Source organism: Hermetia illucens, chromosome 1 (assembly GCF_905115235.1).
Source record: "Hermetia illucens chromosome 1, iHerIll2.2.curated.20191125, whole genome shotgun sequence".
NCBI lineage: Eukaryota > Metazoa > Arthropoda > Insecta > Diptera > Stratiomyidae > Hermetia > Hermetia illucens.
Genome location: NC_051849.1, coordinates 4,437,606 through 4,509,446, shown reverse-complemented (window position 1 = coordinate 4,509,446; position 71,841 = coordinate 4,437,606). Strand labels below are relative to the sequence as shown.

Below are 71,841 nucleotides of genomic sequence, written 5' to 3'. Positions count from 1 at the left end.
CCTTTCAAACCTCCTCGAGCGCCACTTCTCTTTATTTCCTTGCACATCCCCGTATATCAAAACTGACACTCATCAACCCACGCTTGAATTTGAAGTGGAGCTCCCTCGTTCAAACTCCAAAACCGAGCGTAAATCCACTAAGTTCAATTTCCGGAAAACCAACTTTGACGGTTTGAGCTCAGTTTTAGCGTCTTTCAACTGGGTACATATATTATACAACTCAACGTGTGATCAACCTCTAAACACCTTTTACAATATCCTATCCGATCTCCTCTCCTGTTATGGCTTGCTTACCTACGTTCGCATCCAACTTGGTTCCCAACGGAGATTCTTCCTAACATTTCCGTGAAACATGCACTGCGGAAGAAGTTTCGGGTTTCTAAGAATTCTCGTAATCCCAGTCAATTTCTCCCTTTTTCAGTTTTGTTGACTCCACTGCCAACTCCACACAACAATCCTGCCACATTTGTGTTTTCTTCCTTGACCCCTCGACCCTCTACGCCTTTTCTAACTGCTAACTGCTCCGAATCTCTGCCCATTCCTCTCCGTACGTAATCTTAACCCCAATATCGGACCCGGCCCCGGGGGTTCCATAACCTCTTCTTTCTTAACTGTAGAAAACACATTTCTCTCCCTCTGTATATAATCTACAACAAAAGTCCCCATCTCTGGAAAGAGGCCCTTATCATCACTATCCTCAAGAGCGAAGACCCTTCTCTCTTCTCTCCTTTTGTTCCAAAACCCTCGAAAGATGTGTCAACGACTGTTAGACCGCGCACTTCGGTCACCTCATTGTCAAAGAGCAGTATGGTTTCGTGAAACATAGATCTACGACTTCAAACCTTCTGGTCTTTACCAACTTTGTCTTTAGCAATTTTTTTCGAGAGGAGGTAAAATTATTTGCCTCTGTTTCGTCTCCGCTGGACTGTGCTCTCTTGCAGTCCAACCTTGATAATTTAGTCCGTTGATGTTCGGTCAACAAGCTAACACTGCGTATCACCAAATGAAACGGGATGTGCTATTCGCTTAAACCCTTCCTAATATCCTTTTCCTATTCTCTTAGTGGAGAATCCTTTTCACTACTGACCTCCTTCCAAGACCTGGGTGTAATATTCGACGATGAACTTCGATTCAATTCCCACTTCGTTGACATCATCAAAAGAGTTTCCAATATGTCTGGTTTCATCCTACGTTCCTCCTCCGACTTTACCTTAACTCAGCCCTCCTTAACACTCTTCAATTCCCTTGTCAGAAACATCCCCCTCCGCATTCGCGACTGTCACGCTATTGAAGTTACACAGCGCAAATTCACCGAGCCCTTCCAAAAAAAGAACCTTCCACGGGTTAGCTATCCGTCACGACACCACACCCTCAATCTTCACTCCCTGCAGCAACGCCGTATCTTCCTTGATATGTGTACTCTTTTCAAACTCTTCATTTGCCTGGTGGACTGCTCTGCCTTTGACCCGTCTTCCAAAAGCAGAGTCAGAACCACAATTGTAAAGACTTTGCCTATCGGTAATCCTCCTACTCCTGAAACTTCTGTACTTGTTTTCTTTTTGGCCAATCTCAGTTTCTAAACCAAATCCTCAGTTATGTAGCTTCCCTGGTCCACCAAGCACCGAACTGCAACCGAGCGTCCATCTCTTGCTTCCAGCTTGACCTCTGCTGTAGGAAGCATTGTGCTGGAATGAGATGTTAGGGTAGAATTCTCGGCGTGATGAGACATGCTGTCTTGCAGGGAGTATTGTCCCGCTGATTTTTGCAGGAAGAATCGTCACGTGTAATGCATGGCAGATTTCGCAGTTCAGCGCCTTACACTTGTAGCATTCTACCCCATGCCGAAGCGTATGGGAGGCGCAGAGCATACAAAATTTGTAATGCCGTAGTAGTTCCACCTTGTTATCGCTGTCTAGTAATTTCGGGCATCTGAGAACCCTATGATCCTCCATACATATAAAGCATGGAAACCATTTTTTAGCTTCCCCATCAGCCTTTGCAGGGAAGGCAATCTCCCTCCGGCCTTTTTTCCTTTCCTCCCTTTCTTCTTCTTCTTCCCATCCAAGACAGGGATCATTATAATGTAGCGTAGTCGGCATCATCTACGGAAACGGGTTGTTTGGGGTTTCTCAGAGATAAGTCGCAGTTCTATGGTGGCACATCGGAGGCACGAGGCATTGAACGGCCTTGGACACAGTCACGGAGTTTGCGCTGGCTTAGTTCCAGAAGTCGGTCTCGACGAGGAGACCATCGGACTTGTTTTGGACATGCTGGACGACTGCTCCTGCGTCCGTCTAAAGGAGCAGCTAATACGCCGACTTTCAGTAAGTCAGGAGGCGAAGCTTAATCACTTGTTGAAGGCGACCGAACCCCAGCCAGTTGCTTCGAAAAATGGAGGCCGGCTCTGAATTGCTAAAGTCCCTCTGGCTGCAGCGGCTTCCGGAGAGCGCGTGAGCCATCTTGGCTACCCGAACTCGGGGTTGCTGGAGTCGATGCCTACCACGGCCGATTAAGATCACGAGGCATGCCCCGTGAATGGAGAAGTCTCTAGAGACACACGTCGGGAGGTGGAAGACCTGAAGAAAATGGTAACGACACTGTAGGACGCAGTCTCGAAGCTTACGGCAACCGAATGTACTTTACGTTCAGGAGGTACATCTCGATCCCAGTTACAGCCGAGATCTGCTTCCCGAAAAGGGCATTCGGGTAGTCACACGCCGGGACCTTCTTCGGCCTCGACGATTTACTGGTATCATCGTAAATTCGGAGCTCAAGCGAGTAAATCTACCACCAAATGCCCTTTAAATGCAACAAAAAAGAGGCTCGCTGGGTGCCTCGGTGACGGCTATCCGGAGCACAGTACCACGTCGACTTACAATATTCGAATCTTTGAACAGGCGTTGCTTTCTGACAGACACGGGCGCGAAAGTGTCGGTTCTCCCCGTATCCCATCCAAAGACATTAATACCGCAGAACCTATGACTGGCTGCCCCGAACTCCTCGCCCATCAGCACCTATGGCTACAGAACAAGGCATTAATAGACCCCGCAACCTCTTTACAGACGTCAGGGAAATTTTCCACCTGGGCAAACGACACTTATTTTTGAGGGCGTTGTCGACCATCGCATTCACGCGTTTCTCAGAAAATACCGCAAAATCACTACTGAAAGTAGTTTCTCTCAGCAGGTTAAGCACGATGTTCAGCACCACATCGACACTACCGGCTACCCGATCTTCTCAAAGGTGCGTCCTCTTTCACCCCTGAAGCTTCCTGTTGCAAACAAAGAGTTCAACGATTTGATGAAACAGGGTATTTGCAGACCTTCCAATAGCTGTTCGTCCTCTCCATTTCATTTGGTCCCTAAGCCAAACTGCGAATAGAGGCCATGCAGAGATTACAGGTTTTTGAATGCTCAGACAGTTGCCGACCGACACCCCATTCCACTCATCCATGATTTGGCGCACTCACTTATGAAGGCGTATAATCAAATCCCTGTCGCTCCTGACAACATGATGATGACTTTCTGCTTGTGCAACGCTGCGCAGACTTTTCAGAGGTTCATCCACTCTGTGCTGGGAAACTTACGCTTTTGTTTCGTACACATGGACGATGTTTTAGACCAAATCTGAGCACTTGGACCATCTCGAATGAATTTTCAACTTCTCCTTGAGGCCGGTGTTGTCCTAAATGTTGAAAAATGCACATTTCAACAGAAGCAGGTGAAATTTCTCGGCCATATGATTACCCCTGACGGTATCCAACCTGACCCAGACATGGTTGAAGCGATAAAGAACTTTCCACTGCCAACCATGGTGAAGGGCCTGCGAAGGTTCTTGGGCATGTTAAACTTCTATCGCCGTTTCTTGCCCAAGGCCGCTCATCACCAAGCAATCCTTAGCTTACTTGTCTGGGCACAAAATCAAAGAAAACACTACTGGCATATCCTCAACCAAATGCACCCTTAGCTGTGTTCGTCTGTGCCTCAGACACAGCGGTAGATGATGCTCTTCACCAACGGATGAATCAAACCTGGCAACCGTTGAACCTCTTTTCGAAGTAACTCAACCCTGCTCAACGTAACTACTGCGCCTACGATCGGTGAACTACTCGCCGCGTACCTCACAATTAAATACTTCCGTTTCTCCCTTCAGGACAGGCCGCCCACCATGTTCACGGACCACAAGCCCCATACATTCGCGTCGATTCAATCTGGCTGACTTTCGCAGGAAATTATTTAACGCAATACACGATCTTTCGCATCCACGCATCAGGACGACGAACCGGTTAGTTACTGAAAATTACTTCTCGCCGTCCATGAACAAGGACGTAAAGTCTTAGGCCAGAAGGTGCATCACGTGCCCGAAGTGCAAAGTCAACAAGCACGTAAGAAAGGAAGTAGGCGTATTCCTTAGGTCGATCAAGCGCTTCCACACCATCCATCTCGACATCATGGGCCCCTTTGCGAGACTTGCACGGATACAATCATCGATAGATTCACGCGGTGGCCTGAAGCGTTACTTCTAACTGACTGACTGATACTTTGGAGCACCAGCCGTAATTATCACGTCTTTGGTCCTCCTCGGCCTTCGAACAGCCCACCGCGAGGAGTTCACGGCCAGCCCCGCGGAGATGATGTGCGGAAAGATTCTGCACCTCTCCGCCAATCCTGTGCTGGAGATCAGGGCAGGGTTAAGCGACCTCGGCATCCTGCGTCTGCTCAGAGACGCAGTTTCGAAGCTGCGGCCAACTCCACCTTCTCGCCTCACGGCAACGGAGGTCGATACTCCCAGGAACCTCGAGACGTGCTCTCAGGTTTTCATTCAGGTGGACGCTGCAACCACCATACGAGGGCCTTTTTAAAGTTCTGGAGCGAGGGGAGCACGACGAAAGCTTCACAAAAGCACCCGCGAAGCGTCCAGTTCGGATAGTAACCCCATTGGCGGGATCATGGGGTCGGGTTGCTCCGCTATCAACAATGATGGAACCAAAACCAGCTTTTCGCATCCGGCCATCCCCTGTCAACTCTACTCTGAACGGGAATATTGAAGGAATTCACCCAGCTGAGTTAAGAAATTTGAAATTTTGCCCGCAGGCATTTTTGTTGTCCCTTAATAAGTGGGACATGAAAACCCTAATAGGGTTTTTAACGGTCCTGTACTTCCTATGCAGTTGCCTGCTGTCTCCTCAGATCTCATACGAAGGCACTTTGGTAAAGTTTTTTTCAACGAAGAATCTGTGTGCTCTCTGCCTCTGGAGAATGTTCTCAGATTCGCAAAAGCTTGTGAACGCCGTGGGCAGGAAGCCTTTGAATAAGGGGGATAACAAGGGTCTGAGTGCTCGGAGCTGCGGCATCGCTCATTAAACTAAACTAAACTAATCCGGACCGATGTGATTAACCTTGCATCGTTAGCTTGCCGGGGCCTTGCGAAATAAACCAAACTCGCACACATAAACATGTATATACACTACGAGATATGTATAGGTGGAGCCATCGTGCGCTTACGCATTGTTACATAAAAATTTCACAGAACTTTTTATACCTAATGTGCCGAGCTTCCCGTTTCCGACTTATTTCCTTCCTTTAACCTTTAAACCATAGGTTTAGCCGTTAGTGGGTTCATCACCGTTTCAGACGAATTTTATTAAGGCCCAAAAGGTTGCAAATTCCTATGTCAGGGGCTTAGGACTTGAAAGTCCTAGGAGTTTAACGTGAGTACCTGCATATAGGCATAATCCCACGGTCCTCTTCGCACACGGATTGATTTTGGGGCCACAATCAGAGCCCCGCCATGCAAGCACAGCGGTACTGATTTATACTGAGTGCATGTTCAGCATTCATACCAGTGGATGCAAGACCTATCTAACACCTCTGCTGCCACTAAGAGGTACGGCACCGGGGTTGCACAGCGCAACTCCACGCTTGAGCTCCGAGGAGCTCTGCCCGCGATGTAGGCATAACCACAACCACCATGAACCCCACAAGGGGGCCAACCGCAAATAACCGGACCGAGAACACATCCTATAGGAATTCTCCTGGAGCATATGCGCTCAGAGGGCCATCCCGGTTCCCATGGTACCAGATAAACTCCGGTGAGGCTTCGTGGCAAGAGCCACTTCAGATGAGTCCCTTGCAGACTCGGGCCTGATCGATCTCCTCGAGTACGTGGGGACGGCACAGGGGTTTAGGACAGTTAAGTCCTTGAGGGTTTTACGTGAGCATCTGTCCGGAAGACTTAATCCCACGGTCTTCTCAGGACACGGATTGATTTTGTGACAACAATCAAAGCCCCGCTGAGACAAGCAACGATACCTGTCTATACCAAGTGCATGGCTTAGCATTCACACTGGTGGATGCAAGACCTACCTAAATCTCTACCGAACTAAGGAGTACGGCACCCGTGTTGAAACGCAACACCGCGCCGAGGCCCGAAGGTCTCTTCTCGCTTGAGCATAACCACAACCCCCCGTGAAACTCCCACTAGGGGGCCTACCGGAAATAACCGAGCTGTACTCACATACAACGGGAGTTCGCCCGAAGTATAAGAGTCCAGGAGCTATCCCGGTTCCCATAGTACCAGTATACCCCTGGTAAGGTTTCGTGACCAATTTGCCACTTCAGGTTAGTCCCCGTGCAGGCTCGGGTCTGATCGCCCTGATTAGGCCTTTGGAGCATTCGCCTACTGCATCACGGCCGGCAAGCCAAAGTGAGTACAGCGTCTCCCGGTGCCACCACTATGGAGGTTCTCCTCGGCCACTTGGTTTTGGTTTGGCCGACAGGGTTGCCGCCCCGTCTTCCTCACCGCCACCTCTGAGCACCAGGGGCTTAGGGCAGATCAATTTCATGCAATATATGTATAAGTGGCAAGGACTTTGCCCCATTCCCGAATCAACTCACAAAATGGCATACAAGAACCCGAACTGTCAATCACTGCGAAGTTCCCAGATGTAAAGCATACCCGCGCCTTGTCGATTGCCAACGACCAACGGCCAACGCGGGTTTAACAACTCCACAACTTTTATGTTTATTACAATTTTTTTCACTTGTACCAAGCGGTTCAGGGTGACACATTCTGAAAACAAGCCCCACGTTCATATCATTGCCGAAAGTCAAAATCGTATATTCTGGCCTTATTCCAGCTGTCAATAACGTTTCCTTTGGGATTAGAGGAACTTCAAAGTTGGCAGGTTGCTGGCGTAGAAGTTATATTGTAATATATATGCATGGATGCATTGATAATAGTTTAAATTAGGAATTATTTTGAACACACGAATGGACTCATAGGTACCTAGCTCTCAGTGCATAAGCAACTTAGTCTATCTGCATTCGTAGCACATTCTTAGAATTCGCGGCATCGGTGGAGTGTTGATCAAATGATGAAGATCATCAAAAATAGCATCCTAACAATGAAATTCTTGGCACGTTGCAACCCGATAGAAGCAGATAAGTTCGTGCAACGCTAAAATAGCTGAATCGGATATGATCGATCGTTATTTGATCATTTACAATCCTCATGTGATCTTTTAAATTGCAGATGGTCAACTGATCGCCATCGGAACAATGGCACAAAATGCACATGATCCGTAATTATTTATAGAGTACACCGAGTTATTTCTCATTTTTGCCTGAGCTCATGTCGCTGTTGGATAAAATGACGACAGATTGATAAGTTGAAGATACCGAGCTGACGTTGATGGCCAGAGTGACTGGGAGCTGCCAGTGCGGTTTCAGGGGATCTGTGGTTCGCTGATGTTAGACAATACCAGTTCCAAGTGATGCCTACAAGGAATCACTGTACTCAACTATTTTTTCCACTCCAATTGATTAATTTTCTAATACTCGAACGGTATGCTAAGAATTACACGATTCTTGACTATGTCCAGATGAATGCCATAGACTCTAGCCCGCCTCGGCGATATCGATCTTGCTGTTGAGGAATGAATATGTTGGTAGAAGCCATGTTTCTTATGAATATCTATGTATCCGCGGAGTTCGTAGCTACAAGTGCTCCAGTATGTATTGAGTTACATTTTGATATTTTTCCCATTCGCGTATACACAGTAGCGAATTCCCTGAATGCCAATATGGTATCCATGATTCGATATTTATAATATTTCTAGCCATTAAACTGGACGCGAACACGACAGCATAACGAAAATTGATCGTTGGATAGTGGACATTTTTAGTAAAAACACTTGTCTCACTCCCATAAATTATTTTGCAATGTTCTAATCAGTGCGCCGGGGACGTGGTTGTTATGAAAATTGACACGAACCAAACGCTCTCCTTAATCTTGGGAGCTAAAAACGCTTCTCAGGTGATATCTATTTGTCCGGCCTCGCTGAGTTGGATAGCTCCAGGAAGAACAGTCTCCATCAAGTGACTCTCCCATGTCAGTGGTATCATCCACCAAAAGCGTCCTATCTTCATCTTAGAGGAAACATGTGTGATGCACTTGGTTATTCAGGTACCACCCACCTAATTCGCAGGAGAGATTTCATTTGAAACTATCTCTAATCATTTGATTTCTGCATTTTCCAAGTGGACAGTTTTCACTCACACTCACTATAATGGGTGCTGGCCTAAGTGGTATTTTACGAGATAGTTGCTGCAACATTTGAAATTCCATTGCTAGTATCATGCTCCTGCCATACTCCTGCAGAAAACGCATGGATCCATTGGAACGTATAGTTACGCTTTTAATTATCGAAAGAAAAATCCATGCAAAAAAAGGATATACGAGTAAATATCTTCCTGTTCGGTTTTGATATCGGAAATTCCATTGATTATTTTATGATGGAAGCTGGAATATGCATGTGAATATGAATCGGTTTAGGTATATGAGCCAGTGGATCTGGGATGTAAATTACCAATCTTATTGAGATACTTTTCACTTCTAAATTTCGAGACGTAGGTGAGCCAAGTTCAAAGGGTAGTATAGGTCCCAGGGCGAAACGTGGGTTGGTACCCACGATGGAGCATAAAACCTGGGAAATGCCGGTTGAATCAACACTAACACCTCTACTACCAAACCCTATCTCCACCTCCACGTGGTGACCGCTGGGAGCTCTTTCTTAACGAAAAGCTGCAGACGGAGAAGGATGAAGGCGAGTCTCCCGCGCCTAAAAATGGGACAAATTATACCAACTGGTCCTCCAGGTTGGGGGTTGGTAGGGCTAACAACCCTACACAGAAAACAATTTGTTACGAAGCCACAACAGGAGCCTCGGACTGGACGGATTACACAACGACGAACCCGGCAACGACAACGGATCAACGATTTGCGCATTTTCTTATGGAACGTGCGCTCCCTGTACAGAAATGAAGCTGCTGAGCAGCTAGCCGATACCCTGTCCCAATATATTTCCTCAAGAGCGGAGACCCTTCCCTTGCTGTGAACTACCGCCCCATTTCCCTTCTCTCCTCTTGCTCCAAAATCCTAGAAAGATACGTCAACGACTGGTTGACCGCGCACTTCGGTCACCTCATTGTCAACGAGCAGCATGGTTTCGTGAGACATAGATCAACGGCTTCAAATCTTCTGGTCTTTACCAACTTTGTTGCTAAACGCTTAAATTCACGACAGGAAGTACATGCTGTTTATACTGATTTCTCCAAAGCCTTTGACACCGTTGACCATAACATTCTCCTCTCTAAACTTTCTTCGCTAGACTTCCCTCCCTCAGTCATCTCCTGGCTTTCTTCCTATTTCTCATACCGTTCCTGCAAAGTTTCTTTTCATGGTCACTGATCTCGTTCCTTCTCTCCTTCATCTGGTGTTCCCCAAGGCTCTACACTTGGCCCCCTACTCTTCCTGTTTTTTATCAATGACCTCGCCTCCATCCTCACCTGTCCGTATTTGCTTTACGCAGACGACCTTAAATTGTTTGCCTCTGTTTCCTCTCCATTGGACTGTGCTCTCTTACAATCCAACCTTGATAATTTAGCCCGTTGGTGTTCGGTCAACAAGCTAACACTGAATGTCAACAAATGCCACTGGATGCGCTATTCCCTGAAACCCTCCCCATCATCCTTTTCCTATTCTCTCAGTGGTCAACCCCTTTCACTACTGACCTCCTTCAAAGACCTGGGTGTAATATTCGACGATAAACTTCGTTTCAATTCCCACTTCGTTGACATCATCAATAGAGCTTCCAAAATGTCTGGTTTTATCCTATGTTCCTCGTCCGACTTTACCTCAATCCAGCCCTCCTTAACACTCTTCAATTCCCTTGTCAAAAACATCCTTGAATATTGCTGTGTAGTCTGGTCCCCCTACCGCATCCGTGACAGCCGCACTCTTGAAGCTGTACAACACAAATTCACCCGGACCCTCTTTTACAAAAAGAACCTTCCACGGGTTGATTATCCGTCACGACTCCGCACCCTCAATCTCCCCTCCCTACAGCAACGCCGTATCTTCCTTGATGGGTAGGTAGGTAGGTATCAGTGGCCGCTCCGAGGAGCCCAATTAGCGCTTTGGTGCGCCGTTTTGATGCCACAAACTCCCAAGACCGTGACTGTTGTTATAGGAACAGGGAAGCGGAGTCCAGCTGGCTCGGATCCTCAGAGCCAGCCCGTAGCATTCACGAAGGAAAGCAGCTCTCCGACCCTGTAACTAGAAATCTCACCGAGGTCCCCAAAGAATGGTTTACCCAGTGTCCGCAGCCTGACTCGAGCTAGAGCCGGGCAATCGCAGAGAAAGTGCATGAGGGTTTCCCTTCCTTCTCCGCAGCTTCGGCAATGCGAGTTGTAGGGTAAGCCGAGCCTAGCGGCATGGTCCCCTATGGGCCAGTGCCCCGTGCAGACCGCCGTAATCTTGAATGCATTTGCACGCGTCTGGCACAGGAGCTCTCGTGATCGGGCTATGTTATAAGCGGGCCAAATTCTCCTTGATTTGGCACAGCTTGTAAGCCTTCGCCATCTCAGGCCCGCGGCTGCTAGGCAGTGCGAGTAGACTCGGCCCCCGACAGCCGCCAGCGGAACACCGACTGTGTTCCCCGAGGGACTGCCAAGAGCAGAGCCTTGCCTGGCCAATCCGTCAGCCCGCTCATTCCCTTCTATGTTCCTATGCCCGGGAACCCAGAGGAGAGTGATCTTGAGCGTGCCGCCCAGATGGTTGAGCGTGTCTCTGCACTGCCCCACCAACCGGGAAGATGTCGTAGTTGAGTACAAGGCCTTGATGGCCGCTTGGCTGTCGGCCAGAATGGCTATGTTACGCTTGGGACTCGAATCACGCTCCAGCCATCGACAGACTTCCAATATCGCCAGTACTTCCGCCTGGAATACACTGGTGAAACCTGGGAGACCATACGACTTGGATACACCGTGTGTATTCGAGAAAACCCCCGCGCCGACTCCATAGGCCATCTTTGATCCGTCCGTAAAGAATACCGTGTCATAGTCTTGCAACACGCCGCCGGTCTTCCACTTTGCCCTGGTTGGAAGGTCCACAGCAAAGTTTCTCGTGAAGTTCAGCTTGCGTGTGACATAGTCCGTGGGGGATGCCCAGATTTCTCGAGGTATTTCATCTAGAATGTTGCTGTGGCCATAGGACTTCGCTGCCCAGCATCCGGACTCACGCAGTCTTACGGCACTGCACGCTGCAACATATTTGATGTGGAGGTCAAGGGGGAGGAGATGCAGGAGTACATTGAGAGCATCTGCCGGGCAAGACTTCAGAGCCCCCGTAGCACCTGCACACGCGGTTCTTTGAATCCTATTAAGCTTCGTTCTATTGTATTTCTTCTTCAAAGCCTGCCACCATACAATAGATCCGTACGTCAGGATCGGACGCACTACAGCGGTGTACATCCAGAGAACCATCCTCGGCTGGAGACCCCATTTCCTGGCAAAGGTTCTCTTACAGGCATAGAAGGCTATACAGGCCTTCTTAACCCTCAGTTCTATGTTCAACCTCCAATTTAGCTTAGGATCCAGGATTACACCCAAATACTTCACATTAGAGGAAAGAACCAATCTTTGTTCATTCAGCCGTGGTAGATGGAATTCAGGTATCCTTGTCTTGGTGGTGAATAGCATCAGTTGCGTTTTGGTTGGGTTTATGCTGAGTCCGCATCTTGCGGCCCACAGGCACACCTTTCGCAACGCTCCTTCCATAATGTCGCTCATAATGGACAGAAACATCCCAGATACTAGTATCACCAAGTCGTCGGCATACGCCACCACCTTCACCCCGCTGCTGTCTAATGTACGTAAAATTTTGTCCATTACTATTAACCAGAGCACCGGTGAGATAGCACCACCCTGGGGCGTGCCTCTGTTCACAGCTCTGGTCAAGTGGTTGCCTCCCAGATCGGATTGGATTATCCTGGTACTCAGCATGGATATAATCCAATGCGTGAGATACCCCTCCAATCCAATACCGGTCAAGGCTTCCTTGATGGCGTTGGTACTGACGTTGTTGAAGGCTCCTTCTATATCCAAGAAGGCAGCAAGGGTATACTGCTTGTACTGCAGCGACCGCTCAACCGTGCCAATTACCTCGTGGAGGGCGGTTTCTGTGGATTTTCCTTTGAGGTAGGCATGCTGGGACTTGGAGAAAGGCGTTCTCTCCATAATCGTCCTTAAGTGAATGTCCAGGACGCGTTCTAGGGTCTTCAGCACGAAAGAGGTCAGGCTGATTGGTCGAAAGTCCTTCGCGGACTCATGCCCGCGCCTGCCCGCTTTCGGTATGAAAACCACCCGTGCGCGCCTCCAGGACTGCGGTACGTATCCTAAAGTGATGCAGCTCCGGTAAATCTCAACAAGCCACGGCACAACCCTTTCCTGCTGCTTCTGCAGCATGACTGGCATTATGCCATCTGGGCCCGGAGATTTGTATGCGGAGAAGCTGTTTATAGCCCAGCCGATCCTATCCCCGGTAATTACCGATTTGATAGTCTCGCACAGCTGGGGTTGCCGCAAACCCTCCAAGCGAGGTTCTGACTCACAGTCCTCCTCGCTGGAGGGAAAGTGCGTTTGCACCAGCAGCTCCAAGGTTTCACTAGAAGATTCCGTCCAGGAGCCTTCCGACTTTTTAAGGAAGGATGGACTCTTATGTTCCTTGGACAGAATCTTATTGAGCCTCGCGGATTCACTAGTGCTTTCAATGTTCTGACAATAGTCTAGCCAAGACCGCCTCTTGGCGGTCCTGATGGCCGACTTGTACTTCTTTAGGCAGTCCTTGTATGGCTGCCAGTATTTTTGCCTGTAGCAGATGTTGAAGATTTCTCTGGTCAACTTCCTGAGACTAGAGAGATCTTCGTTCCACCACGGTGGCAGGGTCTTTTTGCTGTACTTAGCAGGGCACGAGACTTTGAAGGCGGTATCAAAAGCCTTCTCCAGAGCCCCGACCTTTGACTCCAGTTCGTCTGTAGTGCCAATCCTACCAATTTGCGCACCGGAGAGTTTGTTCTTAATTACCTGACCAAACTTTCTCCAGTCGATCCTCCTGGGGTCTCTAAAGGGCTTGGGGACCTCTGCGGCGAGATCTAGACTGAAGAGTATCCAACTGTGGTCAGAGAAGGATCTCTGGTCAGACACTCTCCAGTCCTCCACCCTAAGAATCCCGTTGTCGGTTATTAGGGTGATATCAAGGACCTCTTCCCAACCGTCACAGTTCTCCGAGCAGGGGAAATGAAAGGTTGGTGTACTGCCCCTGTTACACACCGATAAATTTGAAGTAATAATAAAATCAAAGAATGACTCACCCCTTTCGTTGATTTCAGAGCTGCCCCAAAGCGTATGCCTTGCATTTGCGTCGCAGCCTATCAGCAGGTTGGCTTTCTTTGGTGTTATGGTGTTCATCAGATGTTGTAGTTCTTGTGGCGGAGCTGATCGGTCGTGAGCCATGTACGCCGAGGAAATATACACGTTCTCTGCCCCCACCTGCTCCAGCTTGACCACAACTAGGTCACTGGAACTCAGGTCCGGGCACAGAAAAGCGTGCAGACTCTTCCTCGCAAGAATACATGTTCTAGGTTTAGCCTGATCAGCGTCTCCTGTGCTGTGGAATAGATTAAAATATTTGTTTTGGAGCCCTTTGATGGTTCGGTCGCTTCCGACCCAGGGCTCCTGTATTAATGCGATGTCGATGTCTTCCTCTAAGAGGAAGACGAGCAGATTAGCCGAGGCACACTTCGAGTGCTGCAGATTTATCTGCGTTACCCTCAGCATGATCTGCTTTCGTGGGGGGTTCGACAGCCCCCGTCGGACCGTCGATCGTCATCTCCTCCAACAGCTCGTTGGCGGCGTCGATTGGGTCAAGGTCGTCGTCCGGTTTTGCGGAGCGGAACATCTTCCTTGATATGTGTACTCTTTTCAAACTCTGCAATGGTCTGATGGACTGCTCCGCCAACTCGGATATTACTCTCCGTATCGCCTCGTCTCATAACACACGTAATGCGGACATTTTTGATGTGCCCTTCGCCGAGCTCGAGATTTACTTTCACTCTCCGATCCCGAGGTTTTGCCGGTCCTACAATGCCCTACAGCTTGGTTCCTTTGACTCTATGTCCCTCTCTAGCTTTAAGCGCAAAATATGCCATTTACTTGCTCCTCCCTCTGAGGACAATATGTAATAAGAAATTTACTTTCTGTGTATTGTCCTCATTAAATAAATAAATAAATAAATAAATATAAGGCTGATATAATAGCGTTACAGGAGATGCGTTGGACAGGGACCGGTTTCCTGGAGAAGAGTCACTACACCATATATTATAGTGGCCATCCAGTAAACCATGTGCACGGAGTAGGTTTCTTAGTCAGCCAAAAAATGGAACCTGCTATTATTGGCTTTCAAAATATAAGCGAATCGCCATGCACTCTGCGCTTGCGAGGCAAGTTTAAAAATATAAGTCTCATTAACGTTCACGCCCCTACAGAGGAGATTGCAAAGTCGGAGAAGGATACCTTCTACGAGGCAACAGAACGAACCCTCGAAGTCTGTCCCAGATATGATATCAAAATCATACTTGGGGATTTTAACAGCCAAGTAGGGAAGGAGCCCGTATTCAGGCGATACGTTGGCTCCCATAGCTTACATAGGGATGCCAATGATAACGGACTGCGTATTATTCAGTTAGCAGTGTCATACAAAATGGTTGTTGGATGTACCAGATTTGCGGGGAAAGCGGTCCACAAACATACATGGGCCTCTCCAGACGGGACCACTTTCAACCAAATTGACCACATGTTGATCGAATACCGCCACCTCTCAGCCTTGATGAATATCAGAACATATATGGGGGCCAATATAGACTCGGATCACTACCTCGTTAGCATGGTGCTCCGAGCTCAAATAACAACACCACCCAGAATCCCCTCTGACAATCAGGTGCGAGTTAACACTGAAGCCGTAGTCAATAGAGATCCTGGAGATGAAGCATCAACAAATGATCTGAAGAACGTTGTCATTGATACGGCCATAAACATACTTGGCTCCAGCCGCAAAAGGAGCCGGAACGGCAGGTTTGACGCTGAATGTAAGCTAGTAAAGGAATGGAAGAATGCTTCATACCGAATAACGTTGCATTCGCAAAGAACTCGGGCACGCGCAGAAACTTATCACGAACTCCGTCGAGTGGAGAAGCGATTTCACAGACGGAACAAGGAATCCTGGGAAAACCAATAAGTCTGTGAACTAGAAAAGTACAGGGAGCAACCGCACCAGGCGCAGAAAGCGGAAGTTTTACCAACAAGTCAGCAGGATGAAACCTAATACACCTCGATGCTCATCCTGCCGAGACAAAGAGGAAAATCTGATTTCCGACAGAATGGGCATATTAGAGCGATGGGTTGAGTACTTTGATGAACTATTGAACTACCAGAACATCGGCGAGTTGGAGGTCCTGCCAGCTGAAGACGACGGACAAATACTGCCACCACCAAGTATTGGAAAAACAGTCCGTGCAATTCATCGGCTAAAAAATCATAAGTCGCCAGGAGCCGATGGAATTACAGCCGAATTGGTTAAATATGGAGGCGACTAGTTACATCAAGTGGTTCATCAACTTGTGATCAAGGTATGGGACAGCGAATCAATGCCTGACGATTGGCAACGAGGCATTATTTCTCTCATACATAAAATGGGAGTTATCACACAGTGCAGCAATTATAGAGGTATCACGTTGCTGAGTACTATCTGTAAGATATTCTCCTTTAGCTCGCTAGGCCGGATAGCTCCATAGCGATGGAAAAACTGTTGGAATATGGATACCAATTGCACCACATATTCATCGACTTTAAAGCCGCCTATGGTAGCATTTTTTTTGGGGGGTAGGGTAGGTGAATGCATTTACGCACACAGTGTTGGACTCCCGATTCGCTACGTCGTCGGACTACCAACTAAACACCTCCCAACACCTCCCCATCGTCAGAGAGCTAGCCTGGCACCGTTTGCCACATTACTTCGGGCTAGTCCCCGAACTCTCCCGCTTTGCGGAGCCTTCAAATCAGGGAATTCTTTTCACCAACGGGAGCGGAGAGAAGGAAAGGAACTGTCAATTCAAGGAACCCCCTGCCGGGTCCTCCACCGGTCGAGTTCTATCTTCTTAGCAACGAGAAGGGCCCGAACGTAATGGGCCACACGGTTCCACCTATCAGCAGTCCTCAGCATCTCTTCGACAATGTTGTCTGGAGAGAGATTCCCTGTGTTTAAATAGAGCTGCTGACGAACCCCATCCCACCTTCCGCAAGAAAAAAAAAGTGTAGTGGGCATCGTCCACAACTCCATTGCAAAACACACAATCCGGAGAACGCGCCTTTCCAATCTTGTGCAGGTAAGACTGAAAACTTCCATGCCCACTTAAAAATTGGGTAAGGAAATAGTCAGTCTCACCATGCTTCCGATTCAGTCACGCAACTAAGTTGCCGATGAACCGCGCAGTCCATCTGCCTCTAGTTTCATTTTGCCAAGAGAGCTCCCACTCGTCTAGAGTGTGTTGCCGTTCTTCGCGAGCAACCTTGGGGTTGTATATGGCCTGACGTTCCTTAACAAGAAGGGCAACGGGGATCACTCCCGCGATCACCATCACGGACGGTTCAGAGACAGTGCGGTACGCAGACGCCACCCGTAAAGCTTCCCGTCTCTGTACTTGCGCGAGGCGTTTACAATATATCTCCTTGTTAAATGCGCCAGCCCATACATCTGCGCCGTAGAGCAGGACAGACTGCATTGAACTCATCAACAGACGTCGCCTACTAGACGTAGAACCCCCAATGTTTGTCATTAGCCTACTTAACACCGAAACTCCAGCCGCAGCCTTGTTCGCTGCTGTTTTGATTTGCTCAGAAAAGCTCATCTTTGAGTCAAGAGTCAACCCGAGGTACTTTACCGCTGATTTTGACTCGATGATCGACTCGCCGAACGATATGGGACGCAGGGTCGGAATTCTCTTTTTAGTCAGGATGGCAACTTTGGTTTTTTCCAGTGGAAGGTTGAAACCATGAGTAGTCATCCATCCGCTTACCCGTCGCATCAATATTCCGAGTCTGCTTTGCGCCTGTTCGACAGTGCGCCCAGCAATAAGCACCGCGTTCCAGAGGTCCAGAGGTCTGGCCCTAGGATGGGTCCCTGTGCTACATCTGACGTGATCTCCATCCTCCTCTGACCTTCTAGTGTTTCATAGAGCAGCGAGCAGTTCTTCAGATAGTCCCTCAATATCCGTAAGAGATAGTTCTGCGCGCGGAAAGTATTGTCTAGTATGCCTAGAATGCGCCTGTTCGACAGTGCGTCCAGCAACAAGCGCTGCGACATCATCTGCATAGCCGACCAGGCCCGTCTCTTCTGGCATGTCGAGTTTAAGTAGACTGTCTGTACCCCCAACGTGACCTCCATTCACCTTTGACCCTCTAATGTTTCATTGAGCAGGGAGCGGTTCCTCAGATAGTCCCTCAATATCCGTAAGAGATAGTTCGGCACGTTGAAAGTATTGTCTAGTGTGCCTAGAATGTCTTTCCATCTTACGGAATTAAAGGCGTTTCTGACGTCAAGTGTTACGAGGAGCACCACCCATCGAGTTCGTCGAACGGCGTCCACGACTTGCATAACAGCATCAATTGTCGATCTCCCTGCCCTAAAACCAAACTGCCGGGGAGATAAATCTCCGGCAGCGCGTATCGCTTCAGCGAGTCTACTTCTGATGAGCTGTTCGAACACTTTCCCAGCAATGTCAAGCATACATAGCGGGCGGTATGAAGACGGCAATTCGGGGTCGTCTTTCCCTTTATGGATCAGCGCAAGCCTCGCAACCTTCCAACGAGCAAGGAAAATGCCCTCTTTCAGGCAAGCGTTGAATGCGCCGCGCAGTAGGTCTGGCCGGTGTTGGAATACCAGTTTGTATACCTCTGCTGGAATACCGTCGGGTCCTGGCGCCTTCTCGTTTTTCATAGAGAGGACTGCTTGTTCCAACTCTTTTATAGAGAAAAGTGGACAGTCCTATGCGGTCTCCGTGCCGACATCATCATCCCATACGGGGTGCGCAGGGAACAGTGCCCTTAAAATGCAGTCGATCTGCTCGGCCTTAAGTGAACAGGGTTTCCGCAGAGCCCCGATTTTTTGGATTACCAGTTTGTAAACGAGTCCCCACGGATCCCCATTCACCTCGTCGACCAGATCTTGCCAGCAGCGAGCTTTGCTCTTGTTTATTGCGCTGCGGAGTCTCCTTTTGGCTGATTTGTACTACATCATTATGGTACATGCCTCCTCCCGATCGCCTAGACGTTGTGTTAAGCGGCGGAGCTGTCCACCAATACATGGAAGGTTTGCCGCGCCTCGATGTCTTCCTGGGTATGGAGGCTCCGCAGATCGTCGTTATCAGGTTCATAACTGAATTTACGACAGTGTCAGCTACAGCACCACCGCCCCCAGGAGTACCCTCCAGCGTGGGCCTATGATAGCATAGCCAGGGTAAAACTGTACATGGCCATGAGAGAATTCGATATCCCGTCGAAACTGATAAGACTGACTAGCCTAACCCTGACTAATGTGCGAGGCCAGATAAAAGCAGCAGGATCACTCTCAAGACCATTCGACATCAACAACGGTCTACGAGAAGGTTGTTGTCAGCCAACAGAGCCTATTTTAGCTTACAAAAGCTGTTCCGCTCGAAACGTCTCACCATAGGGTCCAAGCTCTTACTGTACAAGACTATGATCTTGCCAGTCCTCATGTATTCCTCGGAGACTTGGGTTCTTAGCAAGAAGAATTGCGAACCCTTGACCGCGTTCTAGAGAAGAACCCTCTGAAGAATTTTTGACCCCTTACATGAGGATGGACGATTCCATAGCCTACATAACGACGAAACCTATGAGCGATACCATGACCGTCCGGTTGTGGATAACATCCGGCTCAATAGGTTACGGTGAGCGGGTCACTTAATTTATTTATTTATTTATTTAATTAACCGACAACAAACAGAAAGAATTCCAATTAATTATTGTCCTCAGGAGGAGGAGAAAGCAAAAAACTTATCCTACGTTTAAAACTACTTAAAGTAGGGAAGTTAAAAGGACCAAGCTGTTTTGCATTATAATTTCGGCAAAGCCTGGGAATCGGGGAATGAAAATAGGCTTCGAGCTCTGCGAAAGGCACGTTGAAAATATCTGCGTTACGTGTGTTATAAGACGCAGGACGGCAGGTGATCTCGTCAGCGGCGGAGCAGTCCATCAGGCCCGAGGAAAGTTTAAAGAATGTGCATAGATCCAGATAGGATCTACGCTGTTGTAGGAAGGGAAGGTTTAGAAAGCGGAGGCGGGAGGGGTAATCCACACGAGGGAAGCTTTTCTTAAAGAAGAGAGAACGGGTGAATTTACGTTGCACATTTTCAAGGGCAAGACAATCACAGTTACGGGAGGGTGACAAAATCACGGAGCAATGCTCGAGGGTATTCCTCACGAGGGAATTGAAGATAGCTAAGGAGGGTTGGATGGAGTCAAAATCAGCGGAGGAGCGAAGTATAAAACCTGCTGCTCGTTTGATGACATCGAAGCAATGAGTGGCAAAGCGGAGCTTATTGTCGAAAGTGACCCCGAGGTGTTGAGTGGAATTTAAACAGGATAAGGGATGCCCCTTAAGAGAGTAGGAGAAAGAAGTGGGTGAGGATTTTAGGGAGTAGCACATAGAGTGGCATTTTCTGACGTTTAGCGCTAAACCATTAGTCGAGCACCAACGAACCAGAGTGTCCAGGTTATTCTGAAGGGAAACACAGTCCATAGGCGACGATATAGCGGAAAACAGCTTAAGGTCGTCTGCATAGAGCAAACAGAGACAAGTAAGGAGGGGAGGAAGGTCGTTAATAAAAAATAAAAATACCAAAGGACCCAGAATAGACCCCTGTGGGACGCCAGAAGAGGGGGAGAAGGAGCGGGAAGTACAGCCGTCAAAAGAGACGCGGCAGGATCGATTGGAAAGGTAAGAGACAAGCCATAAAACAAGTGGTATGGGAACGTTTAGGGACGAGAGTTTGGATAGAAGTATCTTGTGATTTACAGTATCGAAGGCTTTCGCGAAGTCAGTGTAAATGGTATGCACTTCTTGCCGTGAATTTAGACATTTGGCGACAAAGTTGGTAAAGTCAAGCAGGTTGGAGGCAGTGGACCTACGTTTAACGAAGCCGTGCTGCTCTTTCACTATGTGTTGGCCAAAGTGGGCGGACAACCAGTCGCTGACATATCTTTCCAGGATTTTGAAACAGGAGAAGAGGAGGGAAATGGGACGGTAATTCTCGACAAGTGAACGATCGCCACTTTTGTGAATGGGGATAATGATAGCCTCTTTCCACAAGCTGGGAAAATGATTCTCTTCAAGGCTTTTGTTGAAAATAAGAGATAGGAGAAGGGAGATGGACTTACCAGTTTTGATCAAAAAGAGGTTTGGAAGACCATCGTAGCCAGGTCCGACATTGGCATCAAGTTCGCCAATGAGGTATTCGACAAGGATAGGAGTAAGAAGGGGAATGGTAGGCGATGCGGGGCAGGCTACATCTACTATCGGGAGGGATTCGGAGGAAGGAGGAGGAACATAGACTGACGAAAAGTAGCGGCAGAGTAAATCACAAGATCGTTGAGGGGAGTTAGCAGAGAAGCCAGCGAATTTAATGGACGGAGGGGATAACTGGGCAGGGCAGCGGGAGTTGCGAATGTGGGACCAGAAAGGTTTCAGATTTCCGCGCTTTAGTGAGTCTTCCACGCTGGACAAATATTCGTGTCTGGACTTACGTATTAAAGATTTGACCAAAGAACGAAGGGATTTGAAAAAAACTAAGTCAGCAACGTTTCTAGAAGACAGGAACTTCTTTCTCGCAGTCTGTTTTTGACGTAGTTTTTTGTGAATTTCAGTGGTGAACCAGACAGGGTAAGAGCGTAAGCACTTAGGAGAGGAGGGAACGTAACAAGGAAGAAGATCAGATAATATGGTATAGAAAGTGTTGAGTGCTTGGTCACATGTAAATGGAGAGAGCAGGGGGACCCAGTTGATTGACGCCAGGGCTGAGTTCAGACCTTCGAAGTTCGCCTTACGAAAGTTGAACTTAGTAGGCTTGCGAGCGACAGGAGAGTGGAGTCGGGATATCTGAACATCGAACTAGAGAACAGGATGATGGGCGTCAGGGGCAACGTAAGACGGAGCATGAAGGGATTGGGAAGATAACGTACAGGAAGGTTAGAGAAGACAAGGTCAAGAGTGCGATCTAATTGGTTTCTAGAAAGGTTAAATTGGAGGGCCCCACAGGTGTATGGATCCGTATCCGTATGGATGAGGATGATCCCACCCGGAAAGTCTATAAGGGCAATATCTATGGTAGAAAAAGAAGGCGAGGCAGTCTCAGCCTAAGATGGACGCCAAACAGCTTTTAAGGATATCTGGAGTTCCTTATTAAGGCAGGCCTAGACCGGATACTGGTTGTTGCGCCGTTGATAATGATGATCATTTTCCATGTGGACAGTTTTCACTCACACTCACTATAATGAGTGCTGGCCTAAGTGGTATTTTACGAGATAGTTGCTGCAACATTTGAAATTCCATTGCTGGTATCATGCTCCTGCCATACTCCTGCAGAAAACGCATGGATCCATTGGAACGTATAGTTACGCTTTTAATTATCGAAAGAAAAATCCATGCAAAAAAAGGATATACGAGTTTCGGTTTTGATATCGGAAATTTCATTGATTATTTTATAATGGAAACTGGAATATGCATGTGAATATGAATCGGTTTAGGTATATGAGCCAGTGGATCTAGGATGTAAATTACCAATCTTATTGAGATACTTTTCACCTTTAAATTTCGAAGCTTTGGCAAACCAAGTTCTATCGAGAGTACACAGAGAAAAGATAAATGAATCTGAGTTAACAGAAACCGCCTATGGTAGGTCATGTCCGATAATGTTGGTTTTAAGAAAAAAAACTTCCAATTTTCGTTAACATGCCGAAAGTCTATGGTACTTTCTTCTGCAACTCTCAACTTTGCCAATTACACTATCGACTAGTCGCAATGCCTTCACACTATGAGACACCAAGATACAATCGGAAGGAGAAGATAATCGAAACGTAGTTAGATAAGTACTCATTCCGCCAATAGAACTCTGAACAGCATCTCAAACCGTTACTATTGATAATGGCGGACAGCAAAAGCAATGGTCACAAAATGGAATCTCCCAGTTCAATTCAATTAATTATAGAAACATTGGCGGTCATTAGTGAAGAACTTGAAGCATTCTACTGCAGTTTGTATCCGTAATCCACTGTAAGTTTGATAAATTTTCAATATAATGCAATTCAGCAGAGATTCGAGTAGAAATTTTCGAAATTCCCTGGCTGGACGAGGTGCCTGTTGTGCTGGTATGTGTCCTTAGTTGTTATCCCGAGTGAAAAGTTAAATATTAATAAAACATTTAGCTTTGAAATGTATTTAATTACACACATTCTGGGAATTTTCACCTAAGTCGCATTGAATTATTGATGGAAGCAAGTATGGATAAAGGTAAGGCATAGGGAATTCTCTGCAGTTGACGCCACGTTTCCCAGCTACCCTTATTAGATTATCGTCCTCTGTAGATCTGTAGTGAGGGAAAAGATAAAGGCGCCAAAGATGAGGATAAGGAGCCATGACATTGTTTCTTAAACACTTCGGTTACAGCTACTCCTGGTCTCAAGGGGGTCGTCAGCGATCTTAAATTGGGTTGCTTCAGTACGGGGGGGGGATGATGATTTCCTAGCTGGCATAATACCTGCATCCTAGGCGAGCGGCGAATGGCCGATACACGCCGGGACACACAGGAAGTTCCCGGAGCCGTCGACGACTGCTTATCGACGTCTATGGGTTGATGTGAGCTTAATTCTGCCAAGGTATCAGGTACCAGCCCATTCGGGACCCTGGTCAGGTTGTGGCGAGTTCTAAAATGAGTGGAGAGCGCCGGTGGCGTCATCCGACCGCTCGCATTCGCAACATTCGAAATAAATTTCGAATGCCGCGAATCCTACCGCGCAACATCACTCCGTCCCCAGATGAAACCGAGGGGTTTCAGCGACCGAATCCGGAACTGTGTTCCCCATCAGTCCTTGAAGCGAACGCGCCGTTGTTTTCGGGCGCACACCGGCTTTAACCTGCACAGGGAGGCCGCCTTTTTGTGTCCACCGATCTCGAGCGGAAAGAAATGTTCTCCCCGCTCGAGAACGCGGTACGGACCTTCATAAGGAGCGCTGCAGCGGCTTCCGGAGGGCATCCGGATACCGAATTCTCTCATGGCCGTGTACAGTTTTACTCTGGCTATGCTATCGTAGCTGGCTTTAAAGTCAATGAATAGATGGTGCAACTGATGCCCATATTCCAAAAGTTTTTCCATCGCTTGCCGCAGAGAGAAGGGGGGAAGAGGAATGCTCTCAAAAAACCCAAACTTGAACCCAAGAGGGGAGAAAGTCCGGGTAGGTCAGGGGTGAAGGCAGGAATAAGGAAGCCCGCCATTAGCTATGCTAGTGCGATTCGACTGGTCATACTTCCAAAAATGTTTCCGAAGAAATACTCACTCGTGAGGAGAAGGAAACTGTCGAGAACCTTTTCTTCAAGCAGATGTGCAACGGATGGACTGCGAAGCATGTATTTCATCGGTATACGTTTACAAGTAGGTCACATACTGGTGGATTGCGCGACCAAGGATACTGTAGAGTGGCTTAGGACTATAGTTCCTAAACTGCCTGGCTGGGAACTGTCAACATGTGCTAGAGATGATATACCAGAAGCACACATGTTGACAGCGTTTCTGCTGAAAACCGCACCAATAGAGATAGAGGATCTCTTGGGGCTCCTAATCACTCACAATGAGGATCTTCATCCGCGATTATTGAGAGCCTTGAGAAGCAAATTAGAGGCCAAGGGTAGACTCCTCACGATCGGGGTGGACGACCGAACCCTGGAGGCAATCAAACGTTGGAGTTGCAATATAAACTACAGTCTTGGCAACATACCTGTGCACATGCACAGGCAAAAGCCGAGAAAGGACACTTCGGAGGAGACATCTAGTGGAAAACTTACCGAGATCCCCGAAAGGATCTTGGAAGTCATAGAGGCAGAAAGGACTGGATCAGTCAGGGAAGTATACCTGTTGAAGAGACCAGATGCTGGAATACCTGGACCTAGATCTTCAAGGACTTAGGCTGGAAGCGACGTGCAGGAAAGCGCCAGATCGGTAGAGGAGGATGATACTCCGACAGCGTAGAAAAGCTCGAAACAATAACGCCAATGGCCAGCACTAAAATAGCCCAGATAAACCTCCACCATGCAAAAGCTGCAGCTACGTAATTGCAAGAGCAAATTTGAAGGTGAACATTGGAATAATGCTGGCTCAGGAGCCCTGGGTATACCGGGGGATTCGCGGTCTGCAAGGAGGAAGCATGCAGGTAATTTGCGAGTCCTGTTGCAAAAAACCAAGAGCTTTCATCATCTTCGCCACCCGTTTCAACCGAGCCCTCATCGGTCTCGACGAAGAGACCATCGGGCTTGTTTTGGACGTGCTTGAGGATTGCTCTTACGTCCGCTTGAAGGAGCAGATAATTCGACGACTTTCGGTGAATGAGGAAGCACACCTTAATGACTTACTACATGAGCTGACGTTAGGTAATCGTACTCCCAGCCAGTACTCGAGAAATGAGTCTGTTGAGTGGGAATAAGGTTGGCTCAGAGCTGCTAACGTCCCTCTGCAAAGGCTCTCGGAGAGCACTAGCGCCATCTTGACCTGCGTGGGCACGGGATCGTAGGAGATGTATGTCCGCCATAGCCGAAAAAGTACACGAGGTGTACGCGCGCACCGTGTTCGCGGAGGCTTCTCGAGACACGACTCCCAAGGTTGATGAGCATATGACCATGGTGACGACATTGGCTGACGCGGCCACAAAGCTCACACCGATGGTAGGGGTTTTGCGTTCGCAAGGTAGATTTCGATCGCAATCACGGTCGAGCTCTGCTTCCCGAAATGGGCGTTCGGGTAGTCACATGATTTGCTAGTACCATCATAAATGCAGAGCTCAAACGACTGAATGTTCCACCGGATGAACGTTTAACATAACAAAAAACAAGACTCGCTGGGTACCTCTGCAACGGCCACTCGTACCACGTTGCCTTGCCATTTTCGACCCCCTGAACAAGCGTTACTTGCTGGTCGACACGGGCGCTGAGGTGTAGGTTCTTCTGGCTGCCGCAAACTCTTCTCCCATTCGCACCTATGACTATAGGCAAGTGGACGTGAGTCTTGGACTACGCCGAACCTTTTCGTGACGGTTCGTTCTGGCGGACATTAGCACCCCCATATTAGGCGCAGACTTCCCGCGTCACTATGGGCTGTGGGTGGACCTGCAAAACAAGGCCTTGTTAGATTCCACAACCTCTCTACAGACATCAGGGAAAATTTCTACCTGCAAAGACGACAGTCTTTCGATTATTTTCGAAGACGTTACCGGCCAACGCATTCGCGCTCTCCTCAGAAAGTACCGCAACATTACTACGGAAAGTAGTTTCTCCAAACCGGTTAAGCACAATGTGCACCATATCAACACTACCGGCTCTCCAATCTTCTCAAAGGTGCGTATTCTTTCACCTCAAAAGCTGGCTGTTGCGAAGAAAGAGTTTGACGATTTGATGAAACAGGGTATCTGCAGACCTTCCAATAGCTGTTGGTCCTCTCCACTTGATTTGGTTTCTAAGGCAAATGACGGCTTTGCGCAGATTATAGGCGTTTGAATGCTCAGACAATTTCAGGCCCATACTCCTTTTCACTTATCCATGATTTCGCACACTCTCTACATTTGTGCTTTTACGATCTTGGATCTAGCCAAGGCGTATCACCAAATCCTTGTCTCTCCCGAAGGTTTTCCGAAGACGGTTATCCGCACCCCTTTCGGGCTCCTAGAGTTCATCAGGATGAGTTTTGGCTTGTGCTATGCTGCGCAGGTTTTCCAGAGGTTCATCCACTCTGGTCCCATCTTCTACAGAAACTGAGAACTTGGACCATCTCGAGTGCATAAACAATAAAACAATGCAGATTCCTACAGAAGCAGGTCTCGGCCACTTAATAACCCCTGACAATATCCAACCTAATCCAGGCTAGGTTGAAGCGATAAAGAGCTTTTCTCTGTCAACAACGGTGATGATTCTGCGAAGGTTCTTGGGCATGTTAGACTTCTATCGTCGTTTCTTGCCCAAGGCCGTTCATCACCAAGCGATCCTTAACGCCTACTTGTCTGGGCCCAGAACCAAAGACTCCCCCAAGGTTGCGTGGCTTACTGAGGTCGCCCATGCGTTTGAGTCGGCCAAACAACAGCTTGTTGATGCAACACTGCTGGCATTTCCCTAGTTAGATGCACCCCTAGCTGTGTTCATCGATGCCTCAGATACTGCGGTAGATGCCGCTCTTCACCAACGGGTGAATGAAATCTGCCAAACGTTAAGCTTCTTTTCACAACAACTCAACCTAGCTCAACGTAACTACAGCGCCTATGATCGTCAACTACTGGCCGCGTACCTTGCTATAAAATATTTCCGATTCTCCCTTAAGAGCAGGCCGTTCACCATGTTCACGGACCACAAGTCCCTTACTTTCGCGCTTAGACAAAAGCCCGACAAAGCGTCCCCTCGCCAACTTCCGCATTTGAGTTAAATCAGCCAGTTTACTTCTGATATCCAACACATGTATGGAAAAGGCAGTGTTATTGCAGACACTTTGTCTCGAATCCCGCCGCGGTCGATCAGCAATCGCTGAAGCACAGAAAGACCAAGTAGAGCTTCAGAGCCTGAAGGAAAACTCCAAATACAAGTTCAAGGAGTTTCCTATTTTCGGCACAAACTCTTATTTACTGTGCGAGACCTCAGATAAGGGACGCAGGCTATTCATTCCGGCCGATTTTCGCAAGGAAGCATTTCACGCACCCAGGCAACAGGACGACAAACTGGTTAATCCCTGGAAAATACTTCCGGCCGTCCACGAACAAGGACGTCAACTCTTGGGACAGACAGTGCGTCGCGTGCCAGTAGTGCAAGGTCAACAAGCACGTACGCATGACAGGTTTACGTAGTGACCTGAAGCAATACCTCTGACTGACATTACGGCGCAATCATGTGCCGAGGCCCTCTGTCGGGAGTGGATTCCGCACTTTGGTGTACCAGCGTATACATTACGGACCAGGAAATGGAATTCGAGTCTGCTCTTTTCGCAGAGTTAGGCAAGCTTCTTGGCTACAAACGGCATAGGACTACTGTATACCATCCACAGTTTAATGAGATGCTGCAACGTTGGCACCGGACGCTAAAAGCCGCCTAATGGTTCGTGACGATCCGTCGTGGTTGCAGTCCTTGACTTTCGTCCCCCTCAGGCTCCGCATAGCCTACCGAGAGGGATTTATGGCCAACCACGCGGAGATGTTGTACGAGGAGAATCTGCCTATTCCGCCGATCCTGTCCTAGATATCACAACAGGGTTAGGCGACTATGGCATGCTGCGTTTGCTTAGAGACACGGTTTCGAAGCTGCGACTGGCTCCATCTTTCCAACACGCGACATCGGAGGTCAACACCCCGCCTAAGGACGTCGAGACATGCTCACAGATCCTCATTATAGCTGACACTCCTCAGAGATTGCTGTACCCACTATACGAGGGCCCCTTTAAAGTCCTGGAGCGAGGTGAGCACTTCTTCCAGCTTGACTTTCGGGTCGGACCCAAATAAGTCTCCTTGTCGAGGCTGAAGGTCTTTGCCGAACCGGGGTAAATAATAAATTTAAAAAAGAAAAACTATCGAGAAACGCGAATGATTAACATTGAAAGGACTTTAGTATCGATTTTCCAGGAGTGTTTTACTTGAGTGCGGATATGTTTGTACCGTTTGTTCTAAACATTATTAATTTTTCAATCAATTGGTTGCAGAGGAGCCTCGGATTGGATGGGATTCGCAACCACGAACTCGACAGTTGAAACGAACGAACGATGTGCGCATTTCATGGAAAGTGCGTTCCCTATACAGATCGAGGCAAATTTAGAAATATAAGCCTCATTAAATTCCATGCCCCTACGGGCTGCAGAGTCGGAGAAGGATACCTTTTACGATGCAGTAAAACGAACCCTCGAAGCTTGCCCCAGGTATGACATCAAAATCATAAATGTCAGGCGATGACGGCTTTACGGTTTCTTACCAAGGCAGAGGCAAATCGTCAGACGCTGCCTCACTTCTGTCCTGAGAACAGCGTGACCGAGGCGGCTCGCAGGTGTTAAGTGCTCCGTTATATAATTCGCAGAACGCAGCATGACTACAAATTATATTGAGCGTCAATTCGACCGTACTTTGGACCAAAGCTTGGCCAGAGCTAAACATATTTTTTTAAGGATTGCAGAGTCCTAAGTCCGAGGTGAGGCAGGGTCTGACGATTTGCCTCTACCCTGGTAAGAAACCGTAAAGCCATCTCGCCTACTATTTTGTACATATATGATGATTTACGTATTTTATTTAAGTTCAAACGTTACCCTTTTCTTCAGTAGACACGAAATTAGCGAATTCGACATCCGCGGACAAAATTTGGAACGGTACCCTCGCGAGTGTTGAGGGTCTACTGTATACCATTCGAAAGCTTCGTTCTATCAAAGATATCTTCATACACACATCTGCATTCATTTCATTTTATAGCAGGATTAGAACACCAATTTCCAACAAGTATCTGCATCTATATGAACCCCTTTGTCACTAACTAAAAGCTAAATCCACACAAAACCATATGGACATGCATGCGTGCATATGCACATGTATGAACATATCTTATTTGTAATCGGGTCTAACAATTTTATCAAGTGCTGGTCATCTTATGGCCACTGCGAAATAACGACGCATAAAAAGATAATGTGCGGCTTCTGGTCCAGCCAAAGACACAAGATTAGAACTTTGCCGCCCAGCATCGTCCCAACGTACCGAGAGCGCATCCAAGCGAAAGCAACTACTGAAAATTGCGCAAAGGTAAAAAAGGCCTACAGGCACCGGAAAATTCCTTGGAGCATTTTTCGGAAGACAGCACAACCACCACTACCACGTCCACTGGCTTATAAGAACCACACCAAGATAAAAGATAAAACGAGAAGCTCCTAACGTGGACAAGTCACTGAAGCTGTGCTGCAGAAATGCAAAGAAAAAGTCAATACCGGGAAGGGCTTGAGAGTCTATGCGTGGACATAGAATGGACTTGAGGCGGACATAGTGAGGAATTCGCTTTGAGGACGCCGCAAAATGGCGGAGCATCTGCGACCTGATATAGCCTGGACACGATGCTATACGGGCAAGAAGGAGTTTTTGTATCCATTTTGGTGTAGTCGTCCCCGTAAAAAGAGTTGGGAGAATGTAAGTTGTGATGCTGCGGTACCGCCCATTGCCCATTCTCATCGTTTGAAAAGTTCTTGCGAAATGAACTGTGGTTGGGGAAGTAATCAGTGGAGTCAAGTAACCGGACATGGTAAGGGAATGATCCTGGTGGCTTAAGTGGAAATGATTTGAAAGAATCGCAATTGCTTCTCGATGTTTTGTCTGGAGAAGCATACAAGGTTGTATTGCTCGAAGGAGTAATAATATTTAGTTCAAAAATTAAAAGGGGTTGCTGCAGACTATCTTCAGAAGACACGAAGATTATATTGAATCTGGACCATCTTGCTATGCCTATTAGGGAATTGGGAGCGTTCTCAGGTAACGTACTATTACGAGCATCATCTCAGTTTGGTATTCCATCCTCACTATCAGGATACCTAGTTCAAGTGAATTTCCGCAGAGGAGCGTTTCGATACTCAATAACACAATCGCACCCCATGCGGCTACCTTATCGCCTTCGGACATATTGTGCTAATTAGAATCCACCGCAGGTACTACGTTAATTACAGTGGACGCTGCTGTCATTATTGTATGATGACGATATTATGGTCAAAAAAGAAATTCCTCAGATTGGGTAAAACATCCTGCATTTGACCAGGAGCCAAATTTTGTTTCTTGCTCCATTCCGCGTGCTGGCTAGAGCCCTTTTCCATGCCGCAGTTGATTAATTATGACGCACGCGCATTTTTGGGTATTGCGTACTTTGGTCAGCGGAGTAGTGCCAAAGTAGAAGGTGGTGGCTCAGTATGGAGAGAGGCTGGAGATGTACAAGACAGTGGTCAGGATGGGGATGAAAAATTATTGACCAATTGACCTAGCTAAATGAAAGTGATGTGAATTTATGATTTCAGAACATCTTTTTAGAATGAATTCATAATAGTTGTGAAGAGTATCAAAGATAGGATACCTGACTCAATTCATTGACAAAAGCCAGGAGTTATCGACATCAGGACTCCTTAAAATCCATACTGAAGAAACATTGAGTTGGGTGAGTTGGGATTTAAGAATATAACAAAGTATTCCAAGCTTGTTGTAAAGTGAAGGGTGGATCAAGCACTAGCTGGAATCACTATAAAGAGGCACAGAAGGCTCTAAAGAAGGGCATAAGATCGGCTAAACGATCATCTTGGAGACGCTTTTGCGTAGAGACTAACTCTCTTGAGGCAACCTCAAAGCTGAAGCTGATTCTGGTCATAGAACGTAGCCAGAAACTGGGTTATTTACGTTTACAGAACATGAAGTACACAGAAAGGGATGAAGAAACGGCAAATCATTTGCTTGAAGTACACTTCCCAGGGATCATCCAAAATCTAATCTCGGAGCCAACAGGTGCATACAGCCCTCAACCGAGAGACTGGAATCTGGCATGCAAAGTAGTATCACTGGAGCGAGTGAAATGGGCATTTAGCTCGTTCCATAGATACAAGTCTGCAGGTCTGAATGGCATCATCCCTGCGCTAGTAATAGAAGGAATGGATGCCCTGGATCTACACTAATGATCAAAAAAAAGTGGCCACCTACCTGGTGTCGAAAGAGTGTCAAATATTGCCGCCGCATGTAATATTTCGGGGTTTTTCGTAATTTTGCAATGAAGCAGGTATAAAAAGGGACATCAGAACATCAAAGGACATCAGTTCCTAACAAACAGACGAAGTGCAAGGATACAAAATTTAGAAATAGTGAAAAATCATTCAAAGGTGGAAATAGTGCTTGAAATACATTTTTAATAATTTGTCGAATTAAAATGTCTCCAAAACAGCGGTAAGTAATTATTATCATTAACTTAGTAGAAAAGGATAGTAAGAAAAAACTCATCAAAAATTAGGATTGCCTCAAGGACTTTTCACAAGGATAATCCTGGTAGAGTCCTGGAAGCAAGCGGAGAAATCAGTTTGAAGATTAAAAATTCATATATTTGACTTATTTTCAAAAAATCATTTTGTTTGAAAAGAAACTCAAGAAAAGTGTATACATTTTTTCTACAGGCAATTAACGGAGGAAGAAAAAGGACGCATCGTAGGACTAAGCGAGTCTGGCAAATCACAACGCGAAATCGTGAGAATTTTTAAACAAGTCGGGAAACCGGAAGCTTCACGCTTCAGGTATAAAAGGTTTTGTGTTTCCCTATGTGAGGAGCATAACGTAGTTCTCCATTGGCTGAAAGCATTGACCCGAGATATTGAAATCGCTCAGTTTTGGGCAGTAACCTGCCAGTACTGAGCGATTTAAATATTTCGAAGGGCAGGTTACTGCCATTGCCAGTACTCAGCGATTTAAATATCTCGAGTCAATGCTATCAGCCAATGGAGAACTGCGTAATGAAATTGTTTCACGCATTAATGCCACCTGGATGAAGTGGCATTCTCCAACATATCAGCACACGTCCCAAATCTAAAATTTACTGCAATGTCGTCCGTCTGCCGCTCTCTATAGTTCTGAGTATTGGCTGACTATAAAGGACAATGAACGGCGTCTTGCGGTAATGGGAACGAAGACGTTGCATTGCACTGGTGGGGTGACACGTTTTGATAAAGTTTGAAATAAGAATATCCGCGATCGATATGGGTTTGCACCGATCGTGGAAAAACTGCAAGAGAGGCGTTTTCGATGGTGTAGTCACGTGGTGGCTTGATACGCTGGATGAGGATTTAAAGGTCTCGAGATTACATCCTAATCAGGCATTTTATAAAATAAAATAACGAAACCGATCACCACGACTCGACCCCGCTTGTGAACTGAAGGCTGAAGAAAAAGAAAAAGATGTGAGGAGCGACGAGTGCACGACAGCTCCGTGTAATATAGCTAAAAATTTCATTGTCCTCCATTTTCTAGAAAGCGATTTAAATAAATCATTTGATGGAAAGCCCTGTGTTGATAATGGTCAACCTCATATGCTTCACACTCTGAGTTTAATATTATTAGAAAATGCCAACAATTTAACCAACATCAAATATAAACAAGTCGGGAAACCGGAAGCTGGACGCTTCAGTTACGAAAGGTTTTGTGCATTTCTTAGTACGTAGCACGTAATATATGCATATACAATATTATGTGAGAATATCCACTTTCGGATGATATTGACATTTATAGCCTTGAATTTGCAAAGAAGCGACAACTTTGACGTATTATAACTTTGTTAGCAATAGTGCGATTTCCACCAAACTTGGTAACATCATGCTCTGTGTTACACCCTATATTGTTGCGAAATTTCGTCCTAGCATGAACTTAAGGGGGGTTTTGCAGCGAATTACTAAAAATTATAGTAATATACTATTATTAACTTTATTTGTGCAGATATCAGTGTGGAAGGTATTTCGGAGCCCAGGCACCATATAGTGGCAGCCTCTTGATTTTTTTCAGATTTTTCGGTTGGGTAGTTTCTGAGAATGGCCCCCGTAAAGGAATGGTCACTTTCAACCCCCCGCACTCCCCACCTTTCCAACAAATGTCAAAACTAAGTCCGTTTTCGAAAAGTACTAACCGAGTCCTTTAATTTGATACCCCACATGACTATATTTGATGAAAAAAAAAATTACACCCCCCTTTTGCATGTATGGGGACCCCCCCTTAAATTCGACGTAAGAGGATGTAACTCACTGTATGCGTGAGCGTTCACAGTTCCCACCTTTCTACCAAATTTGGTGTCAATCGGTATAACCGCTTCCGAGAAAAATGCGTGTGACGGACAGACAGACAGACAGACGGTAAACCGATTTTAATAAGGTTTTGTGTTTACACAAAACCTTAAAAATCGGATGTCGAAGTTTCGAGAAGCGGCGTGCAGCAAGTTTTGCGACGTAAACAAGCAAGCGGCAGTGTAGCACGTAAGAAAGGCTCCGGAAGACCACGAAAAATGAATAGCAGAGACACGAGAGCGTTGGAACAACACGCGCTGAGGAATCAGAAATCGTCGATCGCACAAATATCTAAAGATTTTGTGCCAGCCAGCGGAAACTTAGTAAGTCGCCACACGATTTCACGCCGTTTGAAAGATGTTGGCATTCGCAGTCGGCGCTGTCGAAAAGTTCCGGCTCTTAAACCGAGGCACAAAGCTGCAAGATTGGTTTGGGCCAAAGACCATCGAAACACCGACTGGACTAAAATCATTTGGTCGGACGAATCAAGATTTTGCCTTCGATCGGACAGGCCGCAACGCTGTCTTCGTAGGTCAGGCGAGGAATACAGTGAGGATTGCATCCAGGAAACGCAGAAAGGCAACCCTGGAATAATGGTATGGGGCTGTTTTTCCTGAAAAACAGTAGGTGTACTGCACCGGGTACCAGTGAATACAAAAATCAACTCAGCTGAATATAAAAATATTTTAGAAACATCACTGGTACCAAGTCTAGCGAGGTTCAGAACACCTCGCCTATTAACTTTCCAACAAGATTATGCACCATGCCATAAGACAAGGTTCATATCCGATTGGTTGGCCCAAAAACATATAAGGACTCTTGATTGGCCTGCTCAAAGCCCTGATTTAAATCCCATCGAAAATATATGGGACCATATTGATCGTAAGATTCACGACAAGACAATTAACAACTTAAACGAGCTATGGGAAGCTGTTTTGGGTGCCTGGAATAGAATCTCCGAGGAGTATTTAGAAGTACTAATTAATTCTATGCCAAACAGAATTGATAATGTTATTAAAAATAAAGGAGGACATACCTCTTATTAATAATAAAAAATTTGTTTTTTATTTATAAATAGCCTTTACACTTCCTACCATAGTATTTGTAAAACAGATATTTGAAATTGTTATCAATTGGGGAGAAACTAGGGTTCAAGTTTGGATTTTCGGAAAAAGTTTGGGTGGCCACTTTTTTTTGATCATTAGTGTACACATTCGGAATATATATCGTGCATGCCTAGCACACGCTTATATTCCAATTAAATGGCGGGATGTGAAGGTGTTGTTCATTCCCAAACCAGGAAAACCCACCTACATAGACGCAAAAAGCTTTCGACCAATCAGCCTAACGTCCTTTCTGCTAAAAGGACTAGAAAGATTAGTAGATCGGTTCATAAGGGATACACACATTCCTAAATGGCCACTTCACCATAGGCAACACGCCTACCAGAAAGGCAAATCCACGGAGACAGCACTCCGTGAACTTACGGCAAAAATTGAAAAGGCGATGTCCGAAAAAGAATACGCCTTAGGCGCGTTCATGGACATCGAAGGTGCCTTCAATTATACCTCATTCGCGGCAATTTATGATGCGGCAAGACAGCATGGAATCGAACCGCTGCTAATCAGTTGGATCCTTCACATGCTAGAGTGGAGAAAAATCCACATATCGGTCGGCCAGAAGTCTATTGAAGCAGGATGTCTCAGGAGCTGCCCACAGGGAGGGGTTCTTTCTCCACTGTTATGGCTCTTGGTAATGGAAACCTTGCTGTGGCTCCTGAAGGACAAACAAGTTTTCGCGCAAGCATTTGCGGACGACCTAGCCGTAATAATTACCGGCAAGTTTGCGGACACAGTATGTGACCGCTTGAATGCAACTCTGCATGTAATCCACAGCTGGTGTCTCCGCAATGGACTCAAGGTGAACGCTAGGAAGACTGGACTAGTTATGTTAACTAGGAACGTCAGGTGGGGCAGCTATACGCTACCCACCTTAGCAGGAGCGGAAATCCAGCTGGCACAAACAGTCAAGTACTTAGGAGTACATTTCGACTCCAAGTTAACAGTGGAAGCATCATATCCAGGAACAATATCAGAAATCCTGCAGATTGCTCTGGTGCTGTAGGAATGCGATAGGTAAGACCTGGGGACTTTCACCTAAACAGTATACATCCCTAATAAAACCCATTTTGATGTATGCATGCATCGTCTGGTGGCCAAGACTGAACTTTGCTAACAGCAGGAAGCTGCTAACGCAGATTCAGAGACTTGGTTGCCTAAGTATTACCGGAGCAATGAGTACTACGCCGACTGCGGCACTTGAAGCTATCCTAAATTTACCCCCCATTCACTTGGAGGTGAAACGGAAAGCAGCCAAAGACGCATATAGGCTCGATACCATTGGGGCGTGGAAAGGCGGCCAATCAAACGGTCATGCGTCTATCTGGAAATTCCTTGAAAAGCATCCGGTAGCCCTGATGCCAACCGATTATATGGTTTCCAGATTTGTCTTTGAAAAGACATACACTGTCGTAATCACCGAAAGAGAAGAATGGTCGACAAGTGGCCATGAGTCTTTTCAGATTACAGACCTAATAATCTTCACCGACGGGTCAGTCATGGAGGATGGATCGGGTGCAGGTGTGTTCTCGGAGAATCCGATTATAGAACTGGCCCGACCCCTCAGAAAAATGACGACCATATTCCAGGTGGAGATATATGCCATTTCATTGGCAGCAGAAGAATGTCTGCGACAAAACTGGAGGGGTCGCACCGTTCGAATCTGTTCCGACAGTCGGGCGGCATTATCGGCACTAAATGGCAACAACATATCAAGCCAGTTGGTGTGGAGTTGTCATCAGGTGCTGCTGAAACTTGGCCGACTGAACGAAAAATTCCAGATGTGGGTGCCGGGGCACTCTAACATCGTCGGTAATGAGGAGGCGGACAGACTGGCTCGCCGAGGGTCTGGTTCCACTATGGTGGAACCAGAACCAGCTCTTGGAATCCGATCATCTACTGAAGGGTGAAATCGCAAGGATTCACGCAAGCAAGCAAGCAAGCGAAAATCCTTATGAAGGAGCCTAGGGCCACTAGAGCGGCATTTTTGTTGTCCCTTTAGAAGTGGGACTTGAAAACCTTAGTAGGGCTTTTGACGGGACACTGCCCCTTAAACTACCATATGGAAAAGATTGGGGTAGTGGTTTCGGCTGTGTGCAGCCAATGTGAGGAGGAGGAGGAGACAGCCCTGCACTTTTATGCAGCTGCCCGCCATCCTCAGATCTCAGACGAAGACACCTTGGCAAGGTTTTCTTCAATGAAGAATCTGCACACTCTCTGCCTCTTGAGAATGTTCTCAGATTCGCTAAAGCCTGCGAACACCGTAGGCGGGAAGCCAATAGGCAACTTACGGGGATAGTACAATGGGTCTAATAATGGCCTGAGTGCTCGGAGCTGCGGCTTCCCCCAGTTAACTAAACTAACTAACTAAGGGTCGAGCTGAGAATAGGCTCATCCAACTGACGAAGATCTGTTTACCTGGTGGTCATGTCTTAGGTCATGTGGATGAGCCGAAGAAACAGCTCGGGGATAGGACTCCAAGCCAAGGTGGAACAGCAGCAGCGCTCGAGGGGAGCTTGGTGCTTAGTATGCGAACTCTGAATACCTTGGGTATCTTCAGCTTCAAACAAGGCCCTTACTCTGGTAACCAGGGTGGACATTCTTCCGGAACTAGCCGTGGGATCGACACATCGACTCAATTAATAAAAATTAAAATAAAAAAACAAACGAACAGAAAGAAGAGGTGGTGATGCCTGAGCTGCTGGCATCCAGCCAGGAAACAGCAACTGTCAACTGTAAAATTGGTTCCAGTCGTAGTACCGCTGTGCTAAAACCAATCGCACAGACCTCCCAGAGCGAAGCCGCATATGGACCACTGCTTAAGAGCCAAAACCAGAAGGCCATGCATATTCTTAGCAAGATTGCTAAAAATAAGGGAGCCGGTACTGCGACGAGTGGGATGAAAAGGACCTCGCTAAACACCAGGAATATAACCGCAAACTTGAAATAATAAAAAACTCGTTGGTGTAGATATTTATTCTTACAAATACCGATATTTCGGGAACCACTTGCTCCCTTCATCAGTGCTAACAAGTCTGCATAGGGTGAAAAGGATCTTTTTTACCCGCTTTCGGAATAAAGACCACTTTTGTATCCCAGTGCTATGCTCCCCCTTACCACCCTCAGAAAAGACTCTAAGATAATTCCCAGACCTCTCTGGATTAGTACTGGGAAAATGCCATCTACTCCGGGAGTTTTCAGTGGTTTAAAAGTTTCCACTGCCCACCTTAGTCTAGCTTCTCAGCATATCTCTTTTGCTAGTTTCCAGCTCTCCTTTCTTCTCCTTTTATTGTTTGTTGGGCTGTCAGGCAGAATGTTGTCGCCTGCTACCGTGGGGTAGCACCCCGGGAAATGAGTTTTGAGAAGCAGGTGTAGCCTGTCTTCTGTTTCTATTATCGTGGTTTTTGGCAGAAAAACTGTCACCATGTGGGCTCCTGGTATATCATCCCCAGCACATGTTGACATTTCCACCCCTTACCAACCTGGCAATCTAGGAACTATGGTTCTAATCCATTCTGCAGTGTCTTCCGTCGCGCAGTCCACCAGTATAAGGCCTGGTCGAAAGCGTATCCCGGTGAACACAAGTTTCCTACTCCTCACGAGTGAGTATTTGCTCGGAAAACATTTTTAACAGTATGACCAGTCGAATACCCTTGACCGCACTAGCATAGCTAATGGCGGGCTTCCTGAGTCCTGCCTTCACTCCTGACCTGCTCGGGTTTTCTCCCCCCTTGGGTTCAAGTTTGGATATTTTGGGAGCATTCCCTTCATGCGAGCTGATTTCTGCTACTCCCCGCTTTCTCGGCTCCCGTAGAGATGGCTTAGGTCTGTCCTGAGCCTTTTTAAGGGCCTCTTCTGGTTTCAGGCCTTCCTTCAGATAGCGCAGGTACCATTTAACACCGGCGCCACTGAGACCTGTCTCCTTGACGCCCGTTATATTTATCTCAGACGTGCTTTTGCTGGTCCTTGCTCTTTGAGCAGTGGCGTTCGTTGGTTGTTGTCCACGTAGTATACCAATGTTAACCTTGGATCCACTGCTTGACGTCTTTGGGTGTAATCAACTGGCTCTCAGTAATTCGCAGATATGCCTCCGCCTGATTAACCAGTTTTTGTGCGGTACTGGGCCTTGCTTTGTTGGCTTTTGTTTTCTTTTCTTTTTTGTTTGTACTCATTTGGTTCCCACGAGTATGGGGGTTAGAAGGTCCGCCGTGCCATACCCCCCCCCCCCTCCGTAGCACGGTAAGTTCTAACTTACACACTGAGGCGACCAGGTATCAGTAAGGCTCCGTTCGAATACAGTCAATTACCCCCGACTGCAAACTATCCAATGGGTACGGTTCATATAACACCCTGGATTGAGGGAGATGTTTTTCGACTCCCCAATTTAGATCCGTAGCGTTTTGTTAATAGTAGGGTCACCTCGCACAGGGTGTGGCTATCACCACTATCACCACTCACTGACAGTGAACCAATTCTCCAGGAACTTTCTCGGTTCGTGCATCGCTAAGCTCAGGGGGGGGAGGACGTAAAGCTCAAAGTTATCTCCCTTCGACGAGATTCCCAGGAGACCATTCGCTTGCATTTGGTTGCCGGAAATCCGAGTGGATAAGGACAATCTCATTCAATTCCTGTGCATTCAAAACCCCAGGATTCCCATGGACGACTGGATAGGTATCAAGGAGGAGAGACCCCAGACGAACAGCAAACCTTTCCTGCTACGTACAAATGGAGAGTGCCTGGAGGCACTTGAAAAGGTAGAATATAAAGTGCGGTTCGTAGTCAGGAACGCAAAGGAGAAAATGTTCCGCTCCACAAAACCGAACGACGACTTGGATCCAATCCACCATGCTTGAAAAAATACAAGAGGAGTTCTTGGTTGGACTATTGTCAGAACATTGAAAGCACCAACGAACCCGCAAGGCTCAGGAAGATTCTTTCCAAGGAACATAGGAACCCATCCTTTCTTAAAAAGTCGGAAGGCTCCTGGACGCAATCTTCTGGTGAAACTTTGAAACTGCTGGTTCAGACACATTTTCCAACCAGATAGAAGGACTGTGAGTCAGAGCATTGCTTGGAGGGTATACAACTGCCCCCATCTTGCGAAACTATCAAATCGGTAATTACCGATGATAAGATCGGCTGAGTTATAAACTGCTTCTCCGTTTATAAATCTCGGGGCCCAGATGGCATAAGGCCAGTCATGCTCCGAAAAACAGCAAAAAAGGGTTGTGCCATGGCTTGTCGATATTTCCCGGAGTTGTATCTCTTTAGGATACCTACCAAAGCCTTGGAGACGCGCACGAATGGTTTTCATACTCAAACCGTGAAGGCGCGACCGTAAGTCCGCAAGGGACTTCCGACCAATCAGCCTCACCTCTTTCGTGTTGAAGACTCTAGAGCCCATCCACTTAAGGAATTAAGGACGATTATGGAGAGAACGCCTTTTTCTAAGTCCCAGCATGCCTACCTGAAAGGTAAATCCACAGAAACCGCTCTCCATGAGGTAACTGGCACGCTTGAGTGGTTACTGCTTCTTGGATATAGAAGGAACATTCAGCAAAGTTAATACCAACGCCATCAAAGAAGACTTGACAAGTATTAGATTGGAGGGGTATTTTACGCATTGGATACTATCCATATTAAGAACCTGGAAAATCCAATCGGATCTGGGAGGCAACCACTTGACCAGAACTGTGAACAGAGGCACGCTCCAGTCTCGCGCCATCTCTCCGGTGCTTTGCTTAATAGTGATGGACAAAATATTGCGAATATTGGACAGCAGTGGGGTAAAGTTGGTGGCGTGTACTGACGACATGGTGATACTAGTATCAGGGATGTTTCCCTCCATTATGAGTGAAATCATGGAAGAGCACCAAAACGAAACTAATGCTATTCGCCACCAAGACAAGGCTACCTGAATTCTACCTACCGCGGCTAAACGAACAAAGATTGGTCCTTTCCTCCAATGTAAAGTATCTAAGTGTAATCCTGGATCCGTAACTAAATTGGAGACTGAACATAGAAATGCAGGTTAAGAAAGCCTGTATAGACTTCTATGCCTGCAAGTGATGTCAATACCGGTAATTTCAGCAGAGCGTTCTTAATCGGCAAAAAATTGCCCAGCAGCGTTGCCATCGTTCGTATTGCCAAAATTTGCCTTCCGAACATCTACTATGAGGTCCATCTTCCTCTTGAATTCACGGTGCATAGCTTCCTCTCCTTGACAGTTTGTTTTTCTCTTTCAGATGTTACCCGCCACTTTTTTACAGGCAACTTATAGGCTAAATGCAATACAGATTCAACAAGACGAATCCTGGCATGTAAGCTTGACAGACCAAAATCTAGAGCCAGACGGCGGGGCACAAAAGAACTTTGAAACAAGTTGGCATCTGAATAAAAATCACAGTGGAATTTTTGCTTGTATTGCACTTGCTGTGCGCCATCACATCTCTACATGCACATGAGCATCAAGTAACTCCTTTCTTCTTCTTGAAGTGTTTCCATTATTTCTTTAAGATCTGTAAGCAGTCTGGAAGCTATGTGGTCCATTAAACTATGGAACTTAGGACTCCTTGTCAGGGTAACAATCCTGTTTAGTTTGCTGTATTTTAAGTGTAGCAAGGATACATGTCCGGGTTACAGCTTCTTATAATTTGGTATTGTTTACGTGATAGGTCAGCTTCTATAAACATAGACAAAGCTCTTAGTATGTCAACTGCCCCTTTGCCTTTGATTGGCTACCACTAAAGGATTTTTTATACTTCCTCGCTCGATTTGGTGATGAAATTATATCCCACTAGTCAAGCATCTTTTTTCCCTTCCTCTCGAAGTTTAGACTGAGCAGCGAATGTGAGCGCTTCCAATTCATTCTTTTTTCGTAGTTGTTCCGTTTTTCGTTTCTTGCTTCTGCCGCTTGAATCGGGAAACATTATCTGTGGTCGTCCTCCAGACGGAGTTGTAGATTTTGGTACACAAAACGTTCCGTCTAACCGTAACGAAACGAGGAGATAGTGGAAATGGAGAGTGAGCTGGCTGCGTTTATTCGCAGCACGAAAATGCGCCGTTCGCCCCAGCACCCAGCGAAGGAAGCAACAAGGGCTGAAATACCCGACGAGACATCGGGACGCGCAGACGGAGAGAAAGATCGGAAAGTGATCCGGCACCTGCAACACAGATAGGAACCCAGACCACACCGCACAGTGCTATAATTGGGGAAAGAGGCACAGTGGAAACTGCCGAAACTAATAAAATGGTTTCGAATATAAGCCGAGTGGGAGGACTGTCGATTACTCTGGCGCAAGCGGAAGAGGAAAGACTTATTAAAAAATGCACGGCAGTTGTGAAGCACATGCGATCTTCGACGTTCCTCCAGAAAAACGTCGGTAAGGGGGTGAAAAACGGGCTAATGGAACTGGAAGAGCTCCTGGACAGGATTTCATACTATAGGCGAACATGGAAAGTAAGACAAAATCCGCAGGAAGCAGAAACAACCGCGCTTCCCGAGGAGAACACCACGAGTACCAAACGGATCGCTGACAGCCCATTTCAGAGCGAACTTGGAAAAAACGAAAGGAGGAAGGGACATCTGAAGGAGACTTCACTCAGGTACTCTCCAGGGCTGAAAAGAAGAAGGCGAAGAGGATCAAAAGACAACAACACGTCGCGCCATCAGAAAAACCTCTGCCTAAAACTAAGGTGAACACGAAAGACAGAGTGCCAAAAAAAGTGGGGAGACGAAGGAGGACTAGACCGCCAGCTTTGCTTATTAAGCCGACGGAAGGCAAGACTTTTGCGGAAGCCCTCAGCGAAATCCGTTACAAAATCAAACCCGAAGACAACGGAGCGGAAGTGTCTTCCATACGTAAAACGAAGGGTGGTGGAGTCTTAGTGGAGCTAGGCCCGAAGACTATAAATAAAGTCACGTTCTGTGAAGCAGTCAAGGGGCTTCCAGGAGAAAAAGCTTTGGTTTCTAGCCTGGAACCCACGTGTGCTTTAGAAATCCGAGACCTTGACTGTCTCACGAAAAAGAACGAGGTAGAAGAGGCCATCAAACGCGAATGCCCGGAGGTAACCAATGTCCGGATTGGTATCACCGCCGCAAACTCCCGAGGCCAAAAATTCGCTGTGGTGGAAGTTGCCGGGCAATACGCGAGGAAGCTTCTAAACAGCGGGAAAATAAGAATTGGTTGAGTAGTGTGTAGGATACGAATTCGGCCCGCCCCAACCAAAGGTTACAGATGTTTGGATTATGGGCACACATCCACAAACTGTCGGGGACCTGACAGAAGGGCAACATGCCGTAAATGCGGTCAGGCAGGCTATAAAGCGAACACCTGCAATGAAAAGGAAAGCTGCGTCCTATGCAGGGACCGTGGAGCGACTGATGAGAGCGCTGTGCACACTGCGGGATCGGGGCGGTGCCCAGTTTTCAGAGCAGAACTGAAAAGAGCTAGGACACGGTCAACATGATTCGCATCTTACAAATCAATATGCACCGGAGTGCAACCGCTCACGAGTTGCTAGCGCAGTTCGCTGCGGAGACCAAAGCTGATTTAGTACTGATCAGTGAGCAGTACCGAAACAAGGGCCCAGTTTCATGGCACTCAGACATATTAGGTACCGCTGCCATCTGGGTTCAGGACGGCATCCTCCTGGGGGTTCTTGCCCAAGGCCGAGGGGACGGCTTTGTCTGGATTCGGTGTTCAGGGATAACGTTTTTTAGTGTCTATCTTACGCCGAATGAGACGATGCCGGACTTTCGTCGGAGGCTTGATGCTTTGGAGGACGCTATCTTAGGCACGGATGGGCGGATCCTGGTCGGGGGTGACTTCAATGCTAGGGCACTTGAATGGGGCATGCCTCACACAGATTCCAGAGGGAAACGAATTCTGGAAATAGCGGCGAGAACAGGACTGGTAGTTCTAAACACCGGATCCACCTCAACGTTCCGGCGCCCGGGCTTCCAAGGAAGCATTCCAGACGTAATCTTCGCGTCGGAATCACTGGTGTCGCTGGTGGACGGGTGGCAAGTTCTGTAAGACTTTTCAGCAAGTGACCACCAATACATTGCTTTCGAAGTGGTGGACACAAACTCTCGGTGTGCGCCACCCCAGCGATCTTTCTGTGTATGCAACGTCGCGAAAGTGAACACCGGGAAGTTTGTCGAAATTCTGGGAACAGGTGGGGCCACGCTAAAGGGTTCTCCGCAGCTGACACTGTCGTAAATTCGGTTATGAACCTTATAACGACGGCCTGCGGAGCCTCCATGCCCAGGAAGACATCGAGGCGCGGCAAACCTTCCATGTATTGGTGGACAGTGGAAATCGCAGAGCTCCGGAAGGAGTGTCACAGGCTGCACCGCTTAACACAACGTCTAGGCGACCGGGGGGAGTCATGTACCATAATGATGGAATACAAATCAGCCAAAAGGAGACTCCACAGGGCAATAAACAAGAGCAAAGCTCGCTACTGGCAAGATCTGGTCGACGAGGTGAATGGGGATCCATGGGGACTCGGTTACAAACTGGTAACCCGAAAAATCGGGGCTCTGCGGAAACCCTGTTCACTTAAGGCCGAGCAGATGGACCGCATTGTGAGGGCACTCTTCCCTGCGCACCCCGTATGGGATGGTGACGTCGACGCAGAAAGCGCAGAGGACTGTCCACTTTTCTCTATAAAAGAGTTGGAACAGGCAGTCCTCTCTATGAAAAACAAGAAGGCGCCAGGACCCGATGGTATTCCAGCAGAGGTATACAAACTGGTATTCCAACACCGGCCAGACCTACTGCTCGGCGCATTCAACGCAGGGCATTTTCCCTGCTCGGTGGAAAGTTGCGAGGCTTGCGCTGATCCCTAAAGGGAAAGGCGATCCCGAATTGCCGTCTTCATACCGCCCACTATGTATGCTTGACACTGCTGGGAAAGTGTTCGAAAAGCTCAAAGAAGTAGACTCGCTGAAGCGATACGCGCTGCCGGAGATTTATCCCCTCGGCAGTTTGGTTTTAGGGCAGGTAGATCGACAATTGATGCTGTCATGCAGGTCGTGGACGCCGTTCGACGAGCAGAGGCACATAGTCGCCGAACTCGACGGGTGGTGCTCCTCGTAACGCTTGACGACAGAAACGCCTTCAATTCCGTAAGGTGGAAAGACATTCTAGGCACACTAGACAATACCTTCAACGTGCCGAACTATCTCTTACGGATTTTGAGGAACTATCTGAGGAACCGCTCCCTGCTCTATGAAACACTAGAGGGTCAAAGGTGGATGGAGGTCATGTCGGGGGTAGCACAGGGATCCATCCTAGGGCCGGACCTCTGGAGCCCTACCTATGACAGTCGGCTACGCAGATAATGTCGCAGCGCTGGTCGCTGGACGCACTGTCGAACAGGCGCAAAACAGACTCGGCATATTGATGCGACGGGTAAGCGGATAGATGACTACTCATGGTGTCAACCTTGCACTGGAAAAAACCGAAGTAGTCATCCTGACTAAAAAGAGAATTCCGACCCTGCGTCCCATATCGTTCGGCGAGTCGATCTTCGAGTCAAAATCAGCGGTAAAGTACCTCGGGTTGACTCTTGACTCAAAGATGAGCTTTTCTGAGCAAATCCAAGCAGCAGCGAACAAGGCTGCGGCTGGAGTTTCGGCGTTAAGTAGGCTAATGGCAAACATTGGGGGTCCTACGTCTAGTAGGCGACGTCTCCTGATGAGCTGAACGCAGTCTGTCCTGCTCTACGGTGCAGAGGTATAGGCTGGCGCTCTTAAAAAGGAGGGATATCGTAAACGTCTCGCGCAAGTACAGAGACGGGAAGCTTTACGGGTTGCGTCTGCGTACCGCACTGTCTCTGAACCGGCCGTGATGGTGATCGCGGGAGTGATCCCCGTTGTCCTTCTTGCTAGGGAGCGTCAGGCCATATACAAGTGCAAGGGAGATGAGCCAAGGGAGGTGGTGGCTCGCGAAGAACGGCAACACACTCTAGACCAGTGGCAACTCTCTTGGCAAAATGAAACTAGAGGCAGATGGACTGCGCGGCTCATCGGCAACTTAGGTGCGTGGCTGAATCGGAAGCATGGTGAGACTGACTATTTCCTTACCCAACTTTTAAGTGGGCATGGGAGTTTTCAGTCTTACCTGCACAAGATTGGAAAGGCGCGTTCTCCGGATTGTGTGTTTTGCAATGGAGTCGTGGACGACGCCCATCACACTTTTTTTTCTTGTGGAAAGTGGGATGGGGTTCGTCAGCAGCTCTATTTAAACACAGGGGATCTCTCTCCAGACAACATTGTCGAAGAGATGCTGAGGACTGGTCTTAATTTCCGATTTCAAACGACGTATATCTCTCTTTATTTTGACTGTATCCTCGTTTGAAAACGGTCCGATATTTAGGAGGTATTCCTTTAAATAACTCAGTTTCCCATTAATATTTGAAGCTTTTGATTTCTTCATATAATTGAATAATTTTTTCCGAGTCATTACTAGATGATTTGATGGGGACAGAAAAATGTCATAATTTGGCCGAGCACAAGATATCAATTTTAAAACGGTTATTTTCTTAAAATCACACTATTTTCAAAAATCAATCAATCTTTTTGGTATCTATAAAAGCAGAACACAGAAGCAGAACAGAGAAAGCCCGACAATATAACAAAAACACCTTTCTTCTTCTTTTTCTTCAGCCTTTGTCCTGTTCACAAGCGGGGTCGATTCGTCGTGATCGGTTTCGCCATTTGGCTCTATCGAATGCCTGATCTGGGTGCAATCTGGAGGCTTTCAAATCCCCCTGCCTGCAAATGAACATTACATTATATTGGAAGCGGCAGGGGCGAACGTTCTAGTTGGGGTGGGCCGCCGCAGGGCTAGCATTTCATCTGATCCCCCATGAAGAGGAAAGGAAGACCGGGCCACTCATCGCGTAGATGCCTGAATCAGCTCAGAGTTAATCCTTTCGCGTTCATCCCGCGCACGTTGGGTTTTTTCTTCGTGATTGCGTCCCCTCCTTTCTTAGGCCGTTAGACGGTGTAGTTCCTTTGGGATTGAAATCTTCATTTGTACCAATCCACGAGTGGGTTTACTTTTGTTGATTCCTGAGTCAAGGCATGTGATGAAATCTCTGTGTCCTGACAGGGATATGATATTTGAGAACCAAGAACCTCGGCCCTTATCTCGCCGAATTGCTAACCTCCGGGTTAGCTAAAGCACGTGCCGTTCGGTTCTACATATTATCTCGAGCAGTCGATATTCACGACTGACAAACCTGCTAGGGTAATTTGGTTGGTTGACAGCCTTGGTGACCGTGTTGGTGCCTGGTGGACTCTTATCGTAAAAAATCTTCACGGTATGGGATAGCATCCACATCGGACGGCATTTTTAACGTTTTCCTTTTCCATGTTGGAACGAGCTTTCTCGATCTTCTTTCCAATCAGATAGTGTTCTGCCTTCGCCAATTACCCGATTGAAGAACTCGCTGAGTCCTTAACACTTTGGCTCTCCCAGCTTGGCGTTTTCCAGTTTTCAAGTTTTTATTATTTCAAATAATTTAATCGCTAGAAATACCGCGTAATTACGCTCAAATAAATTGTCAGACTTTTCTCACATAACCAAACAATCTCAGCCGTTATCTATGTTCGGGTCGCGAATAATCTTCGCAACGCCAGAGGTGACATCTTCCACATTGACAAAGAACTACAAACCAATCACAAATTCGTCTGTCATCGCTTTGTTTATAAAGAATTGAGGTTACCGGAATAGCTCCCAAGTCCTTCCCAGGTTTGAAAGGTCCCTTAATTCGACATTAGAAGGTATGTAAGGAATTCATTAATTGATCTCTGACCAATAATAATTATCTGGTCCTCTTCAGCAATCTCCTGCGCAGCCAGAATGCCGGAAGTTCTCTCATTCCAACCCTCAACCTTCACGGCGCACTTGTTCCAAGCCAACATTTCAGAGGCTAATTTCGTATATCGCGTGCTGAAAATGGAGAATTCGCTATTTATCTACATCGCAGAAGCTGGATTCGAGTGCCTCAATGAGCTCGCCGTGGCCATGCCCATGCGAAACAGTGACGAAGTTGTGGCCACCACCATCACGGGTCCTCTTCTGGGTTGCGATTCAAAGGAATTAGCTCTGAAGATCTCGAAACGTTTGAAGAAACAAATCTACTTGAGTTGTAATGTGGCGACAGACCGACTGGTCCGTCCGCTGCTCGAGAAACATTTAGTGGAACAAATAAAAGAGCATCCCGACTGGTTCTAGTTTTTAAATGGATTTTGTTTCATTTATCCTTTTGCGGTTGCTTAAACGTCTATTGCAGCTTCAGACTGGGAGCGTAGTGAAGAACTCCATCTGACAATCCTTCCTACGTTCGCATTGTTTATTTACGTTCTATTTTTGGGACAGGAAATTTGTAGGCCACTGTGCGTGGGCTTATCAGCGAGATTAGTGCGGCTAGAGAGTGTCAAAGTGCGTCAGATAAGTTAGCAGTGCCAAGATTGTAGCTCTATCACCACCTAGCAATGGGTTTTAACAAGGAAATTCCTTTCGGTAAGAACTGTCTTCACTGAGGAACGTACCCCATCAACAGAAGAATCCTTTACAGACGAGGCTTGGCTCAAGAAAGTATCCATCGACCTTCGCCAGCTGGACGCAGTTCTCCACCACCTTATCAGCCCCCACAAAGTTACCGGACAAAACAGGATAGTATGGGCCATAAAAGCGCTGACGCTGACCGACTTAACTACCTTGGCTGGTGACGATACTGCAGCTAACGTATCCCGACTGTGCCAGAGAGCGGCGTTCCCATTCCCGGTAGACTGCCTTGCAGACTTGGATCCAAAAACGCAGGAGAAAATTCACACGGCGGCAGTTTGTGTGTATCCATCCCGCGTTGGTGACGCTTATCGAGCTCTCTCGGCTATTGGCAAGGAAAAAGTAGTTCCAATTGCAGCAGTGGCCACTGGATTCCCGACTGGACAGTATTCCTTGGAGAGTCGCCTGAAGGAGATTGAATTCGCTATAAGCCAAGGTGCATCCGAAATTGATATTGTGATCGACAGGAGTCTGGCACTGCAAGGACGCTGGAACGATGTGTATAACGAAATTGTACAAATGCGACGTGTCTGTGGGACTAGAGCTCATCTGAAAGCGATCCTGGCAATTGGTGAACTTGGAACTATGGAAAACGTAAGTACCTGGAGCAGGTGCATATTTTTTGGTCTTCACCAGCATCAGATCACGTATCCGACTTGATCCAATCCCTGTTCCCTTGTATTGCGGCTATTGTTGCGATTGCTCCAATTTTGTCCAACTTCAGCATGTCGCCCAGGAGATTATTGAGTCCGATAATTGCGTTGATGCCGCTGCTCAATCTCCTTCTTTTATCCACGAATTTCGGACAACGGAATTTAATCGGCTACGAAACGATTGAAATACTTTTATCGTGTCCCGTTGCTAACAGGGCTCTGCAGTTCCACCTGGCCGATGCTCTCAATGTATTCCTACACCTCCTTCCCCTTCCACATTAAATACGTTGTAGCGTGCAGTGCTATCAGACTAAGGTACGTGGGCCCGAACAGCGAAGCCCTACAGCCATAGTAACATCCTAGACGAAGTACCTCGGGAACTCTGGGTATTCCCCATGGACTACGCGATACGCAAACCGAACTTTACAAGAAACTTCGCTCTGTACTTTCCCACCAGGAAAGAGGGAAAGACGGGCGGCATGCTGCAAGGCTATGACACAGTATTCTTCACCAACGGATAGACGGAGATGGACTGTGGAGTCAGTGGAGGAGTTTTCTCAAATACACACAGTGTGTTCCGTCCCCACGTACTCGAGGAGGCCGATCAGACCCGAGTCTGCAAGGGTCTCATCTGAAGTGGCTCTGCCACGAAGCCTCACCGGAGGTTATCTGGTACCATGGGAACCGGGATGGCCCTCTGAGAGCATATGCTCCAGGAGAATTCCTGGAGGATGTGCTCTCGGCCCGGTTATTACCGGTTGGCCCCCTAGTGGGAGTTTCATGGTGGTTGTGGTTATGCCTACATCGCGGGCAGAGCTCCTCGTAGTTCGAGCGCGAGAGTTGCGCTGTACAACTCGGGTGCCGTACCCCTTAGTTGCGGCAAAGGTGTTAGATAGGCCTCGCATCCACTGGTATGAATGCTGAGCCTGCACTCAGTATAAACCAGGACCGCTGTGCTTGCATGGCGGGGCTCTGATTGTGGTCCCAAAATCAATCCGTGTCCGAAGAGGACCGTGGAATTATGCCTTCACGGCAGGTACTCACGTTAAAGATGGCAAAGGCTCGCCACCTGTGCCAGGTCAAGAAGGATTTGGTCCGCCTACAGCAAAACCCAATCGCGAGAACTCTTGTGCCAGAAGTATACTGCGGGCGGCACGAGGCACTGGCTTATTGGGGACCATGCCGCCAGACTCGACATGCACTACAATTCGTATTGCCGAAGCTGCAGAGAAGAGGGGGAAACCCTCAGGCACTTCCTTTGTGATTGCCCGGCTCTCGCTAAAAACGCACTGAAAACTACCTACCTACCGCGTCCAGCAAGGAATTGTGTTAGATGGCAAATCAATTTTCCGGGTTTTCGCTCAACGCTACAGGATCAGTGTATGGAAATATCCTGCTGTGGTTGCTATATTCAATGCACTTTTAGGTGGATTGGCTCTCGTCGAGGAACCGGGCCTCATTCGCTAGAATATTGAAAGGAGTCGTTCTCGCAATGGCACACACTGCCTCAACCAATGATAACCGATAACCACTCTACACAATTAACGCAATTGGCTGGCATTTCGAACTCACCCTTCTCCGGTTCTCTGTGTTATTTATTTATTTATTTAATTTAATTTAACGGACAACAAACAGAGTAAATTCCAATTAATTATTGTCCTCAGGAGGAGGAGGAGAAAGCAAAAAACTTATCCTACGTTTAAAACTACTTAAAGTAGGGAAGTTAAAAGGACCAAGCTGTTCTGCATTATAATTTCGACAAAGCCTAGGAATCGGGGAATGAAAGTAGACTTCGAGCTCTGCGAAGGGCACGTTGAAAATGTCTGCGCTACGTGTGTTATAAGACGCAGGACGGCAAGTGATCTCATCAGCGGCGGAGCAGTCCATCCGGCCCAAGGAAAGTTTAAAGAATGTGCATAAATCCAGATAGGATCTATGCTGTTGTAGGAAGGGAAGGTTCAGAAAGCGGATGCGGGAGGGTTAGGCCACACGAGGGAAGCTTTTCTTAAAGAAGAGGGAACGGTTGAATTTACGTTGCACATTTTCAAGGGCAAGACAATCACAGTTACGGGAGGGTGACCAGATCACGGAGCAATACTCGAGGGTATTCCTCACAAGGGAATTGAAGAGAGCTAAGAAGGGTTGGATGGAGTCAAAATCAGAGGAGGAGCGAAGTATAAAGCCTGACAATGTTGCTGCTCGATTGATGGCATCGTGGCAATGGGTGGCAAAGCGGAGCTTATTTTCGAAAGTGACTCCGAGGTCTTAAGTGGAATTTGAGCAGGATAAGGAATGTCCATTAAAAGAGTAGGAGAAAGAAGTGGGTGAGGATTTTAGGGAGTAGCACACAGAGTGACACTTTCTGACGTTTAGCGCTAAACCATTAGTCGAGCACCAACGAACCAGAGTGTCCAGTTTAGATTGAAGGGAAACACATTCCAAAGGCGACGATATAGCGGAAAACAACATAGAGCAAACAGGAGCAAGTAAGGAGGGGAGGAAGGTCGTTAAAAAATAAAAATAACAAAGGACCCACAATAGATCCCTGTGGGACGCCAGAAGAGGGGGAGAATGAGTGGGAGGTACAGCCGTCAGGCAGATGCGGCAGGATCGGTTGGAAAGGTAAGAGGCAAGCCATAAAACAAGTGGTATGGGAAAGTTTAGGGACGAGAGTTTGGATAGAAGTATCTTGTGATTTACAGTGTCGAAGGCTTTCGCGAAGTCAGTGTAAATGGTATGCGCTTGCCGTGAATTTAGACATTTGGCGACAAAGTTGGTAAAATCAAGCAGGTTGGAGGCAGTGGACCTACATCTAACGAAGTCGTGTTGCTCTTTCATTATGTGTTGGCCAAAGTGGGCGGACAACCAGTCGCTGACATATCTCTCCAGGATTTTGGAACAGGAGGAGAGGAGAGAAATGGGACGGTAATTCTCGGCAAGCGAACGACCGCCACTTTTGTGGGGATGATGAGAGCCTCTTTCAACAAGTCGGGAAAATTATTCTCTTCGAGGCCTTTGTCGAAAATAAGAGATAGGGGATGGGAGATGGACTTACCAGTTTTGATCAAAAAGAGGTTTGGAAGACCATCGTAGCCAGGTCCGACATTGGCATCAAGTTTGCCAATGAGGTATTCGACAAGGATAGGGGTAAGAAGGGGAATGGTAGGCGATGCGGGGCAGGCTACATCCACTATCGGGAGGGATTCGGAGGAAGGTGGGGGAACATAGACTGACGAAAAGTAGCGGCAGAGTAAATCACAAGATCGTTGGGGGGAGTTAGCTGAAAAGCCAGAGAATTTAATGGACGGAGGGGACGGGGTAAGAGCGTAAGCACTTAGGAGAGGAGGGAACGTAACAAGGAAGAAGATCAGATAAAATGGTATAGAAAGTGTTGAGTGGTTGGTCACACATAAATGGAGAGAGGAGGGGGACCGAGTTGATTGACGCCAGGGCTGAGTTCAAACCTTTGAAGTTTGCCTTACGAAAGTTGAATTTGGTAGGCTTGCGAGCGACAGGAGAGTGGAATCGGGATATCTGAACATCGAACTCGAGAGCAGGGGGGGCATCAGGGGGGTGGGTCGAGTTATTAGGGCGGGAGGGAAAGCCAGGAGTAATGGGATGTTATCTAGTGCATCCCCCAGTGTGTTAACAAAGCATTGCTTTTTGGCGAAAAAAATACTGTTGAAGCCAAGGCTTGGCTTGATAAACATGATTCGGACTTTGCACCGGGAAAATCAACCGTTTAGAAGTGGTTTGCTAATTTTGAACAAAGCGAAATGAACACCCAGGACGATGCACGCAGGGGACACTGTTATCGCCGAAAACATCAAAAAGTCCACAAAATAATTTTGGATAAGCGCAAAGTGAAATTGATCGAGATAACTGAGGCTCTATAGATATTAAAGGAACATGTTTGGCATATCCTACATGAATATTTGGTTATACGAAGGCTCTGTTCAAAGTGGATGCCACACAAGCTCACAATCAACCGAAAACAGCGGCTTGACGATTCTCGGCAGTGTTTGAAGTTCTTCCTCCATAAAAAAAACTCGAATTTATGCGTCGATATGTGACAATGGACGAAACATGGGTCCATTGTTTCACACCAGAATCAAAACGATCGTCGTCTGAGTGGACTGCACGTGGTGAACCGATTCCAAAGGAGTAAGTAAGGCTATGCTACCAGTATTTTGGTATACGCATGGTATAATATTCATCGGCTATCTTGAGACGGGCTAAAACCATATCAACAACGATTGTACTTGGCGTTATTGGAGCGTTTGAAGGATGAAATCGCGGAAAAAGCGGCCCCATTTGAAGAAAAAAAAATGTCGTTTCATCAAGAATATGCACCGTGTCACAAATTGCATGAACTGGGTTTCGAATAGCATCCGCAATCACCGTATTCTCCAGATTTGGTCCCCAGGGACATTATCTTCTTCTTAGACCTCGCTGAAAAGAAATTTAGTACCAATGAAGAGTTAATCGCCGAAACGGAGGCCTATTTTGAGGTTAAAGACATATAAATTATGTTCCACAACGGAGGCCAAAATATGGAACTTTCGGGAACACTTGCTGTCACAATGTATTCTTCCGATCCGTTGTCCCTGTCATACTAAAGAATTTTTTCCGATAGGTAACTTTCAATTAACTGAGCTAAGTAATTACGGGGACACAGTTTAACAAGGGGTTTTAATCCAACCCCAGTTGACCAAATTAAAGGCATATCATTTAGGGTCACCACGGTGCAGTAACTGCTAGCAACCGACGCCTACCGAGCCAAATTCAGGATCAGGAGCACCAAAACTCATAGGGCCGCTCTGATAACTCACCCGCTAGCTCGAAGAAGAGAAGTAGCCTACTGTCATCACCCTCTCCAACATCTTCCCCATTGTGTCTAAAAGAGGTTGAGGTTGTTTTTGGAACTTCGGTAATCGAACTATAATATTTTTTGTCTATTACACTGGGCGGAAAACACTCCTTCCATCATTTAGGATACAAATTTGCTATGAACAATTTGGACCTGATTTTAAAATCAACTTCAGGTCTTTGTTCAGAATTCCCGAAATTTCGGAGCCCTGTTATCCCCAATACGTTTACAGATCTCTGTCAGTAGCCCCGAAGTTTGCGAAGACGTCCTGTAGAACTGTTGGCCGAAGCCTACCTTTTTCGTGTTGTGGAAAAAGAGTTGAAATTATTTTCAACAAGAATCGCGGGCACATCACTTGAGTATTATTCATGAACCTGATTCATTACAACCATGCAGGCAGCGGCCCAGGGGATCGTATTTGCCTTCAGCACAGTTGCCTGTGGCAGTTCCGTTTACTATCTCAATGGTCTTTTTAAAACTGCTACGAATATCTCAATATTCCTCCTCCAATTACTGGTATTCCGGCTTTCTTCTTACCCTTGAACGTTGAAATTTTTTGGTTACACGATGGCACCGCTAACACACCTTTTTCATCACTGTCTCCTTCGAACGATTGCCTCCTTCTAGAGCCGACAAAAATATCTCCTCAAAAGTCCCAATGGACTAGCCAACTCTCCCTGTTTATTTTGCAATCAGTGCGGCTATGATTGTCGCTTCCTCCGTTTAAAATGTCGATATAATACAGTGAAGTCCTCGGTGTTTAACGTAGGTACCTGTCTTGAGACTTAATTCTACGGCCCTCTTCAGGCACGGATTGATTTTGTGACCACAATCAGAGCCCCGCTAAGACAAGCGCAACGGTACCAGAATATATCAAGTGCATGGCTTAGCATTCATACTGGTGGATGCAAGAATTACCTAAATCTCTACCGAACTATGGACTACGGCACCCGTGTTGATACGCAACACCACGTCGAGGCCCGAAGGTCTCTTCTCGCTTGAGCACAACCACAGCCCTCATGAAACTCCCACAAAGGGGCCAACCGCAACCAACCGAACTGTACTCAGATACGACAGGAATTCTCCTGAAGTATAAGGGGCTACCTCGGTTCCCATGGTACCAGTATACCCCTGGTAAGGTTTCGTGACCGAAACTACTTCAGATGAGTCCCCGTGCAGACTCGGGTCTGATCGTCCTTACTAGGCCTCAGAGCATTCGCCTACTGCATCACGGCCGGCAAGCCAATGCGATACAGCGTTTCCCGGTGCCACCACGTGGAGGTTCTCCTGGGCCACTTGGTTTTGGTTCAGCCGACAGGGTTGCCGCCCTATCTTCCTCCTCGCCACCTCAGAGCACCGTCGATATAATACAGAAGGATTCTTTGTATGAGCATTTACATGCAGTTCAGGAGAGCCTACCCGAAGGTGACATTGTGATCATGATGAGTGATCTGAATGCCAACAACAACTTGCTCGGATATGTGCTGAGGAAACATGGTTTTGGCGAACTTGCGATAATAATAATAATAACTGTTGACGCAGCAATCCATATTGGACCAGGACCTTAAATTGTGTTAGAGCACTTCATTCAAGACCGTGACAATACACTACAGTACATTGTAGGAGGCAATATGGTCAGCATTGCGCTCGCCCGAGATTATTACCCTGATTTAACTTAGGTACTCATTCATAGTCGAGTCGACTGGTATTCTACATCCAATCACGATAACAAATCCCTGTACCACCAGTGAGGTTTGAACCGCGACCTTCCGTTACGGCAGCCCAGCAAACGTGCGGGAACGTGCAATAATGGTGGGAGGTCATTGAGACAAACCTTGCCAGAAAGTCAGTCGAATTCCAACTGACTCACATCGAACAGTCAGATGAATCCCTTTGCGATCAGCAGTCGATTAAGGAGTTATATTTTAAATGTGCATAGCAAGAGAGACATTTGCGGTTCGCTCCACTAGCAAGTGGGTGGCGGACTTAGGACTCCTTCAACTCAACAAAATTTAGTTTAGCCTCGGTCAGTTTTAGGTCTGAATTTTGATCTGGCGGTTTTGTCTTGAATATAGTGTATACACATGGCCACAACCTTGTAGCCACTTCAGTCACGCTGCACCCAGGGCAGAGGTAAGGTAGCATCGGATAAGTTGCCTCTGCCCAGGACGAAATCGAAAGTCTAAATTGAACAGCTTGTCTTTCGCAAGCCCGCATCGCAGCGTTTTCAGACGTATCATTGACGCATGTAGCACTACCGTAATTTCGATAAAGTTCGAAGATTACCAACGCAGGTACATCCAGCTGTGGAATGGTTTGTGAAAGCAGGGTCTTGAGTTGCCTCACAATGACGAAGGTTAATTTGTATGTAATATACCCCATTTAGCCATGCGTTTGAGACCCCCTCCCTCCACATGCTGGCCACCTGCCACCATTTTTACCTTTGCATCAGCATACATCTTTGCACAGCACACACCGTGAATCTCTAATGCAATCTTTTATGAGATAGTCCTGATATGTCCTGCTACTAAATGCCTGAAATTGAGGCATCCAAAGCACCACCTACTCTCTGAATCGGCGGACAATCGAACCTATTCAATGTTATCGATCCAGAGGTTATTCGTGTTTCTTTCCAAGTCCCAAGATGAGTTTCGCCTGCCGAGAGGCAACGTTGTCCTCCATGGTTACCTCTTAAATTTTGAACTCTTAAAATATCTGGTATGAATCTTACTTATTGCATCACTAGATGCCACAGTGGTCAAGTTTCCTACTTTTGCGGCACTACGGTCACTGTCCTCGATTGCCGAGAAGTGCTGGAACTGGAATTCTGAAGCTCTGCACCGTGAAACCTTCTCCTCTTCCACATTTGATTTAATCTTTGCGTATCCTTTCCATAGCCAATTTTTCACGGGTGTCGCTTCTTTTCCCATCTACCCAGCCCACGCCATACACCACCTGTAGCTGATAATAATATGGAAACTGCAAACCACCCTCTTGAGACGCCAAATGTCTTTACTTTTCCGAGTTAGTGTTTAACCCATTTGATAGTTAACACAATGCATTGCTTTCATTATAATTCAATCTCGACATGAGCTCAAAGGACTATTGTCCAACCACCTCAGCCATTGCTCCTCGCGTCTACTTTAACGATTATTATTTTTCTGCAGGTCTACAAAGCATCAATGGTAGCGATGATGGCTGGCTCAGATTTCATCAAAACTTCAACAGGAAAAGAAGGAGTCAACGCTACACTTCAAGTTGGTCTTGTTATGATTCATGCCATCCAAGACTTCTACCGAAGGACAGGATACAAAATTGGCTTGAAACCCGCTGGAGGAGTGCGAACTGTAAACGACGCGATTGCATGGCTCACTCTTATCAAGGAAACACTAGGACCAGAATGGCTTCAACCGGAACTATTTCGATTCGGTGCATCAGGACTTCTCGACGATATCGAAAAAGTTGTAAAGAGTTCACTCTGCTGAATGGGTTCAAAAAGAAATTAAATTTATTTTCATCGTATCGATTGTTTTATGCTTAATAACTACAAAATCTATTGAACTTCTTCTATTCTAAAGCCGCCTTCTGGATTTGTTGTATATTTCACTATAGTCGTCCTTCCTTTGCTGTTGGAGAAACCGAAGGGCTCCTTTATTCGACCAGCGTGCGGATGGCGTTTCTCGCCGCGAAAATGTCTTTCTTTTCTGTGGAAATAAGAAAAAGGATATTCAATGTTTAGTTTGTAAGTGCCAGAAATAATCAAAGAATTTCAGTGAATTACATATAGACCATGGAACCTCATTAAGGACACCTCACGGCTGCCAATTCTCAGTCTACGATTGCCCGAAGAATTGGTGGTTCTCGCGGTCGATGACTATGATGCCAGGAAAGCCCATAAACTAGGGTCGATTGGCATTCATCGTCATTCTTTTTATCCTGCTCAGATTAATAGAATCTGTCACAAACTCCTGGTTATATTTTGTTCACCATCAGCCCCCATCCCTTCTCCGTCCTACTATTTTCTGAAGAATTCTCTTCTCTTCTGCATAATACAAATCAAATTATAAATTTACATATTCGACTTTGCTGTCTATGCTGATGTCCTTTTGAAATGGGTAGGACCAAGTACAAGGCCTTATTTGTGAACTTGTGATGACTCACCGAATTATAGAACGGGCAATTGACTATTCGTGTTAACCAGGATCAATCACGAGCACTAAACTAGCTCAAAATTTAAGGTAAAACGGAGAAGTTGACCGTGTAAGTCCACCAGCACCTAAGTGCAGCTATACTGAGCGCCATGCGCTTACACACCTCTATTTTACCCAAGGTCGAGTATATGGGGAGGTCTAAAGGTTCAGTTCCTTGCATCTTATGCCATGACCGACATAAGGCATTTGTTTGTTTGACATCGTATCATTCCCAGAGAGTATTAACCTTAACTCGCGGGCGAGTGGCGTCTGCTTATCGCACCGTCTCCGAACCGGCTGTGATGGTGATTGCGGGAGTGATCCCCGTTGCCCTCCTTGCCAAGGAGCGCAAAGCTATCTATCGCCGTAAGGGCGAAAACTTAAGGGAAGTGGTTGCCCGTGAAGAACGCCAACGCACCCTTAGCGAGTGGCAACTTTCTTGGCAAAATGAGCCAAGGGGCAAGTGGACTGCGCGGCTCATCGACAAATTAGACCCATGGTTGAACAGAACACACGGTGAGATTGATGACTTCATTACCCAACTTCTAAGTGGGCATGGATGTTTTCAGTCTTACCTGCGCAGGATTGGGAAGGCGCGATCTCCTGATTGTGTGTTCTGCAATAGAGTGGCGGATGACGCTGAACACACCTTTTTCTCTTGCGAGAGGTGGGACGGCCTCCGCCAGCCGCTTTATGTGTCTGCAGGGGAGCTCTCTCCAGACAACATTGCCAGAGAGATGCTGAAGAGCGCTGACAGCTGGAATCGTATTGCGCATTATGTTCGGGCTCTTCTTACTATGAAGAAGATTGAACTCGACCGGCAGAGGGATCGGACGGTAAGAGGTTCCCTGAACTAACTACAACTCCCTTCTTCCCTTCCCCTCCCGTTGGTGAAAGGAATTCCCTGACTTGAAGGCTCCCAAAGCCGGGAGAGCGGGAGGGCTAGCCCGAAGTAATGTGTTAAACGGTTCCAGGCTAGTTATCTGATGACAGGGAGGTGTTTAGTTGGTAGCCCACCAGCGTGCTGTTGCGGGAGTCCAACACTCTGTGCGTAACCCTACTCCCAAAAAAAAAAAAAACTTAACTCGCGGCAACAGACTTCCGGCCAGGGAGCGTGTTCGACTTGAAGTCACCACGGAAACTGGCGATCAAGAGTCGATGTACTACAGGCAACCGCTTCAGTATACGTGGAAGCGCTCTTCTTCATAGTCAGCCTTAGCAGAGACCAGATACTCCCAGGCTTTCTACATCTCCAGCAACTTCGAGAATTTATCTCAAATCAATAATGTTCACTTGAGAGTGAACTTGGAGGAGCGGGGCTATGCCATTCAGCATCGTGGTACCTTACGCGAATTAGTCCTTGCTATAGTGCCCATACCCTGGTCGGCGGGCAAATTTTGAACCCGCACTTCTGCGTTTGCGAACAGGGGACGCACCTCAAAAATCCCGTAATTGCCGGTCGCTCAATGACTTACTCCTGCTCGGGCCAAAATTGCAAGTGGACATCTCAATGATTCTCACGCATTGCGGGTTTTAAAAATTTGTATTTACGACTGACGTTATCAAAATTTTAAGGCAAATACGGGTGCACCAAGACGACGCCGATAGGCAACGCATCCTGTGGCGACGCGGTAGCAGCCGTGAGCTTCGGAACTTCAGGTGCATCACGGTAACATACAGGACTGCTCCATTTTTGACGATTAGTGGATTAAAGCAGCTGGCCATTGATGGGTCTACGAAGTATCCTGAGGTGGATATGATTCTTCCGCACACACTCTACGTGGATGATCTCTTTGGTGGAGCAGACACGATCGAAGAGGCACTTCATCGACGAGAGCTGATAGTGGCTTTATTGGCATCAGCAGGTGTGACACTCGGCAAATGGGCAGCCAATAAACAGCAACTTTTGCAAGGCTTGACGTCAACGTCTCTACGCGAGGTAGATACCAAAGTGGGAGAGGTAATATCCGCCCTTGAGCTCAAATGGCTATCCAAGGACGATGCCTTTATGTTTAAAACCTCAGCTGCGCCTTATAAAGCGGAGATAACAAAGTGATCAATTTTATCTGAAATCGCCCGTCTATTTGATCCATTAGGCGGGCTTGCTCTCGTGATTGTCATAACCAAGACCATTATGCTGGACTTGTGGCTGGACAACCTGGATTGGGACTCCATTTTAGCGCAACCTTTTCAAGATCGTTGGACGCAATTTCGAGGCAACCTTGCGGAGATCTCCACCATTGCATCCCCAGATGGTTCGATAGGTTTGAAGACGACAACTGGCAGCTTCAACGAGCTCATGCTGCCACTATTTACGTTGTCGTTCCTATACATGCATCTACGCTGTTAACAACAAAAATGAAAGTTACTCCAACAAAGGTTCAATCCTTACCTCAATTGGAACTTTGTGCAGCGATGCTTTCCGCTCGATTGATCTCGCATACCCTCGATACAGCGCAGCGACTACCGTACGGTATTACATCACAGGGCGGAGTCAGCTCATTTTAGCTTCGTCCCCTTTCGTCTCTACGCGGCGTACGTAACCGCGCTTTTCTGATCTCCTCTGCCTTTCGCAGTTTGCTCTGGATAGATACGACCATAGAGTTGATCGCATCCCAGTCTTCCTGACATGTTAGCATTCTTCGCACCAGATTCTCTGGCACGAGCACCTCTCCTAAAGTCTCCTCTAGGCTCTTCCTTTCCTCCACAAACCTTGGACAGTGGAAGAATACATGCTCTGGGTCCTCTGGGACTCCATCGCAGTTTGGACAATGGGGTGAGGTATCCAGTTTAAACCTGAACAGGTACTGGCGATATCCTCCATGCCCCGTGAGAAACTGAGTAAGATTATAATTAATCTCACCGTGCCGTCTCTCCAACCACTCCTTGATGGCAGGGATGAGCCTGTGTGTCCACCGACCCTTTCCCGAGCGTTCCCAACGCTCTTGCCAACTATTTAACGATCTCTCCCTTTCGGCGTTCTTCGTCTGCGATAAAGGAGAGGTAGACTTCGCATTATATATATTCGTCATCTCGTCTGCCAAGATGTAAATGGGCATCATTCCAGAAATGACGAATGCTGCATCATCTGAGACAGTCCTGAATGCCGAGCACACTCTTAGGGCTGTTCTTCTGTAGACTGAACTCAGTTTGTTACCGTTAAATGTAACCTGCAATGCCTTTCCCCAAACTGGAGCTGCATAGAGCAGGATCGAACTCACTACCCTCGCTATAAGCAACCTGGAAGCATGCCGTGGCCCTCCCACGTTTGGCATCATTCTTGCCAGAGCCACACTCGCAGTGGATGCTTTGTCATAGACATACTGCACATGTGCTTTATAGCTAAGCTTCCCATCTATCATCACTCCCAAGTATTTGATCGCAGGCTTAGAAGTGATGATATGATTCCCAATTTGAATACGGGCGAAATTTCTTTTACGGCGCTTGGTGATAAGGACCGCTTCCGTTTTTTCCTCCGCAAGTGTCAGACCAGAACTCTCAAGCCAACCCTTAACAGCACTGATCGCTTCGCATGAGTATAACTCAGCATCTTCGAGATGCTTTGCGACAACAACCAGCGCTATATCATCGGCGTAGCCCACCACCGTGGCTTCCTCCGGAAGGGGAAGATTAAGAACATCGTTGTACATGATGTTCCACAGCAGTGGGCCCAGTACGGAGCCCTGTGGGACACCCGCGGAGACAACGTACTCTTGGGGTCCGTCATCGGTGTCATACCAAAGCCTCCGTTCTTGTAAATAGCTGTTGATAATAGCTGCAAGATAAGCGGGAACACCAATCTTCGCCAGAGATTCCCGCATTAGGTTCCAATTGGCCGAATTGAATGCATTTCTCACATCCAGGGTCACCACTATGCAGTATTTGCTAGTACTGCCCCTTCCGTGGATTGCATTTTCGGCCAAGCCAGTAACCATTTTGATGGCATCAATGGTTGATCTGGGGAATGAGCACCTCCTCGGCATGGACGCGTCACACGCTTTGGCGATGCATTGGGCCACATGGACAGCTCGTTCCGTAGAGGCGCCTGCTTTATTAGGTTGGTCTAACCACACCTCCGTAAAGGTCTGCTCATCCAGTGCTTTAGCGGACCAGCCTGACATCTTCCTCGGTTTCGGGCATGATGATCTTATGCCCGGTGACTCCACCCATAGCCCAAAGAAGATTGCCTGGTGATCGCTGTGAGTGTAGTGGTTGCTGACACACCAAGACATACCACGTGCCAGTGCAGGGTTGACAAAAGTTAGGTCTACGATTGAGGTAGACTCCCCTTTCTGAAAGGTGTTTACACATCCTTCGTTGGCCAGAACGACATCCAACTGTGCGAAAGTGTCTAATAGACTGCGGCCCCTTGCATTTGTCTCCCTGCTACCCCACTCACGGGCCCAAGCATTGAAGTCACCAGCTATCACCTTTGGACTACGACCCCTTGCGTCGAGAACAAGGCTGTCAAGCATTTCCTCGAATTCGGGCAGTGTAAGGCTTGGTGGGGCGTAACAGCTGTACACATATACCCCGTTTATTTTCGCCCACACAAAGCCGCTGTATGTCTGATTCCCAGTACATTGGATGGCTTGTCGACCGCATGCCCATATCGCCGCTCCACCAGACGAATCTATAACCCACACGCCACCGTGACGGTTTTTATAGGGTTCGCTAATGATGGCAATTTCCACCTCGGATTCGTAGATGGTCTGTTCGAGTAAATCTTGTGCGACCCTACAATGATTGAGGTTTATTTGAATAAACCTCATTTTTTCATTGAAGTCAGCGCCTTCCTAAATTCCGGGCATTTAGCACTTCCGGCAATATGCCGGTAATCCCGTCCCTCACTTCCTTCGCATAATAAGCATTTGGGGTCCCTATTGCACGCTTTGGCAATATGGCCTTTCTCCCCACACCTTCTGCATCGATCGGACCGATCAATGCCGCTGGTGCATGCCTTCGCAAAATGACCAAACGCGAGGCACTTGAAGCACCTCTTTAGAGAAATCTGCTCTCTCAGACGGCAAACAACCCATCCGATTCGAACCTTCCCGGCCGCCAATAATTTCTGCGCGGCGTCCACTGGCAATCGCAATGTGGCCGTCTGAGTATTGCCATAGGCTTTCCGCAAACTCACAATGGACTCTTCGGCAAGTTCCTCCAACTTGAATTGTTCCATCAAGGCAGTGCAAATTTCTCCTTTGGATGTTACTTCATCGAGATCCTTGCACTGTATATAGACCTCATGTTTTTGGGTCCGTACTGTGACATTCTCCCCAAGTGAGCTCTTAACCTGAGCTCGGAAGCCATCAGTTTTCCCCAAGCTGGTTTTTTTCAGTTCAAACATGAGGTCACCCTTTTGGGTCCTTCGAATCTTGCTGACATTTCCGCCTAGATCTTTTAGGTCGGGGTCAGCTTTGACCTTTTTCAGAATCTCCGCGTAAGACAAACTTCCATTGCTGGAGATTACAATCGCTTCTGGGCGAATCCGCACTTTTGCCTTTTTCTTCGCCTTTTTCCTAACTACTTTGGTCCAACCACCTTTTTCATTCCCCTTGGATTTCGTCGAGTCGATTGCCGGAGCTCGCACTTGGGGGACCTGCCTTCTCTCTTCGGTGCCTTTAGTTCCGTTTTTCGGAGCTGTTTGCATGGCTTTTTTCCTCTTAGGCGCCTGTTGACTTCCCAGAGGATCCACATCTCCTTCCCGCACTCTCTTGTTTGGTGGCAGGTCGATTGCAACACGATTAGGTGTCACTTGGGTCGCTTGTGACACTGTTGGGGCAACAGATTTCGACTTGCCCTTGGAATTTTGTTCCTCTTGCTGCGATTTGTTGTAGAGCACTCTAATTGCTCTGATCATATTTTTTATGGCTTGGTGGACGTTGTGCTTGTCCTTGATGAACTCAGACAGCTCCACTATTTTTGCACCAAGCTGCGTGAAGGGTAATTCCTCTGCTTCAGGGCTCTGCTCTCCATGATGATTCCTACTAAATACTCCTTCACATTTGGCATTCATTGACCTTCCCTCCGTTTTATCTTTTTTGATGTTTGGCATTGGCGGAGATCTCAAAGTTGACGAACTTCTTCTGAATGGGTCCTTTTCCTGGTCCTGGAGTACCTCCTGTTGCTGCTCCTTTTGAATATGTGCGGTCGATGTTGTTGCTGTTTTTGTTGTCCAACGATCTGCTTTGAATTCACCCTTCTTCGGTTTTGTTACTGGTGTCCTTGGTAGAGTGGTACTTCGCTTGAACACATCCTTTTCCAAATCTAAAACACTTGTAGCATTAGATGCCACGGTGGCCAAGTTGTCCACCACCGAGGCACTGCGGTCGAGGGATATCGACGGCCGGGAGCCCGCTTGCTCACTCCCAAAAGCCGCCGGTACTGGGGTTCCGAGCCCCTGCACCGTAAGTTTACTCCTTCTCTCGTCTTCCATGGTGGTTTTATGTTCTGGGTATCCTTCCCATAGCCATTTTGGTCCACGCACCAGAGATGAGCAAACACTAGCCCATACACAGTCAGAAAAGAAAAGTGCATGAACACATATTTACACATCAATAAGTATGCCCCTATCCGCCACCTGGGGTCGCGCCTGATGGGAGATCTGGTGACTCCTCCTGGCCTCGCTGGAAGAAGGAGGTCTTACATCATATGCAATGTTGCATCACATGACTGAATCCGCAACCCAACCTACAAGGAGGAGATATCATTTTGTTGAGGAGAGACAAACAAAAATCAAGAACAAGAACGACAGGTTGCTAGCCTACAAATTTCCATCCCTTTTAGTCGCCTCTTACGATAAGCAGGGAAGACTTTGAGTGTAGTCTTAAGCCCCAACTCACAGGACATTGCATTGTCCGGAAGATGCTAGGACCGACCTTGTGCAAAGCCTATCCGCAGCGCATTTCAATGCAGTGTTTAAATCTCAAAGATAAATATACAGGGGCTTAAAAGTATAGGCATTTGTTGCAGAGAGTCGTCAAAAAAATAAGCGAGGTTCAAACAGAGATAAACTTTTCAGAGAACCAATAGCTTTTCTGGGATGTAAATCTAATGCAATCAGTATAAAAAAATATACAAGTTTGCGGGTTTTACTGGTTTCTGCCCACTTACAGTCACTTACCTGAATTTATATGTTTTTGGTTCTGCATACTCGTGAAGCTGGTAGGCTATGATAGGCGCACCTTCATTCGTATCACTCGACGGAACTTCCTGTATAACATGCTTCAGTTGCTCCTGTCGAGCTCTCGACACTCCATGTGGAACAGTATGAAGACCGCTTACACTCGCATAATTTTTTTTCGGTTGCTGCACTAAGTATGACACTTGCTTTTTGTCGATTACTGGTTTGGGAATTAATGCCTGCAAATATCTTGAAGCGATAAAAGAAATTCAAAAAGTGTTATCTGGAGGCAACTTACATGAAACGATTCTTCTGTCTTCCCGGCCTGTTGACTAACAATTTCAAGATCATCTTCCTCAGTACCGCCATAGTTTGACTGGGAGCTGTCCGCGTTGAGGAGCATTATGTACTTACGAGTGAGCGACCTTAGTGGCTCCTGCTCATCAGCCGGGGATGCTTTAAACTTTTTATTAAGAAGCACTGCCCGTTGCAGCGATTTCGAAGAACCGGGAACAACATATTCTACATCCTCGAACCTGGCTGGGTATTTGAATCGTGACTCAATCGTCACTCCAAAAGTGTGAGCGAAGCATAGTGCAATCACAGTGATCTGGAATTCAAAGTGAAATTTCTAGTGACATTGTAACATTTATCCGAGGAAAGATATCGGATGGAAGCCCAAAGAACTCTCGGAAACCATAGAGGCGGAAAGGACTGCATCATCCAGGGAAGTAGACCTATTGTCCAGTGAAGAGCAGAAGCTGGACGACCTAAACCTAGATTTTCTAGGGCTAAGGTTGGACAGCGACACGCAGAAAAACGCCATGATTCTCCGACAATGCCGTTGGGCATGTCCTCATTGGGATTAACTCCTCTCCATCTGCACATACAAATGCAGGCAAGGAGGGCAATCTTTAGGATGGCCGGGAGTATCAGTGAGACGGCCAACTGCCTACATCAGAGGAAGATTGATTTTCTTTCTAAGCGATACTCCAAATTATTGACACCAAGGGTTAACATGACAACGAGGTTTCACTTCAATAAGAAGTTTGAAACACGTTGGAGTAACAAGGCAAACTGGGAGCGCCTGGCTTTGACATACGGCTTAAACTAGTAACTGATTACTTGGTACACTGATGGATCCTTGGTCCAAGGAAAATGTACTTAGAGCCAATGAGTAAGCACACTAGCATATTCCAGGCGGAAATATACGCCTTAGACAGATGTGCCTCCTTTAATCTCCAAAGGAACTTCAGGGGGCAGATCATTGCTATTCTCACTGACAGCCAAGCAGCGATCAAGGCACTTAGGTCCAACCAGGTGAACTCAAAACTGGTATGGGGATGCCTTGCGACACTGAATACGACCGACTCGTTCAACAAGGTCTAGATATTCTGTGTTCAAGGTCATGTTGAATTGAAAGGCAATGAGGCAGCGGACGAACTAGCCAAGAAGAAAGCAAGGAAGCCTTTACAAGGGCCAGAACCCTTCTGTGGAATCGGAAAGGAGTTCATGGCAATGACATTAAAAAATGAAGAAGAATGGTTAAGGGAACTATACTGGGCGGTTCTACTAGGAATGGAGCAGTCCAGGGTGCTTATTGAGGGATACGAACCCATGCGCACAAAGAATTGCTTAAACCTCACCAAAAAGAGCCTCCGAATCATAGTGGGAATCCTTACTGGTCACTGCCGGCTAAAGTATCACCTAGGGAAGCTAGGGATATCAACGGACACTGTCCGCATGTCCTGTGCGGAGTGTGCTGAATTCTTTATACACGTTCTGGGACAGTGCCCTGCATTTGTGCAAAGTAGGTCGAGGCATCTGGGAGAACACTTAATACCAAATGCAAAGTTGAAAAATTTGGAAGTAGGGCATGTACTAAAATTCCCAAGTGCAGGTCGATTCATAAATACCCTCTTGATCGAAGAGATGAGGGATGTAATTAACTCCCATTCGAAATTCAGTCATGTGGTTCACAGAGAAGACTTTTATTCGTCTGGGACATGGGTAACGGCCATTTAAGCCCCCATTTTCGAGTCACATAATTCTTGAAAGTAAAATTCAACTCACAATTTCCTTACGGCACATTTTCCACGACAATGCACTTTACAAATTACTTAACAAAACTCAAACTCCACTTGCTCTTCAAACTGTGACACTCTAAATGATTGGCTCGCATCAATGTTGCTGTATATATACCTCGTCCGTTGAGTTTTCTTTCTCACAAGCATTCCCAGCATTGGCTTCCATGTAACCAGTTCGAAATCTCCGGAAGGAAATAAGTAGCTTCTGGTTTCCAATAGAGGAACTCGCATGAACACCTATTATCGTAATCTTGGCTCCGTGAGTGGCCAGTTTCGCAGTCTCAGCTCACATAAATCGAAGGTGGTAGTTGGAGATCGTTGTTCGCAAGATAGAAGATAATTATTGCGCGAAACGAATTGAAGATCATGTAATTATGCTGAAACCTGAAAGTGAACCACTGTCCATGCTTTCGCTGCTTTAAAAGGATGCGATATCTTACATGTAGAGTGATGCTTCTCTAAGTGCATTATTCAATATTGTAATGACCATCTTTACCTTGGTATCTTTGTATATTAGTCGCAAAATGCGCTTTTGAATTCACCAACCAGCAACAGAGTCATTTCAACTATACACACCTAAGAGCATATATTGCTGGGTCTAAATTTCATAAAGGGCTGTTATCCGTCTGGGGTGTAGGGATTGGTCACAGAGTGTTAGACTCCCGCCTTGCGGAGCCTTCAAATCAGGGAATTCTTTTCACCAACGGGAGGGGAGAGGAAGAAGGGAACGGTTAGATCCTTCCTGTCCTACATCCGCCCCTCCCCCGGTCGAGTTCTATCTTCTTTGCAACGAGTGGAATCCGAACGTAATGCACAACACGTCAGCGCTCCTCAGTACCTCCTCGGCAATGTTGTCTAAAGTCAAGTCCCCACGGCTCCTCATTTACTTCGTTGACTATGTTCTGCCAGCCGCGAGAGTCGCTTTTATTTATCGTTCTGCGGAGTCTCCCGCTCTCTGGCACATAACGGTAGCGCCAGCCTGTAAACCTTGTGGCAAATGGCGGAGCCTATGACACTCCTCCCATCGATGGGCAATTTCTGCCATCCCCCAGTACATAGAAGGCATGAAAACCCCACAGGCTGCTGTTATCGAGTTCATCACTGAATTTACGACAATGTCAGTTGCAAAGTTGCGACGCTACCCCTCCTTGACTCTGTCTGTTCCAAAAGCTTCGAAATATGTCCCGATGAAGCCGGGTCTCTGTTCCGGCATTGCTTGTTGATTAGCACTAAATAAGCTCTTACCTGCGCAGCGAACTGCGCTAGCAACTCGTGAGCGATTGCACTCCGGCACATGTTAATTTGCAGGATGCGGATTATGTTAGTCGCGTCCTAGCTTTTTCTAGTTCCTCACTTAAGACGAGACCCCGCCTCGAACCAGCAAAGCAAGACCAACGGACAGTATTATTAGTTAGGGAAAGTAAATGTAAGTGAGAAAAAATATAAAGTGGTCAAAACTGGAAGCAGCTGTTTCATTCCATGATTGGAAGCAAGGTAAAATGATAAGAAATTGGTTTTCAGACTCCCGTGGGATTTCTCATGTGACGGGACACAACGGCCCGAAGTAATATCGCGCCCAAGGAGCAGTAAGGCGGAACTGAAAGACACCTTCGTCACAATTAAGGAAATACCCGCTAAATGTCTACCCCATCCTAATCCCCTTATTTCTCAGGCCATGCAGATCAAGATCGTCGAAGAGAATCTTCTACTCTGTTTCCTTAAATCCTCCTATCTCTTCAGGCACGAAACAACCTTTTCGACCCCGACCGTAGAGTACTCTTCTACACTGGTAATTACCCCTCATCCCAATTTTCAAAACCCATCCAACCCCATCGTCACTCTTAGCTTCCTTTTCCAAACCCCTCCCGCATGCTCCCCATCCCAACACACATCCTAGTTCCTACCCCCGCTCACCCGTTTTTCTATAAAGTTTAACGAATGGAGTTTTTTTTTCGACTGTTCCTCTAAAATAAGTCACCGAACTTCGAGTCGAACGGACGTGTTACACGGACTTTTATCGCGAGTAGTTTGTAGTTTTCCTTTACCTTGTTCTTTGAGCCTTTTCCCGATTAGCCTGGTGCTGTGCGTTGTGTGAATACCGCGCACAAGTGCTTCCTCAGACTATAGTGACTGCACGGTGTAATATTTGGCATCATTAGATTCCGTGGCTGTGTATTCAATCCCTTTTTCAAATTTATTATGGAAACTTCCTCGCCGATTTATGGGACTCTATGTGCTATTTGTAAGGAACCGGAATATATTCGCTCCAAATTTTTAAACTGCGATGGGTACTGTGGTACGACCTTCCACACCAAATGTGATACGACCTTCCATGCCAAGCATTGTAACGCCTGCGCGGTACCACGCTATCTGATGCAATTCAACTGCTGTATCAACGGCGACTTTAGCGTCGATTCAACATGCAGTTCCAAAATCACCGTCAATCCTGCTCCTTCAAGCTTCATCGACATTACCTGCCGCCGGCTGCGACCAACAATACTGTTGCCATACCTAAGTCGCCCCGTCGACTAATTCTCTGCATCTATCTGCCACACACTGTTCCACTGCATCTATAAAAGATTGTATCAGCACGACGACGTCCACTAGCCAACTTAAAAATTGTCCTCCATCCGAGGGACATGTTCCCTACTCCGCATCAGCTGCACAGTGTACTTCTGACGATTGTCTTACTGTCGCTGCATTAGTACCACCACACGTTTCCCTCTGTGCATCATCAACGCCCGCTACCGCTGAAAGTTAGGCCTCTCCGACTTTATGCCGCCCAAGCGGGCCCCAGTTGAACGTCACCTCGCAACAGCTGTTTGTACCGAGGCTAGCGTACTCCACCATTTCCGACGAAATTCTGGCCTATATCAGAAGCAAAGCCAACTCAACTTTGTCACCTCTCTCATGTGTGAGGCTGACGAAGAATGGCTCTCCTGACCGAGTGATAGCTTCCTTCAAAGTGACGTATCTCTACGACTTCGGTGCTATCGTCCAATTATGGTCACAGGGGGTCTTCGTTAAACATTATCAGGACTAAGCTTCGTGAAAATGTGCGGCCCGCCCGTCTGCCTAACCAAACTTAAACGATTCTGACAACTTTACACGGTTTTATCAAAATGTCTAAGGACCAAACGGTCGGATTTCAAACTGTCTGCCTTAGTATTCCAACATCACGTCATCTGCATTTCTAAAAACTAGTTGGATGACAGAATTTTAGATTCCGAGCTCCACGAAGGTTACTCTGTATTTCGTTGTGACAGAGTCTGCACTGCGCTTGGCAAGACAACCGGCGGAGGTGCCCTAATAGCCGTTAAGTCCCCTCTCCGTGCCGAAATTATCTTTTCTTCCTCCTCCTCCATCTACGATTTTGCCACCATACGAGTCATTCCGCCAAACGTATGCCCCTTTATCATATCGTGTGTATATTTTCCCTGCCTTAGTCCGCCTTTTTTGTGCGAAGATTTCTTCAACAGATTATCAGAGGCCCTAATCGTTTTACTCCCCTCACTTCCTTTCATCTTCTGTGGCGACATTAATCTTCCTATGCTCTCCTGGCCTTCCCTCCCTCCATAATAACTCCACCCACCCTTTCCTTCCTCTATCCACTTTCATGTACACCTGTGCCGCCCCCCAGTTCAACCTTTCTAGAAACCGCACTCTTGACCTTGTTCTCTGTACCCTTCCTGTGCGTTGACTTCCCAATCCCCTCATGCCCCCTCTTACGTTGCCCCTGAAGCTTATCATTCTGCCCCCGAGTTTGATGCTCATATATCCCGACTCCACTCTCCTCTCGCGCGCAAGCCTACCAAGTTTAACTTTCGAAGATGCTTCTCTCACAATTTTCCATAAGAAATGTAACCTCATATCGATCATACTTGGGTGAAATCTTTGCACTGACTAAATTGACTCGGCGATGATCAAAACCCATCCGAGAAGGGAAAGCTATCCTAAAAACCTAAAAAGTTGGCTCTCAAATATTACAGTTCCACTGAAATATCTGGTCGACACGCGCTTGCACACCACGGAAATGTTGGAAGACTTCCTTTTGAGCACGATCCCTCACATGTTGTTATTCAAATTCCACGTGTCCTTAAGAGATGCGACCTGAAAAACAAATCAGAAGAAAAAAGCACACAAATTGACTCCACGGAACCATAAAACTCAGGACCACATTGCCATGATCGAAGGTGAAGATTTACGACGTCAGATTCTCATGAGAGACGCCTTTTGAGCTCCCCACCTTCTGGTAATCCTCAAACCATAAAAATGAAGGATGTTTCTTTTCCTAAAGTGTCAACTCCCATACGCAACTTCCGCATAACTAACGGAGAGGCATGTGGTGCTGAACGTTCGGTACGGATTGTAAGGTTCCGAATAAGTGGATCAGTAGAAGATAGCCTCTTGCGGTATCTAACTTTATTTTGGTATGTCGGACAGTGAAACAATAGCTTCTCAATTTTGTTTACGATTACGCTCCACGTAAGCTTTCCTAACCATACGTGAATTTTGTATGACAAGTGAATGCGGGTAGTATTCAAAAGGACTCCTCTACCTGACATTCCTGAGCCTGGCTAACACAGAGACGTGCAAGCATGAGTTTTGCTAAATTTTTAGGTTCGATGATAGCTCTCTTCTCTAGATTGACTGCGACCAAAGAGGATGGCCACTGATCATTGCCTATTCCAATT

At 47.0% G+C, this 71,841-nt stretch overlaps 3 protein-coding genes across 3 annotated transcripts; 2 read left to right on the top strand and 1 right to left on the bottom strand.

Moving 5' to 3' along the window:
• The first annotated feature begins 47,312 nt into the window (after positions 1-47,312).
• On the top strand, positions 47,313-47,896 carry LOC119646464. Its single transcript, XM_038046913.1, has 2 exons — positions 47,313-47,434; positions 47,494-47,896. Exon 2 carries the CDS (start codon positions 47,514-47,516, stop codon positions 47,886-47,888), a length of 375 nt encoding a protein of 124 aa, XP_037902841.1. The 5' UTR covers positions 47,313-47,434; positions 47,494-47,513; the 3' UTR covers positions 47,889-47,896.
• A 131-nt stretch (positions 47,897-48,027) lies between these two features.
• On the top strand, positions 48,028-57,266 carry LOC119646462 (deoxyribose-phosphate aldolase). Its single transcript, XM_038046910.1, has 3 exons — positions 48,028-48,176; positions 48,232-48,815; positions 56,912-57,266. Exons 1-3 carry the CDS (start codon positions 48,149-48,151, stop codon positions 57,227-57,229), a joined length of 930 nt encoding a protein of 309 aa, XP_037902838.1. The 5' UTR covers positions 48,028-48,148; the 3' UTR covers positions 57,230-57,266.
• On the bottom strand, positions 57,267-65,761 carry LOC119646463. The gene is made up of 3 exons (XM_038046911.1): positions 65,359-65,761; positions 65,061-65,299; positions 57,267-57,448 (listed from the first exon to the last, which is right to left on the bottom strand). The coding sequence occupies exons 1-3, from the start codon at positions 65,461-65,463 to the stop codon at positions 57,298-57,300; spliced, it is 495 nt and encodes a 164-aa protein (XP_037902839.1). The 5' UTR covers positions 65,464-65,761; the 3' UTR covers positions 57,267-57,297.
• Between the last annotated feature and the right edge of the window lie 6,080 nt (positions 65,762-71,841).

What these genes read in the sequence shown, in the direction of transcription:
- LOC119646463 (XM_038046911.1), bottom strand. Translation starts at nt 65,463, where the DNA reads ATGCTCCTCAACGCGGACAGCTCCCAGTCAAACTATGGCGGTACTGAG. An exon ending in AGACAGAAGAATCGTTTCAT is followed by an intron (nt 65,300 to 65,358) that starts GTAAGTTGCCTC and finishes AGATATTTGCAG; the next exon opens with GCATTAATTCCCAAACCAGT. An exon ending in CCAAAAACATATAAATTCAG is followed by an intron (nt 57,449 to 65,060) that starts GTAAGTGACTGT and finishes TTATTTCCACAG; the next exon opens with AAAAGAAAGACATTTTCGCG.
- LOC119646462 (XM_038046910.1), top strand. Translation starts at nt 48,149, where the DNA reads ATGGGTTTTAACAAGGAAATTCCTTTCG. An exon ending in TAACAAGGAAATTCCTTTCG is followed by an intron (nt 48,177 to 48,231) that starts GTAAGAACTGTC and finishes AATCCTTTACAG; the next exon opens with ACGAGGCTTGGCTCAAGAAA. An exon ending in AACTTGGAACTATGGAAAAC is followed by an intron (nt 48,816 to 56,911) that starts GTAAGTACCTGG and finishes ATTTTTCTGCAG; the next exon opens with GTCTACAAAGCATCAATGGT.
- LOC119646464 (XM_038046913.1), top strand. Translation starts at nt 47,514, where the DNA reads ATGCCGGAAGTTCTCTCATTCCAACCCTCAACCTTCACGGCGCACTTG.